This window comes from Cryptomeria japonica, chromosome 5, assembly GCF_030272615.1.
Source record: "Cryptomeria japonica chromosome 5, Sugi_1.0, whole genome shotgun sequence".
In the NCBI taxonomy this organism is placed as follows: Eukaryota; Viridiplantae; Streptophyta; class Pinopsida; order Cupressales; family Cupressaceae; genus Cryptomeria; species Cryptomeria japonica.
The window spans coordinates 544,501,696-544,573,784 of NC_081409.1; the positions used below are offsets into that span (position 1 = coordinate 544,501,696).

The window sequence follows — 72,089 nt, forward strand, 5'->3', positions numbered from 1 at the left end:
CTTTGGTTTGGTTGACTAGTGTTGTTCCTTGGGGTGCAGTGAATCCTTGGATGTCTCCACTTGCTTAGAAGCTTGTGTTGCATTAATTTTGGGTCCTACCTTGGCATGTGAGGATCCGCATTGGATATGTTCATCTAGAAGATATGTTTTGGGCTAACTTGTGGCATGCTATTTGGTGTATCTACATGTTACCTTGTTGTCAACCTTTGGGGGATGATTGATAGCATGTGAATTGTTCCTACCTACATGGAAACAAATGTTAAGATGTTTTAGGTCCTCTCCATCTCCTAGATTGAACCATTTTCACCACGGTTATGTTTTGGTGGCTAACTTGATAGGACCTATGTTTGTCCTTTGTTATGGTCGATCTAATTGATGTTTGCAATGAAGAAGACGGTATATATAGAAGATCTCAAATTGATGTTGAAGGTGTGGGTGAGTATGTGTGTGTTGCGCCTACATGATTATATCATTTGCAGAAGTCGATTGTGGTAGAATTAGTGTGTGGTAATTGTTGTGGAGTTGGTCACTTGAGATAGAGATTCAAGGATAGCTCCATATTCAGAGATTTTGGAGGTAGTATTGTTGAAGGCCTACTTGTTGCTGATTCATATACTCATTGTATCATGCTCTAGAGAAGTGATCTTCAAAGTGCAAGCTTTGTATCTTACCCTAGGGTTGTGCACTCTAGCCCACGAGTCCTTTAGGGAGTAGCGTGCTTCCTTGGTAGTGAGCCTAAAACTATATTGTAATCATCTCATATATTATGGTTTTTCCTTGTTTAAATTTTACACATAAATTTGGTGTTCTCTTGTGCATGGTGTTTCATTGTTATATCTTTCTTTTCTGCTGATAAGAATAAGGCTAAAGAGTTTGTAGATTAAGTAATAAATTTTAAGTATTAGATTTGGACCGATCCACCCCCCCCCCCCCCCCCCCCCCACTCTTCAATCCTGAGGTGTGCTCATGTGCTCAATAGGAATGTGGAGGTATATGTGTCCCACTACTCCATGAGTGCCATCAACATTGAATCACAAAGCCTCATATTTGACATGGTGTAGACCCACCAGAGGTTGATATTCCAAAAATTCATTGTCCCTTAGGAATATGGAATATGTTTGGCCTTGTAACAATTTGTACATGTGACCTCTCACATGTTCTTGTATCACTGATGGGACCTGCAACAACATTAGAGAGATTTCATTAGTGTTTCTTGTCAAATCAACACATTGTCATCAAAATCACTAAGTTTTATACAAAATCCCATAGACACCTGTTTGGACCATGTTTCCTAGGTTGGACCTAGGGGCCCAAACAAGACTTAGGCACCTAAATTGGACTTAGGCACCTAATCTGGACTCTGGAACCCATGTTGGACTATGATGCCCAAAAAGGATAATAGAGCCCTTAAAAAAATTATCTTTCCTATCTAAAGCTAAAAATCAAAAGCATAGCAAAGTTGATGTGGACTACCATGTGAATCTAGACGTCCTCTACAATGTATTCCCTTAGCATCTAGAGCTTGGGTGGCTAATACACTCATTTACGTGGCATCCTTTCTCTCATGCTCGTGTGGACCCCTCTACAATAATGATAAAGTGAATTAGACAAATGGAAAGTAGAAAAGACAAAAACTATCACTATTTAATGTAAGACTTCTCTAAACTCTTAATTTTATATATTTCAATCATCTCCTCATAACTTGAGCTTGAGAACTCCAAACTTCACATTGTATCTTGGATTGGAATTGTGTTTATGCTCTTGTTTTTATCAAGTTCTCTTTGACGTGGTATTGTTTCACTAAATGACCTTACCTAAAGCATTTTTCATCACTCATTTCACAATTTGATGTAGTATACATGATAGCCTATTTCTACCTCCATAAAGAAGCAAGTAGAAATGGAGGGGTATATATCTACCCTTGAATTTCATCTCTTAGAAGCATTCTCGACAATTTTAATTTCGCTAACAAAGTGGTTTTACGGGACATGATTCCTAGCATTGTATTGCAAGTGTCACTAAGCTAGGTGCTACATTCGACATCCTTATGAGTATTTAGTTTTACATGTACTTTAGCTTCCATATTCACATCATGTCATATGACTACTAAAATGGGGGCTAAATGTAGTGTCGTAAATTGTACTCCTTAAATGCAAGCCCAAATTCACACTCTTCTTGGCACTTGCTTTAGTTTATATTCCCTTGACCATTTTAGGACCATTTTTAGCCTTGAATTTTCCTCCAGCTCAAGAAGATGTGTCCTATCGGGATAGTTACTACATTTCGAACAACTCCTCGATTAGGGTACCCAACGCACCAATCCGACATAGAAATGCTCTACTTTCAATCACAGGTGCACCTTTGTATCTTTGTTCCATTTTTGTAGCTTTCAATGGTTTTTTGTGTGTTTGTAATTTTGTTTTATCGGTTTATATTGTCATTTATTCATGATTTTAAACCTAATTAGACAACATCTAAATCAATCAATCCATCTTCTATACAATAAAGGAACAAAACCCAAGTTGTTTGACTCTCTTTGATTAAAGTTAGTCAAACTAAACACCTTTGGTCCATTTGTGTTCCAATGTTTTATGAGAGAGGGGTTGGTTTTGTTTAAATTAATAGCTAGATTAGTCTATCTCTCTTTGATATCAAACAACTTTATTTACTCTTTATCATTAGAGTAGTTTCAATGTTATCAAAGTTGTTGATTTAATCTATACTTACACTAAGGTTTAAATAAAAAATTTCATAATATTTTGCCTAGGACTTTACATCTTTATATGTGTGTATACTATTTCCAATATTTATTTGTGCATTGCATTGTTCTCCTTTAAAAACACCCTTCATTTGTAGATTACTCAAATGGATCGAATTCTCTACCCCAGTACCTTTGGTTTGGTATTGTCTAATAGCAATTCTTTAATTCCTCAAATTTGCTCCCATCAAATGCTCTTTTTCCAATTGATCTTTCTTGGAACACAAACATATACACAAATAGCTAGTGACGTACTCTCCCATATTTTGTTTCTTTGAATGCGTCCATAAAGTCACATATAGGAATTACCCCTTGCATTTATTCCAATCAGCATTCCATCCTTCACCAATCTAAAAGCTAGTCACTTTGTTTTCATTCTTTGAGGTTGACTCACATTGAGAGTGTATTATCCATAAATTAAAGGTGAGAAATATTTTGGTTGTGCATGAGGTCTCACGTCTCCAATTTTTCTTTTGTTAACATACATGTATTAACAAGAGTACAATCACAAAACATGTAACAAAATAAGGAATCTTTGTGTGCACCTTTTACTATATTTAGAGACTAGGATTTTACTATAAAAGGTGGACTTTTAATTGAAACTAACACCTTCCAATTTGATAACACTCACTAGTTATCAATGGTTTTAGTACTACATCTAGCAAATATAATCTAGGGCAGGCTAAAAAGATATTAGAGGGCCCTCCAGAGGATGGAGAATCATTCTCATCTCCAAAAAAATTCTTGATCGGAGATTGAGTATACTATTTAAGAGGTTGTTTAATAGGAGTAGATGGCTTTCTATTTTCAATTTGGTCTATTGCACTTTTGGGTTTCCAATGTTTAGTATATCCCTTTTCTATTTTCAAGTTCTTGAGCTTCAATGAGGAGCAAAGGTTGTGTGAATGCTACCATTTTTACCTCATAATTGATTGAGTGGGAGGTTGATGATTTTGTTGTTCAATCATTCATATTGATCAATATGGGCTAACAATTGTTGTTCATAGAAGAATGGGGAACCGAAGTGGTTAGGTAATTTTAGGATATGACTAAATTATTACAAGTATAATTTGATGGGCAAGATAGAGTACCTATGATTGAGCAACATACCTATTGCTTGCCTTGCATGCAATGTTTATATGGTCAAAGGCATGCTGAATTGATGATACTTCAACACAATTGTGTCAAGGTGAAAGGCGCATGTTAATTGATACTATATGACAAAGACAAGATTGTAGAGTGAAAGAATGGCTATTACATGCTTTACATTATTTGGTTTTATTCTTTTGGATCAAGGAGGCAAGGTGTTGGGATCCTTGCGATCCAAAAGTGTGTTATAATTATGTCAGTGGTTTTATTTACTGGAACATAGGTCATATTTATAACTTAGCTTTTTTTTTGTTTTAATGTTATATTAAGCATAAGTGTTGTTAGATAGATAGTTTATAAGTCGAGTGCTTGAGAAATTGGTTCACATGAGAAGAATAGTGACTTTATGAGGCATTGTAATCATTAAGCCATATACTTTTCTAATGTGATTATATTGTGTTGTCATAGTTTAATTTGTGCAATTATTTGTGCTCTTCAATCCAACAATCACAAATAAGCATAATTTATTTTTCAAATTTATTTCATGGCCTATCACAAGGACTCTTATTAGTTGAATGCATCAATGAACAAATCGATAGCCACTCCTTTGAGTGTGAATTCAATTTGACTACAACCAATAGTACTCTTCAATTTGACCATTTGCAATCCACTTGTTTATAATACATTCGATCTTTTCACCAATACAAAATAATAGCTTTGGATGGGATGGTGATGTAACATGTTTTTATAATAAACTTGACACAACTAGAAGGGTAGGATCCAACTCAAAAGAAAATATTCATCTACACTTCATAGTGATATATTCAAGTTATCAACCATTCCAATAGAATGAACATTACGTACATTGCTTTGTTCTCCATCATATGCCCTTAATTTATAGCTTACTCTAGTTGATCCAATTCTCTATTTGAGTATCTTTGGTCTAGTCTTGTCAAATAGCAATTCTTTGATTCCTTAAATATTGCTTTTATAAGATTTTTTTTATCAATCATTAGAATACAAAAAAATCTCCAAAAAAGCATCATCCAACGATGCCATCTCAAATTCCAATATTTTGCATGTATTCGTAACTTGTCCAATTTATTCCAATCAAACTCCTTTACTTCACTAATCTCAAATCTAATCTCTTTTTTATCTTTGTTTGTTTTGAAGTTGACTCACTTTAAAAGTGCACCATCCGCAAATTGAAGGTGAGAAACATCTTTATTTGTCTTTTGAGTACATACGTGCAGATGTATTTATGTCAATTACATAATGCATGTAAAATTGTTTACATAAATACATAAAGAAAACTAAAAACATCCATGTGCTTTGTATGTTGTACGTTTGCTTCTTAGTATGCTCAAAATACTTTTTTTATTAATAATTCTACAATTTTATTATTTAATGATAATATTCTCCACTTTCCACATTTTTGTTCTATATACGTTATTCAAAATGTTCCTATTTTACTCTCCATCTCAGTTTGCAGGTGTTATTGGTACACTACAAAATTTAAAAATTTAATTGTTTCAAATGGATTTGTGTTGATGCCCTTAGTGCTTTGGAAGTCCTGACAAATATCATTCCCACTGTCTTAGTTCTTTATTGCATAAATTATATTTATACTACAAATGAGAACTTTATAACAAAGATATCAAATTGTTAACCAAAATTAATCACTTTTCCGCCAAATGCAAGCTCGAATCACCTATGGTAAGCACAAATTCTTGATTAGTGGCTGGAAATAATAAGGTTGCTTGTTTCTTAAAATACAAGGCTCTTGGTTGGAAACTTTTTCAATATGGACTCTTGGTTGGAAACTTTTTCAATATGGAAAGGGTATGGTTGCCTGTTTCAAGACAACTATCGTATGGCATGAAAAAAGTGTATTAGCATATATCCCATGATGTGTACTTATCCACCTCTATTTTTCATTGACCAGCTAGTACTCTAGCCTAGGACTTCCTATTAGCATGTAACACTGAACTACTGAGCACCTATACCATCCAAAGTGTAGAATTTTCTTTCAACACCCCACTTCAAGGCACATTTGTTTGCCTGAGACTCCTAGTCTGCCTGTGATGACCATGTTATTTTACAGTAGGAGTCAAAGGTAGTATCTCCCATTAGCATTAGTGCATCAACAATGAGGTATTGACCGCTTTGCAGTCCCAAGCATAATATGTCCTTCCAACAAATACAAAAGTATCTGATAAAATAATATTTCAGTATTATAGGTTTGATATACTCTTTATTGTAGCTACTACCAAACAAATGAGGGAACAATTATAATATATAATTGATTACTTTGTATGTATTAAGATATATTTATTGTGATTCACTTCAAAAAAAAACATGGTCATTGCATGTGCTTAATGAAATTATATTCCAGAAGGGTTCTGAATCACTTAATTTTTTGGCATTCACAAAAGAGTAATTTTCCGCATATATTGACAATCAAAATTCTTTGAATGGAGAAAATACACCATACTATACTTCCTTCTAGATTCAACAAACTGTACTGAAAGAACATTAACTTCAAAAAAAGCTGAAAACCGCACCCCATGCACCCGTAAAAAATCCTGCTTGTTTATTGTGACCTTATCTGGATATGGCAGACAGAGAAAAAAATCGCTTTGGTCCTCCACCCATTTCCTCCCCCATCTGCAGTAAATTCATCATGTTTATAAAAGATTAGTGCTCCAGAAAGGAAATGGTCGTCCAAAGTTATCGCAACAAAAAAAATAATCAGTTTAAACCTGAAATGTTTTAACGAAGTAGAAATGCCTTTCCAAGAACGGAAAAGGAATTGATACTCACAGACTCGAGTTCTTTTAGTTTCTCATCATCAATGCCAAAAGCAGCCAATACACGTTCACCAGCAGAACCCTTTTGAGCCCAGATTCCAAGTACTATATCAGTGGGTGTTAGTTCACCACTTTTCCCTGTATATTGGTCGAATTTTTCCAGGATTAACATACTTACCTAACAAAGATAATCACTATTCAATTCCAAAAAATCATTAATATATTAATTAAAATTTGAAAAATTGTGATGTAACAGGTTAAGATTAGAGCTGGAATTTATAGTCAAGATGGATGATAAATCTACAACAAACAGTCTTAAGTTCCTCCATCCATGAGATCATTAATACACCATTTCCAAGCCAAACAACTAATTTCCATTCCACAAAATCACTAAGAGATTAATTCAAATTAGGTAGCTACTTAAGGTTCTTATAGAAGTATACCAAAGATGATCAGCCAAGGAAGATGCAGAGTTTACTAGGGGAGACCAACATTGGCCAAGCAGAACACAGCCATCTACCAACTAACTGTTTTAACTACCAAAAATCCAACAAACAATTAATACATACTCGGATGCAACCATATTAACAAAACATTATAAAGGAATCGTACGTTGACTACATCATCTCCCCCTCCGAAATTTTTTTTATTCCAAATGCAAAGAAAACAAGTAATCATCAAATAACATTAGACAGGGTTTTGAAAACTTGTGACAGTTGTCAAGGAAGGACTTTTGTCTTGACACTTCTCACTTAGAGCCAAAATAGCCTAATCATTGCACAAAGAAAGAGGGACAAAGATCTGAAGTGCTTGTTTCAACTGGTTATAGAAAGGAAAACTGATGAAGGAAACTTTGATCATCAGCAAATGGAAGTCCACGAGGAGCATTAGTAGAACTAGCATAGCTAGAACACAGGCCAGTGTATGGAGAATGCAGTCGTTAGTGACCATATAATTTAATGAACAATGGCAGAGGACCAAATAAACAAGGAACCCAGTCCAATTCCACATTGGAATTTAAAAATGCTTCACCCAAACAGTATGATAAGCATTGTAGAGATATTCTCATAAAAGAAACTTTGTTTAGTATCCCCATTTTCCATGAATGTATTTCAATTGTTCTCCAATTTCACCAACTTGTAGAAAGGGTTCCTTATTTTTGTCAAATTTAGAGTTTAAAGAACCAACTGCATAAGGATGAACAGATGCAACAAAAGAGTCAATGACAACATCAACGAGATACATAGATAAGTGCTGCACGGTAGCCATGGCAACAGACTATGCAACACAAGGTTAAGGAGTGGATTCTATTATTTCAGCATTCAGTAAGGTTTATACAGCAGAAGAAGAGTGCAATTGACTAGACCATACAGGGCAATTTCCTTGAGCAAGCTATACCACATCACTAGGAAGATGAAAATGAATAGACCATACAACATCAGTAGCCCCTAATGATTGTACAATAGGAGAAGAAATGTCTAGAGGTTGTACAACAAAAAATGGAAGACTATGTATAGGTGAAGACATATGTAACATTGGTTGTACATCATCAGCAAGTACAGTAGAAAATGAAGGAATAACTATTCCTTGATAAATTCTAAAGGATCCGTACAAGATCTATTGCTGGCAAGGGTTGTAACTTGTGTGGTATGTCAATACCGTATAGAATCTCCCAAAGCAGCCATATAAGGAAGAAAACCTGTTGGGTGGTTTGTATAGTTAGGAAAAACTCGGCAACTTATAAAAATTGCTTAAATTTCATTAGAAACACATTTATTTTGCAATATTCAATGACAAAATGTATCCAATGTGTCCATAAATGACTACAAAAGTGTTTTCTAGTAAATTTGATTGATTTGAATGCAAATTGGATACAAAATCACATCCTTGTGTGGAATCCTGATTTAATAGTTTGCTGACAACTATTGTGAATTTATGATGATTGCCTTTGAACATCATCATGATTCATCATAATTCATAAATTGCATATTACAACATTTTACATCTTCCTCTTCCTTGATCTAGTGAAAACTTTGCGAGAGGATCTAAATTTCTAATAATCACATTTGAATCTTTGATACTAATAGTATGATATTTCATCATTGATCAATGATATTATGATAGTGATAAAATTAGTAGTTTAAGTTCTCGATTCTAGCCTCCACTCCCAAGCCCCCTCATTGTAATCAAATTCCTTATATGACGAGATCCCAATAATTAGTGGTATTTGGGAGTAGAGACTCCAATGGGTTTGAGGGGCAGAGATGGCAAGCTCCACAAGGTTTTAGATGTGAAAAAAACCTGATAATTGAAGGGGTGCGGGGGCTATGCCACTGAAACAAAAAAAGAAATTCGATAATTTTTTGACGTGTCTGGGCATTTTTATTGATGCAACTGAAATTTTTCCATAGACTCCCCAAATTTTTCGGAAAAACTTGGTGAGTAAAACCACCAAGTTTTTGCCTAAAAAACCTGCGAGTTTTTAAAAAATTGCCGAGTACTCAGTGGATCTTGCATCTATGGTCCTATGGGCACTCTTTTATTGAATGACTCATAACCTGAGAAATATCACAAAACATTTTCTTAGGACAATCAACTTTTGGTGTGACCCTCATGGTTGCAATCAATACACCATAGTTCTTTCAACTTTTTTGCTAATTTCTTTCTCCACCTTCAATTCCTTCATCATTCAAAGTGAGTCCCTCCTTAATGCTTGTAATGTTCCTATTTCACTATCACTACTTCCATGCAAACCATCATCTTCATGTTTTTGTTTTTTACATCATGAAGATTGTCCTCACTTTCTATATCCATTGCTTTATTATAGGCCTTCAATGAACCATCTTTCCTTTAATCCATTAGCACATCATTTTCTAACTTTACAAGTAATATTTTGAGCCTACAATTATAAGCTCTAAGATTTTCATCCTAAGTTTCTGAAGTTGTAGATTACTGCTATGATTTCTTTGGCTACTTCTCATAATCATTTTATTCATTCTATTTTCTCTATCAATCTTAAATATCACTTGATCTCTTAGTCTTGACTACATTGTGGCCTCTTCCAGCTGTTATTGATGGGTTTTAGTGGATTGAAGAGTTAAGAGTGGATTCGCAGGCTCTGGGGAGGTGAAAAGTCCCCTTCCTTTGGTGGCCAGGTTCGAGCTTGCCCTGACTGCCTTTGCTTTGTTGCCTTGGCCGACATTGGTGGGTTTTGGTGCTGTCTTTGTGGGCCTGGGGTTTGATGGCTTGCCTTTGTGTTAGCTGGTTGCTGCGTGCTGTTTTTTTCCTGCATCCGTTTAGGCGTGTTCTTCTGATACCTTTTGAGTTGATAATAGTTGCTGCGGAGAAGTCTGAACAGGGCAATTGATGCCCGGACAAGGTGGGGCCTCGGGGAAACAGCCCGAGGTACCCGCGGATGTGAGAAAAGCTAGGGATGTAAGCAGTGGTGATGATATTCACAATAAATTCAAGGAGGCAGCGGCTTCTGACTCCAAGGAGTGGATTCCAACTACTTCTAAGTTCAATGTCAGCAGAGAAGGCTCAAAGCTGGGAGCTGGTGATGCGTAACCAAGGTAAGCTATCTGCCTCCGGACCTAATATCCTAATCGTTGTTCCTAATAGTGACATGCTTGAAGCTTTGAATAAAGAGGAACAAAGGTTAAAAAATGTTGCAGTGTTCTTTGTTGCATTAAAATATACAAAACTTCCAGCCCATAGATTCCTTGATGAATGGTTTATTGGGGTTTGGGGAAAGAAACTAGGGATTCATGGTACATTCTCAAGAATGATTCAAAAAGGGCTTTTGTAATGTTTTTTAAACCCATGCTATGCAAGAACGAGCACTCCTAAAACGGTTTTGGAACGTGGGTAACTCTATCTTTAGGGCAGTAAATAAGTCTCCAAATACTGTGAACAAGGACCTATTTGCTATTTCTGTCCCAAGATGGATTGTTGTCAAAAATGTGCCAGTTCAATTGTGGGTATTTTTGCCCGAACTTCTTGCTCCGGTAGGCAAAGTCCTCCAAGTTGAAGAGACCCATAGCACTCTGCCACATATGGATGCAAGATTACTTGTTGCTTTATCTCCTAGTGTTGATATGCCAGAGCAAATTGGTATTGACCGTGGAGGCAATTTTCTGACCTGCAAAATAGATTTACTAGGGGGATTAAATTCCTGTTTTCTCTGTAAAAAAGAGGGTCATCAAAAGAACAGCCCTAGTTTCCAAGACTGAAGGTGAAATTGGCAGCAATCATTTGTGAAGAAGCAATCTACAAATGGATGCTCCACTCATTTTCGTACAAGGATGAAAAAATTTTATCTAATGAGGAAACTAGATTCAAGCAGGGCAGAGAAAATGGAGTAGAAGTCAAAATTGAGTTTACTGATGCTTGAGCAATTCTGCAGAGATTATTCAAAATACATTAAACACCTATCAAGAAGGGTGTTTGGCGATGCTAGTAATGTTATTATGCCACTGTCAACAGCTGGTGGTTTCCATGGCACTGTCAAGCACCCTATTCTCAAGCTTGGGTGATAATCTACATAAATGCTAAGGGTGGCAACAGTAACAGGGTGGGGAATAACCAGGATTGAGATCGGTTATGTCTATATAGGGTGTTGGTGTGAGGCTGGCCGATTGCATTTGGCAGGAGGGCAAAGCAATTGGGTGGTTATGGCTTTTCTTAGTACCATAACGAAGGTTTGGACACCCCTTGAAGTGATTTTGGTTGGCCAACAATTAGTAGAAAGGTGGTAGGAGTTTTTACCTTATTTGTGTCTTTGGGGATCAGTTTAGCATATTTTTCTTTATCTGTTAATATTATTATTAATAATGCACGCTCAATGTAGTTATCTTCTGTTAGTTCCCAAATTTGTTTGGAGGTTGTATTTTGGGCCAACTTTGGTCTTTTTTGACGTGTTAGTGACCCACTAGATTCCTCGTTTTACAAATCCAAAAAAAGTAGATGGTTAAAAATAAAAAATGATTAGAAAGATTGTTATGTTTCTAAGAGTCAAATTCAATATATAAAAAACTTGTTTTATTTTATGGATCCAATGCTTTTGCACATATCATGTGCAACAAGCAATTATATATAATAAACCCTAATCATCTTATTGATTTGATATTAGTTTTTAAGTTTGATTGTTCCATAGACTAAAATACAATCAACTTATAAATCTTTTTACAGCCATATTTGTTTCCATGGTCCTATGGAGAATTACCCAAGAAGCTTATGGAGATATGAAATGAGAGTATAAAATGAGAATATCTTCTGTAAGGTATTCAATTTATTTTTATTTCGCTGTTAAATCTATTGAATAGATTTGTTTAACTTTTTATATCATTCTTTGCAAATTGTAAGTTCAATTCAGGATGCCTTTAGGCAAGTCCTTATTTTCTTTTTGTTGAAGTTGAAGAGTGAGGAGCTCATAGGCATCCGATTCTTCATTTGGAGGCCCGTCCCTATCTATGTACAATGACATGCCCTCTATGTCACTGCATACAATAATCTGCAGGACCATGTATATGTGTATAATGAATTGACATTGTCAAATAATGCTTCAAGTCCCATGTGCAACAAATGTGATGTTTATTGTGTGCACTAGATGTGACAAATATGACTATATAGAGGTCATGTGAGAATAATGTGCAGGCAATTTTACATGTGTATAATAGATTTGCATCCTCATTGCCATTAAAATGCTTTAAGATACTTTTTTCAGAAATTTTGGAGTTCAATCTAATAGAAGACAAGCAATAAAATGAGTTTTGCTACATCATTCAGATTTCAGATATTCAGTCCAGTTTAAGATTTTTCTCAGATAACAGATATTCAATCCAATTCAAGAATTTTCTCTGATTTCCGGAGTAGAATCTGATCTTTTACTAGTACATTTTTAGATCTAGATTAACAGTTTTTAGAGCCTCTCAATCAGATTTCAAATCAAATTTCATATTGCTATTTATAAAAATGTCAGTTTTAAACTTTTAACATTCAGATGACAATTTTTTCAAATTTCAACTCCAGAGTTTTTAAGAATAATTGTAGTGTGAGAAATAGGTTCATAAATCTGGGGCAGCAACCATTTCACTCCAACATAGTGAACTCAAAATATTTATTGCAACTCAGCATGAGTAGAGAAAACGGACTCACTTTAACCAACATTCTCTCTCACACATCCAGATAATTTCAATTTTCATGTCATCTAAGACCTAACAGTTTTTCAGTGTAAACACTTGAGGATGTAAATTTAATTTGAAATGAATAAAACGTTAAAGACATTTTGGTCACGGTCACTTGTCAATTTTGGGGATAGAACTTGCAGGTGTCTGATCTGTTCTTTCTACTTCTTTAACCTCAAGTATATTTACAAGATATTCTCTCCAACTTATTGCAAGACAAACCCTTAATCCCTTTGCCCTCTCTGGGAACATATTGATAATAGCAACCTATCGTATGGATAATGTGTCATTGTATTATTTATTACAGTTTGCAATTTAATGTCTGTTGTTGTATCCTACTAGGATCTTGTCTTAAATCAACTGTGTGCCATAGGTCTGTCTAATGTTTTTCCTCAAATATTAAAGGAGACTAATTGGTTTGAAATTGGACTTGTATATTTCTGTTTATCTACAACCTCTTCTTCTGCAGCATTTGCACCCATATTTTCATCTTCCTTCTATACTAATTTAACAAAGAGGGAATCACTTTCATGTTCTTCACTGCTTTTTCCAAAACAATGAGAACAAAAATACCCATTCCCTTAAAACCCTGATTTTAACTTGTATAAGTAATTACTTGACTTTGCAGGAAATGGAAACAAAAAATGAGCAGGTTACCTTCAACATCTAAAATGTTCTCGATGTAAATCTCAAGTTGAAATAAGCTGCCTAGAGATAAATATTAGATGAACTATGCATATGCATAAGTTATGAACTATTTTTCCTCTCAACAGTCCCCACAATCCAAAAATGATGTTATTGATGATTTATTTTTAGAAGTTCAACATTTTCTATCTCTGTAATGTCCCCTTTGGGATATTCTTTTAAACAATAATATTCACTCAAAATATGATAATAGTTTTACCCAAGATTACAAATGTATTATATATATTCAGGTCAATAGATCATAGCACAGTACCCAAAGTTGATCAAATCATGAATTCTCCAGAAATACTTTGCAAATCTGCTGAATTAAAGGACCCTATCCCTACTCAACGGTGACAATACCAAGGACCCCATCCCTAGCATGTCAAGGGCAAGAAAGGAGCCCATCTGTCCAACCCTTAGCCCACCCCATGAGCCTGGAAGGGATTTCATCCTTCTGATTTGCAAATACTACCCAAAATTTAAAACAGGTAATTTGATATATTTGCAAGACTATTGCTGATTAATATTTCTTGATGGATTAACAATGTAATCTTTAAATAATACTTGAAAGCTTTATATGGGATTGTTTCTTGAATTAATTATATTTATTACTGATTGTATTTCTGACTTGCTGTTCTAAATCAATGATCTGAATTGATATGCTGAAATAGATATTCTAAATTGATTGAGTTTCTTGGATGATTGATGCTTCAATTGATTTGCTGATTTCAAGATGAATTGATGATTGATGATGATTTGATTGCTTGTTTGTCTACTTCATCGATTTGATCTTTGTTGATTAATAGATTGCTTAATTTGATCTTTGCTAATTGATAGATTGCTTGCTTGATTGGAAGAGTCGCACCCTTTCTCACACCATCACTACTCTTGAAAACATAATTTAATTTACTTACAAAGTCACATAATGTTCTATTCCCAATTGATTGATTGAATGCTTGTTTCTTTTATGAATCAGTGATTTATTTAATTATTCTCTCAATGAAATGATTTGCCCTTTATATCCATTTCTTGGGGTCACCATCCTTCACAAGTAATAAGTCACCACCCTTCATCGCTGTCTTTTGAGAATAACCATTTATTTCCAAATTGATTGATTGCTTCCTTCATTCCAAATTGATGATTGATTAAATGATTAAATGATGATGATCCACAAATGTCCTTCTCAAACGAAATGATCTACCTTTTATATCTCATGTTTGAGGGAGTCACAACTGTTCATTTCATGTCTTTTGACCATTCATTGAACTTTATTAAATTTTAACTATACATTTTATTTTTATTTTATTTTTTTTAATTTATTATTATTTTGTGTTAAATCTCATTTCAAAAAGGGTACATTACAATGTCTTACGCCACATCATCTTCATAAAAAAACAAGCGAGTTTGGCACTGATTAGTAAAAAATAAATTTTGTTATGCTAAGTGGACTGCAAGGCTATTTCATTTAAACAATAATTTCTAAAGAAATTTGAATTAAAATGGGGAATATGAGGATACAATGCCAAATATAAAACTCTATATGAAATAGAGAAAACTGGATGAAGGATTGGGATATTTTATCACATCACTAAGTATGCAAAAAGAAACTAACAAGCAAAAAAAAAAATCTTATTGCAACAAAGCAACTTCCGTGAATCCAACATCTATGTCAGTCAAACTTACCTGACTTAATCTTCTCACCAACTGCCCAGTCCAATGCCTTCTGTGCAGGTTCAGTTAATGGTACTCCTTTTCTTGGAGTCATATAACGGTAATCAGCTTTTCCTAGCAATTGCACTAGTTTTTCTCGCAAAGTGAAAAGATTTACTCCATTTGCCCTTAAAAACTTGGCAGCATTACTGGAACCTAAGGAAGGATGACACAACCATCAGCACAAACAGCTAACTTGAAAATTGGCTGGTTCAAAACTAGACAACACTGCCAAAATTTCCTTGATTGCACCAATTGCTTGAAACCATAGTATGGAACCACTGCAAAAGTCAGATGTGTTGCATTATAGCTTTAAAGAAAAAAGAAATGAAACAATAAACTTTCACTACTGGTTTTAGACCTACTTAAATTAGAATATATATGGTCACATCGTACTCTGTTATGAGTTAGTTGACAATTGCAAGTTTGTTTCTCAATTCAGATGCTAAAAAATAATAAGAATGTAAAGCAAAACTAAACATTAAAAATGAAGTATTGCTCCTCTGCAAGGAGCCAACCATGCGACAGTCTTCGTAGCACTTGCATCACTTAGTGATTCTCATGTTATTAATTAGTTTTAATAATGGCATGCTATTTTTCTATTGTTTGATGCATCATACTTCTATGATCCATATTTATATGCTCAAAAACCTCTTGATTCATAACTTCTATGATTAACAAATTTTACATTAATCGTCATTAACCTATATTAAGTTATGATTAACCCTAGTGAGAGAGTTGGATGCTGCTGATCTTACTCTTGGTTGTATTGATTATTGTGGTTATAGCTGCATGGTTATGAGTTTGTGTGATTATGAAATGTTTAGTGTGCGTTAGTTTGTATGAAGGAATTCTGGCATGTTTTACATTGGCTTGATTTCTGTGTTGGGAGGACTGTATGCTAGAATAAAGTTCTATTATTACCTTGTGTCCTCTTGTGATGCTATTGATTGTCACTCTCTTTTAGTTCTGAGTGCTTCTTGATTATGTTGAATTATTGTCATTGATGTCAAAGGGCAAATTGGTAGTATCTTGGATGAAGAAAAGCACGTGGATTAAGAAATTAATTTATGCCAAATTTGTGGCACCCTTTATAGAGATTTCATTTGCAAAGCAAATCTAGAATTCTTGTCTACATGGGCTGACACGTGTCAAACATCCAAATGGAGAAAAGAAATAAATAAAATGCAAATTGAAATATTTTTTATATTAATTTTTGTGCCCCTCTAGAACGAACGACCCCCTAGAGCCTAGTGCTCATCTTGTGGAGGGAATTTAAAGCAATTAAAAATAATAAATAGCAATTAGCTGCTGGCTGACCCTTGTGGAAAAAAAAATTTAATCAAAAAGAAAATTGGATAACCTGGCTCGCCAACCTAGGTGAAGAGGCATGTCCATTGGTTCTAAGAGGCATTTTATTGGGTATAAATAAAGGTCATTTGGAGGTCATTGCATCCATTCATTGAATATCTTCCCAATCAAGAGCAGAAAATCAGGCCTCTAGAGAGCGGATTTTAAGAACAGAAAATCAGAACTTTAAGAGCAGATTACAAGAAAAGAAAATCAAGTGTTTAAGGGGAGATCAATGAGTAAAAATCAGATCTTTTGAGAGCAGAAATTAGAGCAGACATTGAGCAGATTTGTGAAGATTATATTGCACATCTGAGTGAGGGTTTGCGAGCAGAACTTCAAGGCAGATCGTGTGAAGTTGTGGGCAGATTTTAAAGGCCTTGACGGGATATAGGGCAGATCCAAATATAAAAAATCTTTTTATTTCTTGAAGGTTGGTGCCTTCTACTTGGAAAATTCAGGAAGTTGGTGCCTCTTACTCAAAGAGATCAGAGTCTCTTGCTGAGTCAGTGCTCAGTGGAGGGGACTGGTATCTCCTGTGGGTTGTTGCCTACGAAGTTCTTTATAAAAGCAATATTTTGCTGTGGTTTTCTCTCGCAAGGGTTTCCACTTAAAATTGCATGTGCATCTCGTGTTCCTTTTGTTAGATCTTAATTGTGTGAATGCTTTGTTCATTGCTTTAAGATTGCTAAAATTATAAATTGAGAAAGTCGATCTTACACTGATTCACTCCCCCTCTCAGTATAAGTTTGTGTGCTTTCTTCAGATTGGCAGTGCTATTTGTCTTCCCTGGATTCATTTTTTGACTCTATAGTGATTATGAATTTAGAAGTTGGTGTAAGTTGCTCGGTATACTCTAGATAGATTGTGTAAAGTAGTTGCTTGATTGAGCTAAATAACTTTTTGTGAACCCTCATGCTTGGTGACACTTGTCACACTAATTGTATTTGTTAGTATACATATCTCATTGTTATTTTAATTGAATAGATGCAATGTGAGGGACTATGTTAGTTTCTTGATTATTTCACATGTGCTAAAGATGCTTCGTTGCAATGTTTTTTCAGGTTGCTTCTTAAAAGTCATATAAAATGCCAGCGAGTAACTGATTTTGTCAACATAATTGTGATTAAATATTGTCTCTAACCCTAGTTGAGATGTTAACTATTGTGATTTAAGACTTGTAATACTTGGTAGTTTGATTTTTGTTAAACATGGATAGTAAATGTGATTAAACAGGAAAAATGAATTTAAAGTGAAGTGTAATAAAATGATTGAATTGATCATGTTTTAAGATTTTGGAATGTGGTTAGCTCAGTTCAAGATATGAGTTAGTTAACCAGGATTGAGTTACAAGATTACTATTGCAATGTACCTATTTTATTGTTGATTAATTGAGATGGAAATTGTATCCCTTATTCATTTAAATGGTTGAAAAATAGTCACATAATTACATTTGACCTTGATCCTGTGGATACAGGTATGTAGGCCTTAGAAAAATTTCGGCATTTCAAGAGACAAAGGTAGCATAACTCGCATTTGACACCTATTGCAAGTAAGGAATTACAATCTAAATTAATGCAAGGTGTTCCCAATACTGGTGGGTTGCCTTGACTGCAAATGCTCTATACTAGCTACAACATTTACTAAAGAAACTGCAAAGGTGTTTAGGCAAATGCAATTGGCAAAGTTAAGATAAACGCTTCAACAAAGTTATCTCAATGAATATCTAAGGGATCTCCCAAATGTAGACATACAGAAGCAATGGACTTTCTCCAAGTCTCGACAACTTAACTTTGCTTGGCAGTTTTCAGTCTCTTCCAAAAAAAAAATTAATATAGCCCAAATCAAAGTCAATAACAAACACACGTGTAAACTCCATTTATTGTCTTGGTTCATGACAACTAATTAATTGAATGAGCAAGTTGGAGAGAAAGGTCATACTGCATGCAGGTACGAAGATTTGCATTTGCACAGAGAGGCGATTTTTTCTTCCAAACAAAAATTGTGTTGCTATATCCAACATATTTATACAAAGTTTGCTATTGCCACAATCAGCAAAAGAGCAAGGGTGCTGACCTCTTTAATTTAGTATTCACACACGAATTAACCCCCCTCCCCCCACCCCACAGATGCCCACAAAATTGTCCCAGCTCATAGTGGGAGCAAGCATTCAATAATATGATTTTCCAACATCATACCCATCACCTTCATAATAGTTGAACCAAGTATGTACAGAAGGCTTGTAAGAATTTTTTACTTAAATGTTACAAAATATAAGATTAATCATGCATTGTTGTGAAGTCATCGGAATAAAAAGCACTCTGGCTGTGTCACCTCTCAACATGTCCAGAATCTTCCTCAACGATGATCAACTCCACCTCTATTTATTAAATCAGTATAAATACTATAAACAATCCTTACATGGAGTCAGTCGTTTACAACAGCAATCAATGAAGACAACTCTCCATGATAAAAGAAAGGCAACAATTGGAAGTCACTGAACAGTTTCCCTTCATATTGTCCAAATTCAGCACATGGTTTGCAGATTCTGCACTTTAGGGTTTGACAAAAAATGTCTAACTTAAAAGTTCGTCAAACTCACAACTAGAGTGCCCTAACTTGCATACACAAAAAAAGTACAAAAAACTAAAGCAATAAGTCTGCAATCAAGAAAAATATTAGTTATTATTCTAGAAAATCTCAGCCACATTTCTCTTTAGTTTTAATTACAAAAAAATAGCGATGCCAAGGGTTAATAAATAACCCATGAACTGGATGCACAAAATCAGCTTATTTTGAGATATTAATAACCAAAATCTGACCTAAAATATCCAGCCACCTCAGAATAAAATAACAACTTATAGGTAAAATAGCCCTAAAAATAGGACATAAGCATATATAAAGAAAATCTACTAACAATAGTCATGCAACCACCCAACAGAAAACTATTTCTGGAACACTAAAGTGCCCAAACAAAAAACAGCTTTATTCACTGAAATAAGCACCCTGAAAAGGAATAAAAAACTAAACAGGCACTCAAAATTAGAGTTACAACTTGCAGAACAGGTACATCATTTGAGCGAAAAAAAATTAGCACATCTCTTCATTGAGTCCTCTTCAATGCTTCCACTATCAACACCCAAATGATCCATGCATGACCAGCTAGGAAAGATCTAAGCATTAAATACAACAAAATCAACTAAAATCTCTTGGTGAGAACAACTATCGCAATCCTATAAGGTGAAGCATCAAACCTAGTCATTGTTGTTCCCACAATATGATCCAACATTTCACCCACCAAATTACTCAATCCATTAAGGCAGCTTGGATCTCTCTTTATGGCAAGAATAACAATTTGCTTGTTTAAATCGTCCAGGTTACATAGAAGACAATGAACAAAGGAGTTTGGATACCTAAGTTCCACTAAATGATGGCTAAGAAAAGAATTTTCTACAAAGAATGTCACATCAACATGACCTTCATCAAGATTTGGAGCAGCATGCTAGAATATAAGACTTACCTCTGTAATAAAGTCACCATAGTGGCATAAATGATTTATTTTTATTGTTATTTTTAGCTTTTATTAGCTAGGACAAGTGTCACATTTATTTTTGTCATTTACATCTCCCAAACTCTGTAAAGGAGATGAACTTCATTGTAACCATAATTTGAATATCTTATAGAAATATTTGTACTGTATTTTTTGTAATATAGTAACAGGAACCAAGTTGAATCGATCGATCAGATTTTGAAGAGGTTGAGAAGAGAAACATTGTAAGGTGCAGCTGGGAAAAATCACAAGTTGAAGTTTTGAAGCTAATTCATAGGGATCGAGAGTACGAAAAAGAAACGAAAAAACACAAACATTTTAACCAGTCATGCGTCTGAGTTCAAACACAAATCATGAGGGAGGAATCACAGGCAAAAAAGGTTCAGAACCGTAGGCTGCAGAATAGTTCACGGGTCCTCTTTTAGGTCATGGCCACCATTACCAGTTGCATCAGCAAAAATGCGTTGCTTTTTCAGTTATTTGTCAACAGCATTAGGGCACCCTGAATTTGCTGTTCATATACAAATATTGAGTGCCAATTTTAAGGGAGTTTCATCATTCATGAGTGCTACCATAGTTTGCAAACTCTGCAAGTACTCTATTTTTTTCGCTCTGCGAGTTTTTACAAGTTTAACTCGCGAGTTTTTATAGACAAGAAAAATGTGGGTAAAACTGCTTATGCAGATAAAACACATTTTTCACACATTTGCTTTGATAGAAAACCATGCATTTTCTCTTTTGAGATGTCAATTTTCAATTTAACACATTTTGTAATGGAATTTTGCGAAAAAAAAATGTTTTTTTTAGAAATTTTAATTTTTAGTACTAAGTTGCCGAGTTTTTGCTGAGTCAAAAATTTTGGGCTTGCCGTGTACTCTCTGAGTCCGAGTCTGCGAACTATAAGTGCTATAATTAGGACCTCAAGCTTTAGGAATCCTGTAGTCGCGTAACATTTGGATCCAGGTCACATTTTTTGCAAAGGTGTAAGAATTGTGGCTAGGGCACATTTTACATTCAACATCAATTTTTCCAAGTATTTTTAATCTGGATTCAATTCTCAGGGAAACCTTAAAGAAAAACCAAATGAAGCTAATGTAGAAATTGTTGAAGTTCCTCCTGATACTAGCAATGGTAAATAATTCGCTGATGATTTATATGTATTTAAGAAGCTTACTTGTTGAAGACAGGAAGGGATCATCTGTATGATAACTACAAGTAGTTTTTGTTCTCCCTGTGCACTACTCCTCACAAGAGTTCTAATGGCACATCACAAACAACAATTCCAATAATACCATAGAAAGGCAGAAATAATTTCTTCAAACCTAGACTCTCCCAAACACACTTACCTCAAACTATCATAGGTTTAATAATAGCTTCCAAATCTGCAGTGTTTTTGGCACTGATTTTTGTGTATTCTGTGGCAATAGATTTTCAGGGAGAAGCATTGCAATTTTTTTCCATATGGCATGGGAGATTATTGTCTTCTCTATCAAAAATGCATTGGAAAAAGATAATATCTTCCAACCAAGATGAGAGCATTCTTGACTATGGCCAAAATGCCCTGCAAATGATTGAATGGCCAGCAAATGAAATGGTAGCAACTAGCAAAGATAGCTAGCAAATACCACATCAAACTTCCGCTTCAAACTTATCGCAAAATACTAACAATTTATTCAAATGATTTCTGTGTTTTATTCTACTCTTCCTCTTCTTTTCGAAACATTTTGAATTTTGAAATTTCATTTACAAATGAAAAAGATATCACACTTTACTGCAACTGTATTAGATTGAAAAAAAAAACACCATTAAAAAAGTAAAACAATATACCAGCAAATCATTTTCTTTGCTAGCAGGCGAGAGTAAAAAAATAATACCCATGCGAGACAGCGGGAACAAAGGCAACCAAAGGAGGTTCATATCCCACAGGATCCAAATATGGAAAACAAGGAGATAAGAGCTGAAGTAAATCAAGTTGAACGAGGCAACTAGCGGGTTAGCGGGAAAACAGGAAAGGTAAACAAATGCCACCCCACAAAGGTAAATGAAGCCCACGAACTATGATGCGGGGCAAGGGGGGATAGAGGGGATAGTTGTCCCCGCTATCCTGCAGCGATAGGGTGCGGTATGAAGAACGAAGGGCAATGGATTATTTTAAGGAAGAAGATGATACATGTGGGACAGCGGGATGTAGGGGGATGATGAGAAGGATTTTCCCCGCAGGAGACCAATCCAATTCAGAAAGGTGGCGCGGGGTAACGAAGAAGAAGAAATGTGGTTCTCCTCACTACCCCACAAAAGAGCTTGAGAAACATTGAAGCTTTGAAATTTCAGAATTTTCAAAGGGGGCTGAAGATGATTAATTACGCACCATGTCAGCAATGAAAGGACAATTAAAGGGTGATCTCAATTGTTTAGCCGTGCAATCAACGGTTGAATTCAAACTTTGGAGCCACCAACCCAGGACGCCATGCACGTAGGAATAAATGGTGATCAATGTATGCGCCATAAAAGAGAAATTCGAAGACATTTGCAAGCACATAGCATTCAAAGAGCAACCAGAGCGATTCCAAGGCGATTCAAAGATCAAACCAGTGCATCCACAACGACCCAATTGCGTCCTGAAACCAGAAGTTACTTGCAAAACCATACATTTTCGTTATGTAAGTTGTGTCTTGTTATTTGGGAGGGTTTTTAGGAGAAAAACGGTGTTAATTGCCCTAGCTGTGGGAAGGTCTTGTCTGTTTGAATTGTGTATTTTTTCCTTTGTTTCAAAGAGTTAAAATGGCATCCTCCTCTGAAAGCACTCCCACCTCATCTGCTACAAAGGCACAACCTGCAGGGACAAGCTCTTTCGTCCCTGAAATCACCCACGCTGTCCCACTCGCCACAGTTCACCCCCTATTAGAGATTGCAAATGCACTTGCTGCCAACCCTACCTCTCCTGCTATTGCTAGTGTGGTCTCTGAAGTTGAACCTAGTGCTCTGCCCAAGGAGAACCCTCCCAAACCCAAAAGAAAGAGGGTAACCAAGACAATTGTGGTTTCTACCGAAGAAGAGTTGTCGGATGACCCTAGCCCTCCTCCAAAAGCCAAGAAGCCTACTCAGAAGAGGAAAGCAGTTGCAAAGCCCTCTGCCCAAAAGCCATCCGTGGAAGCTTCGTCTGCTGAAAACCCACCCACTGAAGAACAAAATCCACATGGAGAGGCCTCAGAGCCTAAAAAGAGGAAAGCTCCTGCAAAGAAAGCCACACCCCGAGCTCCTAAGAAAGCAAAGCAGACTCCTGCAGAAGGCAAGCTCCCACTCAATCTAAGCAATCTGTAGAAGCTTCAGTCCCATTGGCTCCATCCAAAACTGCTGAGGAAGTTTTAAAAGAGGTGGAGGAGCAAATTGAAGAAATGGAGTGGAGAAAGAAGAGGGAGGGAAGGAGACTCCATCAAGACCTCCTTGAATTATTTCATGGCTCAACTATGCAGGAGGGCATGAAAGCTGCACTTAATGATCATGAATCTGGATGCAGAGATGCCCACACCAATGGCAGGGGATGGGATATATTTTATTATTTTTATGGAAACAGAGATAAGTTTGTCCCAGTTTCCAACCCATGGAAGCTCAATTTGGGGAAATTGGTGGTCCCCAATGTATTTGTGGACCCAATGCTAATCAGAGAATTGGCTAAAAACTATCATCATTAGAGCATGACAGTTAAGAGGGCGGACGGCCATGTATTAGTTGACATATCTAAGGATGCTATAGTGGAGTGTTTCAATTTAGATAAAAGTGCTCTTAAAAGCATTAACAAGGAGAGGCTAAAGAAGGAATCCTATGCCAAGAGGTATTTCTACAGGCATAAGGTCCTGCCTCATTTTTTGAAAAGATTGTACAAAGGTAGAAAGAGCTACCTTATGGATTCAAAGGTGGAACCTCTTAATTTAACCCTCTTTGAAGATTATTTCACAAAGACTTACCATGCTCTCTGCCAGATTTGGGAGAAGATTGTGGACTAACAGTGATGCCAGTTAATTTTATGATGATGGCAATAAAAATACAGCATGCAGACACAAACGAATTGTATGATTTTGCTGATATTATTCAAGAGAAATTACATGAGGGCTTGATCAATGCAAGGAACCTTACGGAAGGTTTGAAATTCAAGCATTATTCATTGTTGTGCACATAAGAGCTGGCCAGTGCAAAGATGGACCCAAACATGGGACAAGGGGTCAAAATATTCAAATTATTGTGCATTCTTTGATTGCTTTGTCATGAGAATTTTGATGATGATGGGACTTAAATTAACGAGGCTCCCAAAAGACATAGTACAGCTTCTAAAGGTCGGAAGTGCCAGAGCTGACAATGTAGAGTATCCTAAGGGTGCCTTCACCCATAATTTTGTGGATTTATTCTTTTACTCTAACTGTACACTAATAAGGGTCTATGGATGCAACCAAGCTCCTCACATGTTGCCCATTACAGTCACACCTAGACTGGCACTCATTGAATTCATTTGGCAGATGCTATGGTCAGAGAAGGAACAAATAAAAACAAAGAAGATGTAATGCCCCCACTTTGAAATATAATTTAATAATAAACAATGATAATAATATTAAAATACAAAAGAATAAAAATATAATTTAAATTAAAATATAAAATAATATAGTTAAATATAACTAAAATTTAATTAAGTTAATGAATGGTCAAAAGACATGAAATGAAAAGTTGCGACTCCCTCAAACATGAGATATAAAAGGGAGAAGATAACCTCATTTGAGGGGAATAATTTGGGAATCAAAAGTGCAGATATGGTTTAAATAAGAAGTGCAGAACTGATTGTGAAAGGTTGTGTCCCTTTCAAAGGACAGAAATAATAAAGAGTCACACTCTTTTAAAGGGTGCTAAGGGTGAAGGGTGTGTCTCTTGCCAAAGGGCATACATGATGAAGAGGTGTGACTCTCCCTCACATTGGAGGATATAAAGTGGAGAAGTTTTCATTTGAGAAGTAGGGATCCATGAAATAGAAAAAAATATATGAAGCATCAGAAGCAGATTTAGAAGCAGACCTAAGTCAGAATTATAAGAAAATCTGGAAGAATGATATGAACATTTATCAAAGAGATCAGAACACAAATACAAATCTGCGAATAGTAATAAAGCAGGCATTGAAGGAAAAGAAGAGGAAATATTAAATCAATAACCAGAGAATCAGACTTGATGGAATAGAAAGGATTTTCACACACACACACACACATATATATCTGAGTATAGGCAGCAGATCAGATTGATATAAACAACAGGCCTGTGCATTTAAAGAGGGAAACAACATCAAACTAAATCTGTCCAAATTAGCACAACAGACTGAAAATAGACAACCTGCAATAATTCTACAAGTATATTGGGCAAAATTTAGTGTCCTCCCAAAAGGGGACATTACAAAGTGCCAGAGCTAACAATGTAGAGTATCCTAAGGGTGCCTTCACCCATAATTTTGGGGATTTCTTCTTTTACTCTAACTGTACACTAATAAGGGTCTATGGATGCAACCAAGCTCCTCACATGTTGCCCATTACAGTCACACCTAGATTGGCACTCATTGAATTCATTTGGCAGATGCTATGGTCAGAGAAGGAACAAATAAGAACAAAGAAGAAGGGGCAGCATCTTCCCCGGATTGTAAAATATAATGAATTCAATGTAGGGTGACACCCTTGATAAAGTACAAGAATTCCTTGTAAATAACTACAGGTTCAAAGTGAGTCAAGCTAGGCATTATGACCCAGAGGGTTATATAAATGATGTTAGAATAAATAAATTGAGGGTGAGGGGTTTCACCCATCATTTTAATGAAAGAGAAAACCTGATTAGGAATGCATACCCCTCTGAGGCCTTGTAAAGGAGAAGAAAATGGAATTACTTGAGCAAGTTAGAGAGGGAGAAGAAAGAAGAGGACCCTAAATTCCAAGGATTTTGTGCTAACCTCCTCAATGACCTTGCTAGGATGCCTTGCAAGGTCAGAAGTTTTGATAAATTGATTGAAGATGAGTTGGCTCGGAGGTAGGCCAAACAACCTGGTAGGGTGGAGGAAGAAAGGCCTCCATTTGACCCCTCAATAAGGAATAAGGGGAAGGCAGTTCTGACAGGTGAATCCTCTCAGGGTACACCATAGCAAGGACCTCAAGGAGCAAGGCAGCCAGCCCCCAAAGAAATAAGGAAGGTGGAAAAGTGGAAAGCAAAGATCTCTGACTTTGCTCACATTACAGAAGAAGAAATTGATACTAGTGTGCCACCACCTTCCCCTCCTCATGATGCCTTCAGAGAGGATGAAGCTGCGGAGGTATTAGTTGAATTGGACAGGGCAATCATCCCAGGTGTGACCCCTGAGGATGAAGTCACTAATGAGAGGATAATTGCCTTTAAAATTTCCCTGTCCGATGAAAATTTTGTTAATTCTGATGAATTTAAATCTTTTTGGTTAAGGGAAAAGCTTAAGGATTTATCTGAAGAAGAAATTAAAAATTTTGATAAGAATAGTGGCACTCTCTAGGTACTAGGATGGTACCTTGAGAAGATTTTTGTTCTTGATCAAGTAATGAGGCAGGAGGACCCCATATATGCACAAGAACTCGGAGAGCATGGGTCTGGAGTCAACCCAAGTATAACTGCCTTCTCTGTGGTCTAAGGCTCCCAATACAGACAAGCCTGTAGTTTTGAGGCGGATGGAGCATAAGACGGGTAATGCAGTGGTGAGAACCCTTGCTGATACAATTGCATTTGAGGCAGCCACTGTGTCAATGCATGCTGCACATTTTGCCAAACTGGTCGTAGAAGAGCAAGAAAAACAACATGAGAAGCTCAAAGCCTTACATGTGGCTTTGAAAGCTAATCATAGAAGGCTCTTCGTTGAAAATGTAAAACTAAAGAATGACTTGGCAATACGTGACTCAACATCTGCAGTGGGTCCCAAGCCCAAAGAGCTTGAGAAGATGAAAGAAGAATTGCTAAAGACAAAGGAAGAGGCTGAAATAAAATATTTGGACATAAGAAAATCTACAATATTGCAGATTTCAAACAGGGTCTGTTTGGATGAGGTCTACGCCTCTTATTCTTTGGTGTCACAATTATGTGACCAGGTTGATGATATTTTTTCATTTTTCAACCAATCAGAAATGTTTGGTTTCCTAAGGGTCAACAATTAAAAGAAATTCTTTTAGCAATAAAAAATGACCCCAAGGCACCCCAAATTGTGGGGACCACGTGGAAGAGTTTCAATTTATTTATTAAAGAACTCCCCCCTGTGGAGGAAGAGAAGAAGGCTCTGACAGAGAAGATCGGATCATTCAGAGGCTTGCAAAAGTGGGACATTCCCCCAATTTTGACAGATGAAGGACCAATGAAAGATCTCACCAGATGGAGAGAGGATTTTATAGCTACAATTAATAAGGTCCTGGATGCATTAGCCAACGAGCCAAACCAAGAGAATGCCTACCACATGATTATTGATAAAAAATTTGATGCGGATTCTCTTTACAATAAATTTTCATTGGAAGCTGCAACCATGCCCTCTCCAAGGGTGAGAGAAGCAATGAATAAACTACAGGGCCTGAAATCTTTCGCTTGGCCAACAAATGATGTCGACATCTAGCATATAAAATATTGCTCCCTAGAGGAAGACGTGCCCGAGGAAGAGTAGGTAGAATTGTATATCTTTTCGGTATCCTCCTTTTTGTTTTCCCCCCTGCAAGTTGGTATTTTTGGCGAGCTGATATAAATGCCCAACCACTTCCTACCAGTCAAGGTGTATCAGATTCAACTTCGAGATCCTGATCATTAATGGAGTCAATGCAAGTACAAAGCCTGTTATCTAACAAATTTCATCAGAGGTGTGGCTCTAGGCTCCACTTGACATCCTTGCAGGGAGCTGAAATAAATGAAGTCGGAAGATCTATACGAAAAAGATTTTGAGCTATTTGGTAAACGTTTTTGTAAATATAGTAGTTAGGGTTTTGACAGGTGTCACAATCGGCCTGAAGCTTGTTTTGCTCCCTTGATGTTATAAAAGGGAATTCAGGGCCATTGTGACAGGGTTCTAGTTTCTAAGAAATTTTTGAAGTAGTATGTAATAGGCCAGATTTAATACAAGAAGGGTGAACATTTCCTTACTACAGATGTCCACTTGAAATGTAAACTAATATTTTTTATGAGTAATGAAACGAAAATCATTTTATGGTTGCCTTATACATTTTCTCCACATGTTGTATGAATTCCTGTATTAATGATATATGAACTTGTCTTCCTCTAGTAGGAATGTGTAGTTTGAATCTGGGTCTTGTTGACGTGTTTTTTATGACATCGTCGAACACAGAATAAAGTTGCCTAACGGTCACTTCACTCTCTCTTGATCAAAGTATGATTGCATGCTAAGATTGCAAGAAGTTCAAACAATCGACTCCAAGGTTCCTTTATGCTACGGACGTGACTCAGTTGGTTGATGTGTTTGTTGGTAATCCAAGGGGCCTTACGTTTGCATCATTCTTTCACTTCTTTGTTGTGGTTGGATCTCCATCATCAGATATGACAATTTTGCGATGTTGCTACTTTGAACGGACTAAAATGAACTGAAAGTAAAAGGGAAAGAATTTAGAAGGATCTAAATCTACTCCTAAGGGCAGTGATAACAATGAATAGTGCTCTGGTGGACAAATTTCAAATAAACCAAGCTCTACTTCGCCAAGATAAACTACAACTCTGCAGGAACCGGTGCAATCTTCTGAGGCTATTGGAGGATTTTCATATTGAGAAAAGTGCATCTGAATACCCAACACGGCGCAGTCCAAACGACTATTCACAATTGAACTTAGCACAAATTTGGGGGTTCAGGCTAACTTTACACTGCAACTTACAATCAGCAAGATGCAAAAAGTATGAACCATGGAAATTCATCAAACACCATTACATTCTCCATTGGAATCAAAGCACTAAACTAATTCTAATCTAAGTGAGGAAGGTGAAACCATGCAAGCTTTAAAAAAATAACTTAAGCGGACACCATCAAAGAACAATGTTTCACTGTTATTATCTCAAAGCTTATCGCAACAATTTCATACAAAGCTCCCTCCTTTGCAAATGAGGGGGGTCACCCCTTTATATAGGCTTCAAGCCCTGGCTACATGCAAACCCTAATTAGGGTTTTCCCTAAAAGATTCTCCACTCAAGATGCAACAAGGTGGGAATCTCCAATTAATAACCTATCATGCTCATATACAATTAATTCAAAAGTGACCAAAATAGCATCCACTGCGCATTAAATGCACCACCTCCTTCAAATTCGCCCAACATGCATTGAATATTCATCCATGCAAAAATCACCCCATTATGTCATAAATGCTCCATCATTTCCACATGCGGCGACTGCATGCAAAAGGAATCTGCCATAAATTCAACATGCAATGATCGGGTCGCCATTTGGTCAAATATTCTAGTAATGAATGCGCCAATCTACTGCCACGTGTTCAATAGATCCTCACCATGCAAGTGGACCCCGCCGTCATATATCCACTCCTGCACATCTGGAATTGTTGGAGAGGGAAAATTCGATTCAGGAAGAATTTTCTTGAAGTCTCTTCAACTTTCCTTGCTCAAAGAAGGTTTTTCATAAATTCTGCACATTTCCTATTTTTTAGGAAAATTTCCAAATTAGGGTTCCGCGGTCCAGGAGAGAGAAAATTCTCCTACGAATCCAAATCTATAAAACTTTTGAAATTTGGATGTGATTTGATGCCCGAGAATGGATTTTTCAATTTTTTCCCTAGAGGGGAAATTTCTTGTTCAGTTCATCCCTGATTCCTTCCTTGCCTTAGAAATTTTATGTTCAATTCATCCTTGGGTGTATTTCTTCCTTGATTGGAATTTTGTCCTTAAGGAAGGAATTTCCAACACTTAGCCAAATTTTCACATTTCCAAGAATTCCGTCGTGAAGGAAGGAATTTCCAACACTTAGCCAAATTTTCACCTTTTTCAGGAACTCTGTCATGAGGGAAGGAATTTCCAACACTTAGCCAAATTTTCACCTTTTTCAGGAACTCTGTCATGGAGGAAGGAATTTCCAACACTTAGTCAATTTTTCACCTTTCCTGGAATTATGTCCTGAAGGAAGGAATTTTCATTACTTTGTAAATTGTCCATGTCTCCTTTTCAACATCCCTATTTTTTAGGGATCCTCCTAAAATTTAGGAGCTAGGTTCATTGGATGAAGAATTTCACCCCGATTCTGAATCTATAAAATTTTCCACATTTGGTCGGGATTTGGTGTCTAAAAATAGGATAATCGAAATTCGCCCGAGGGGAATTCTGCTTTTTATTCCTCCTTGACTCCTTGGATTCCGTGCCTTAGGCAAAATTTCAATTTTTAGCTTGGGTGAAATTTTCACCATGCCAAGGATTCATGGATTTCCCTCCTGTGAATGCCTTCTTGAATTCAGCGCCCCAGCCCAGACCTGGGCGCATTTTGGAGATGTCCATGGAGAGGTGGAATTTTCCACTTGTGAATGCATTTCTCATTTTGGTGCCCCAACCCTGACCTGGGCGCATTTTGGAGATGTCCATGGAGAGGTGGAATTTTCCACTTGTGAATGCATTTCTCATTTTGGCGCCCCAACCCTGAGCTGGGCGCATTTTGGAGATGTCCATGGAGAGGTGGAATTTTCCACTTGTGAATGCATTTCTCATTTTGGCACCCCAGCCTTGACCTGGGCGCATTTTGGCCATGTCCATGGACACATGGAATTTTCCATCATTTCAGGCTCTTCGTCAAGATATATATTGGTGGATTGATGTGAATTTCTGGACTTGGATGATTTTGAATGCTTTCCTCTTCTGGAATAGGAGTTCCAAACTTAACCATTTTTTATCCAACTTGTCTGCCTTCTGACTTTTCCGGATTTAGAAATGGTCTTCAAGAACGTTCAGTCTTTAGCGTCTTCGGAGATATTCAGCTTTCAGTGTTTTCCTGTGAAGATCCTGCCAAAATAGATTTTCCCAAATAGTAAGTGTTTCAAAATGTCAAGGTTTGGGCAAAATAGGTCAGAAAAACACTTACTAAAAATAGAAACTTACTAAAAAATAGAACTTACTAAAAATAGTAAGTTTGATTTTTGGCAAAATTAGACCAATCCGGGACTCAGTAAAATCCCTAAAAAATAGGAACTTTCTAAAAATAGAAAGTTGCTCCGTTTTGGCTCAAATTTTACTGGGAGGTTCCTTGAAGGGTCCTAATTCCAGTCGTATGTTCAGTTTTTTCAAAACCCTAACAGAAACCCCTAAAATCTAGGACAGAAGGCAAAAACCCTAAAATTCACAAAACGAGTCCTAGACATAGCCGAATTCGCTCAAACAAAAAGCAGATTTAATCAATATGACCCCCAAACACTTGCAAAGCAAAGAGATTGACAAGACTGCTGCGAAAAGACCACAAAAACGCAAGCCAAAAAACCAAGAGGGCCTAAAAAGAAGGGGGGTCCCCATTTGCAATGGGGCGATGTGTGAAAACATCACAACAGGTCTCTTTCAAAGAGAGTTAAAATCTATTTTCTGAACTACTGCAATATGTGTTTGATTAGAAGTATATGTCATTTTGTTATGGTTTTCTGAACAAATTATGCAAGTTGTAATATAATCAAATGTGCATGAAGTGTGTTTCATAGCAAGAGCTGATATTCTGTATATTGGACTCTATTTACCCTAGATAGGCACTGATCAAGTTAAGATCTCAGAACCATTCTTATTTCACCTTTTATATCTCTTGTTATCCTTTGCATTCTTATTTCACCTTTTATATTTCTGTCATAGGAGTAATTTTAGCTTAGATAGTCAATCTCAATGCAAGCACATAAGGTATAAACCGAGGTTGTAGCCAAAGCTGAAGGTTTATCTTCCTTTCCTTGGTATATTTTCATTGAGACATCTGCTTTATATAACAGTGTCAACCCATGAGTAGGTCTGAAAATTATTAGGCACTGTTAAGGTCTACCCGCCTTGGTCTTGCAAAGCCAAAAGTGCAAAAGATTGCAATCTTAGTGACTGAATCTTGTTCGTTGACCAAATCCAGCCTTTAACTTGTTGATGGGAAAGTGGCTAAATCCCTAGGGTTTGGGGATCTGTTGATTTGGGAACCAACACACGGAATCCAAAAACCTCTACTATAAAAAAGATCTAAAGTCAAGATTGACACCAAAGTAGCAAAGATAAAAACACATGGATTTGAAAAAGAAGCAGCATGAGACCATTAAAGGTTGATTTGGAATAGATGGAAGATAAGCATGGGAAGGTTTGTGTAGAAATTTAAGGGCACCTTACAAATTGACTCCCATCCAATGTTTTGAGTCAAAGCACATTAAAGGGAGGACTAACATTGAATAATGTGTACTGAATATAATTGGTAAACATCAGGCAAACAGCTGTATTACTTAGATGTAATGCCCAATTAATTATAAATGTAGGTGGCATCTAATTAATGAATTCATCATGACAAAACATTGAATATCAATAAGGATATTAAAGAGAAGATAATAAACTGTACAAAAGGTACGTGACCTTGTGTAGGAAGAGCGGTTTAGTTGTCATTTGTAATTATTCTTCTATGTATTATTAACTTATTTGTGTTGCCATCGGAATGATGAAAATGAGGTTCATTACAGCATAAAACTCAATATTCAGACTCCTAGAATGAGATTGCTATCATAATATTAATATCTTAATTGATAAAATGATTCTTTAATACCCTGAAAATGAACGCAACAATATTGTATATGCCAACTTAAGTGCTTTATAAAGTCAATACACCCATACAAACATGCCATCTAGAATAATAATTTTCTCCAAAGTAAAAAATTTACCTGAATGATGCAGATTAGAACTAATTATTTCACTTAATTGATCGAATTTGTCAAATTGATATGCCACCTATATAAATTCTGGTTAATACTATGAAAAACATTTCCCAAAAATTAATCATTTGCAGTTGTGAAATATAAGTTCTGACAGTTAACACTCTGTAACATCATCATGGATTCATGAGTATATTTGTGTGTGCCAAATATGGATAATCTGTAATATATTTCTAAATCTAAATACAACAGCAAAAAATAAAACATTCAACTCCAATCCAAATTACTTGCAAAAAGTAAAGATGTTTCAATAGTTCAAGGTTAATGTGCAGGTAAGTGATCTCAATGAGAAGCATATCTACTACATTCAACCCAAACTAACCATCAGTTTGCCTCTAAACAACGGCTCAAATCAACCTCAATGGAGCAAGTCATAATCTACCTTCTGTCAAAATACCCATAAGAAGAGATTCTGTACCAATCTTAGGGTATTTCATCCTGCGAGCTTCTGTCTCTGCCATGGCGAAAGATTTTGTGGCTCTTGGGGACCATCTGCATGTCAGTAAAACATGAAATGATTTAGGAGAATAGTTAAATAAATTTTTAGAATACGATCCACGAGAAGGCTCATTATTAGTTATTACAAAGTTCTTGCCACCTAACTAATACAAAACCATATTTATTGCTGTTACTCCAGAAAAGTCAAACACCAAAGCATCTGCCAACCAGTGCATGTCGCTCTGAGTTTTTAGCTTAAAACAATGTTGGTAAATGAAATTCTTACAAATTTAGAACCTTTTTTTCTAATCCTTAATTAGTAATCACCAAAAACAAAGGTCATCACACCCTAGTAACACCTTGCAACATACTTGCCAAAACTTGACAAAAGGTGCCTTTGATTTGTAAGGACATGATTTCTTATGCATAACAGAATGAATGAAATGGCCAAAAAATCAATAGAGAGTGTCCAAACAATCAAACAATACTCTAGTTGCCGATCCTGGTATGGGAACAAGTACAGGCTCAGGGTTTGGATATGCCATAACAGCAAAAAAAATTCTCCTGGTATAGGTACATGTTCATGTGTTTGTGTGCATGTAACATGTATAAAATCAGTAATACTCAGTATAATTAACGTTTATAATATTAAAAATATATAAAAAATAATAATATTCATCATTGCCAATAAAAAAGATACCTCATAATTTGCCAAAAAATTAAAAACATAAAATCATAATTCATTAATTTGTCAAGTGTCAATACGAAATGAAAATTACAATCCATAATCTTCATATTGCTCATCATTGACAGCATAAAAATTAATCAATTGTAATGTCAATTCCACTAGCCATGTCATATGTAGAAGCTGACTCATCTAAAAAGACTTTGGCAAGCTCTGCAACAATAGTGTTTTAGTCAGCACACTCGAGTTAGACCCAATTCCTCATCACCCCCTTGTTGTAATCAAGTTTCTTATGTGACAAGAGATGCAAATTGGAATGCCAACAGATGAAATCCTCAACTTTTTTTTTCCACCCAATCAGTTTTGCTTAACTAAGTGGATAAATGAGTATGTACTCCAATTCCACTCAGCTGAAAAAGAGCTCACAACCTATTGAAATTGCATACACACTCAATACAATATTTACAATTATAAAACATAAATCACAATATATCAAGTATCAACAAAAGAAACACAAGGAAGTTAAAAACTAAAAAAAATGCATACTTAAGATAGAATTTTTTATTAAGATGTTGCAAGCAAATAGAGCCTTGGCCATATGTGTGCCCCATTCATGAGCATCTTTCTCATACTTTGTCTCAAAGAGTGCAAACACCATGATTCCTTGAAGATTTAATATGTTTGTGAGCTCTGAATTTGTATGATGGACTCTGCCATTTGACTATCGCTTATTTGGAATTTATGGTAGAATTTTATGTGGCAATTAGTATTTATATTTCATGTTATCATTGTAGCGTTAATCCTTGCATTATACATCTATCAAAAATTTAGACTTTATACTCAAATCCTTATAAATACAAATTTCTGAGCAAACAAATCAGCAAGGGTTATTGCGCTTCTCCTATCCAAAAGTGGTGGATAATGCTAGGAAAGAGTTTGGCAAGTTCATCTCAAAACGAGATCAGAGTATTTGTGCTCTTTGAGACTAATGCAAGAGAGATGCTCATAAATGGTGGCACATCCACCTCTTGTAATCAAGGTTCTATAACAAGTAAGCATTTTTTATTTTTTAACATTATTAGACTCATAGCACTTACCATTCTTTTGCAATTTTTGTTTTTAAGTTGTATTAACTATTAACTTTCTCTCCAACTTCAACAAGTTTCAAATTCTTCTTCAGCTAAAGGAAACTGGTATACATACCCCTTATTCCACTCAGTGAAGTATATCTTGTGAGCTAAAAAAGAAAAAAATAGAAGACTTGGCCTATCTCCATTCCAACTTGTGTCTCCTATTACATTTAACTACAAAGAAGGGCAACAAAGAATTGTATATAACCCCTAAGTATACCAACTTGGATGCATCTATTGTAAAGCTTGCTAAAGTCTGTAGATGATGACAAGGCACTTACATAGGATGTACCTAGTGGGAGTAGCACTCCATTTACTTGTAGATGATGTTAAACCAAGCAACAAATTTGATCCAGATGCTCTTGATGGAGATTGAAGACCAAGATACAAATTTTTTAACGTATTATTTTCAGATTTTTGTAATTGCAATGATTTTCATTTAAATCATCTTGGACATCTATGACATAATATTGAAATTTGGAACTATTAACTGACAATAATTTTTATCACTATCATTGATCATGTGATGATGGAAAATGGAAAAAACAGTAAAACATACCACAAAAAGTCTAGAATTTTACTAAAACCAAAATCACCAATGAAACTTATAAAAAACCAGATTTAAAGCAAAACACAAGTTATACTTTTCAAATGCAGATTTCTCCTTTTTGTCTCATTGTGTCCTACATTTCAGAACTTGATGTTGATTGATATAATTATGCTCTCAGAATTCGCACTTCTTTATTCCAAGATGACTCCAAGATGATTGGATTTATGGTAAATTGATGCAAAGCAAAAACGATTCTACAATGCAAGGTTATTGATGATAAGATGCAATGAGAAAGATATCAGGAGGCTAATGACGATAATGGAATGATGTTAATAATATGGAAGCTATGATGCTAAATGAAATAGTGTAATGTCCCCACTTTGGAATAGAATTTAATAATAAATAATAATAATAATATTGAATTAGAAAAGAATAAAAATAAAATTTAAAATAAAATATAAAATAATATAATTAAAATTCAATTAAGTTAATGAATGGTTAAAAGACATGGAAGGAAAAGTTGTGACTCCCTCAAACATGGGATATAAAGGGGAGAAGAGAACCTCATTTTGAGAAGGGGAGAATTTTGGAAATGAGAAGTACAGATCTGACTTAAGAAGTGCAGATCTGATTGTGGAAGGTTGTTTCCCTTTCAAAGAGCAGAAATAATGAAGAGTTGCTCTCTTTCAAAGGGTGTGTCTCTTGCCAAAGGGCATACATGATGAAGAGGTGTGACCTCTTTCTCACATTGAGAGATATAAAGGGAAGGAATCAAAAGCATCTAGTGACATCACCATTGATCAGATCAGATCAGAACTATTATTAAGTTATAGGAATTGGCAGCCTCCTAGTAGGGGGCATTATAGTGGTATCAGAGCAAAGATCCTGCCATCCTGCAGGGTAAAGAATCTAAAGTTGAATCAATGAATCATTCTAGCCAAGGAAAAAAAATCTAGCAATATGTGTATTCACATGTATGCTCCGTGTTTGCAGATATCCATGTGTATGCTTCGTGTTTTCAAGTGTATGCTCCGTGTTTGATTCGTATCCGATGTGTTTGTTTGCTACATGAGTGTCTATAATTGCTATAATCGTAAGTTCTTAATATTAAGTAATATCTATGATATTGTGCAAACCATTTAAGAAGTGATGCGAAACAAGGATGAAAGAAAACTTGTCTTAAAATTAAATAATTATGAAATGTATATGAACTTATCTTATCATACCCTATGATGCATATGTTGAGTGGACTGCCATGATAGTAATATAGGGAAGTTCAAGGAGGGAGAACGGTGATGAGGTCCTCCTCTAGGTAGCCCACCTCATGGTAGTTGACTGATGGTCCCATGAGGCCAAGGGGGTGTAAGACGGAGTCCACCACTCTTGGACTTAGAAGGGAAGGACATTCAAGACACCCTATTGTATATTTCCAAACTCTATCATAATTGATTATTAACAAGGGGATAAGGATGGAAGTGATGAAGGGGAACGGTGATAGGATACCTCACTAGGTAGCCCACCTCATGGTAGTTCGACCAATGGTCGCATGAGGCCAAGAGGGCTCTGGCTTTCACTCCACTCTTGGGCCTAGGGTAGAGGGTCTCTTGGACACCTCATCATTCCTCTTACTCCCACTTTCTTATCATTGAGCTCCTATAGGGAGTTGGACCAAACACTGGTTAAGTTAATTTATGCTTAATTATCTTTCTTTAGAGATTTATATTATTAGTTCCGATGGATTCCTAACCTATTACAGGACCTCAATCGGGTACACATCTTATTCCATTTGTAGTTTTACATAAAATGGTGATTTAGGGCAAGAACTAGGGTTTTTACAAAAAAAAGCAGCAGCGTGTTTATTCTATGAGTGTTTCGAAAGCTATTTCATATTGGGAATCATTTTGAACATTCCATGATCATTGCTTGAGGACAAGCAATCTTCAGCGGGGCGGACTATAATGTCCCCACTTTGGAATAGAATTTAATAATAAATAATAATAATAATAATATTAAATTAGAAAAGAATAAAATATAAAATACTATAATAAAAATTTAATTAAGTTAATGAATGGTCAAAAGACATGGAAGGAAAAATTGTGACTCCCTCAAACATGGGATATAAAAGGGAGAACAGAACCTCATTTTGAGAAGGGGAGAATTTTGGAAATGAGAAGAGAAGATCTGATTTAAGAAGTGCAGATCTGATTGTGGAAGGTTGTGTCCCTTTCAAAGGGCAGAAATAATGAAGAGTTGCTCTCTTTCAAAGGGTGCTAATGGTGCTAATGGTGAAAGGGTGTGTCTCTTGAAAGGACATACATGATGAAGAGGTGTGACCTCTTTCTCACATTGAGAGATATAAAGGGAAGGAATCAAAAGCATCTAGTGACATCACCATTAATCAGATCAGAACAGAACTATTATTAAGTTATAGGAATTGGCAGCCTCCTAGTAGGGGACATTACAAATAGTGCAGCTAGAATGCAACAATGGAAGTTGAAATGCTATGCTAATGAACTTGCAAATGCCTATGATAATGTAAACTAAAGCCAAAGGCACACTTTGATATTGCTATTATCTCCTAAGCTCTTCAAAACAGCGTGAAAGTATAATAGACACTCTAGACTCTAAATGGAGATGAGAGGCTTCCTCTTTATAGGCAATTCATTGCTTAGATCCAAGGTGGCAGAAATCAACGATTGGGAATCAGTCTTATGAAATGGAGGGTCAAGATCAAATTGGTTGAGTGGGGAGAGATAAATGCAGGATGTTCCTACTACATTGACAAGATGGAAGGATATGTGGGGCAAAGAGCCACATGGGAAGATGCTCACAAAGACCATGAGAGAAAGGTGGAAGAAGGAATCTAAGTTGTAGGGAGGTTGGAGGGAATATAGGATTCATGAGACAAGTGTCTTATGAGTCTCCTTTGACTAGGATGATGTGGAGAAACCAATCTCTACAATGTAAGGAAGGTGGAGAGGAAATAGGAAATGGAATGCCAAATAGGTCTCCACTCCCATTTGACTAGGAGCTGTCAGCTATACCATACCCAAGGATGTACCAAACTACCAGAACCTCAAACCCTTACCAGTCCCTGTCCCACAACTTAGGTTTTCCACCTTGGATCCCTTTCAACCTCAAGGGTTTTCGTTCTTCGATTGAATCACACTGAATTGCTCTGGAAACAAGGTTTGATAACATGACAAATTGGATGATCATTTGCTTTTTGCAATTGCTTTTATATGTTTCCCTTCTCACTTGGGTGCCCAACTCTTGAAAATCCAAAACTAGATCTTGGGGGTTACAAAAGGCCTTATCTGCCCCAATTAAATGTTACACTTTATTTTAATCCATAAGCTGTCCTTTTTTTACAAAATTTCAATTGGACAAACTTAAAACATTATTACAATATTATTTCCCTAATTTTGTTCCCATTAGCCCATAGGAAATAAAGGAATGCACTATCGGGTTTCCCTTGATTAATTTTGGAAAAAGGGAAATAACATCATCTGCCCCAAACAAGGACCGGAACTGTATTTCCCAGGTATGGCTAACTTTCAAGGAGGGCCTCATAAGTTCATTACAGAGTTACTAACATGTTGGTTTGCCACAAAGTGCACCCACAACATATAGGAAATAAATATAACTGAACATCAAGCTGTGTAGCAGCAATCCAAACACAAATAAATGACTGAGACATTCGAAGAGCTTGGACAGTAAGTGCATTCCATCCAAGCATTACCATGAAGATGTTGTAGTAAAATCCCACAATAGCTATACCAGATTCCGCAACAGATGGCCTTTATGCTGCCAAATTCTAAAATAGAAATGATATTTTTTTCATAAACAAACTTGTATAGCTAACACAACCTTACACTATATACATGGTAGCCAACTAGTTTTCTAAAATATGCTAATAAAAGTTTTTTGGCAAATATTAGCCTAAGAGAATCCCCGCTATGGACCCATTTTGAGTTGTGAAATTATTTAAACTACAAGTCCTCTTACAGAAGCTTTCACCCTGATTTTGTGCTCTAAATCTCATGTTATAAATAGTTTATCTAATTTTTGCACTTATCAAGAAAAAATTATGCCAAACTTTCGGACAAAGCAATCTCATTTGCAGAGGATAAAAAAAAAAAAAATTTAAACATTCCTTTGAAACAATCCTAATTACAAAACTAGGGTCTTCAAACATAAACCTCCCTAAAGAGTCCCATAACACACAGAGATTGAAGGTGTCCTGCCGCCCAAACTGAAAAGAAAAGAGAGAGGTGACTCAATTTACTTACTTTGGGATTTCGTCCATGGACGCCCATTCTGAGTTTCTGCACAATTACAATAGAAACCCATTCCTTAGAAGTGTCAATGAAACGCAGTGGAGTGAGAGAAGGAAAAAAGATGCTTACGCTGTAGGAAGATGCATCAATATCAATGCAGGTCGAGGCCGAGAAGAGAGACATAGTGCCTTTCTCGCTCTCAGAGCTGAAGTGCTTACAAATGTTAATCTCCGGCAAAGTGAATGAGACCGCGATTGTTGCAAACAAATTGCGGAGGGCATGCAGGGCTTTTGAGCAGCAGCCATGCCTTGCCTTTTCACTCTAATGTCAAGCCGATAGGCTTTTATTTTGGGTAAATTTGTCTGGCGCCGGGAAATATTTTACAGTCCTCAGAATTAAGTAGTAGCCTATATCGTCGAAAATTGTATAGCTTTGAATCCGCATTAGGATTCGTTGATAATGCGAGACCGGCCTACGTCGACTGCTGCTCCTGATTGGTCTTCTTACCCCCGAGTCATAGAGAAATGATTTGTTTGTATTACCATACCGAGGTATGGGAGGGGATGCTTTTATCAAAAAGAAAGTTCAATTGTTAATATGTTAGTTTCCAATAAAAAACCAACATAAATGAACTTAAAATCCTTAAAATATATCAAGAGAGAATGAAAGCATACAAAAAGAGCATAAACACAATAAAAAAGAAGCAAAAAGACTCCTTAAGATGCTCCCATGATTCTTGGTGGCTTTCCCTTGATCTTCTCCTCTCCATGATCCAAAGTTATGCTTGAGTGTGGCCCTCGGTTTTTAGCATGAAACCATAGATGTCAAATGAAAGATTGAAAGTGGTTGAAGATGATGTCCTAATGCTATGCTAATGTTTAGACTGGTATTGCTATGAAAAAGCTCAAGTGTAGGTGTTATTCAACTATAGTAACAATGCTAAAATGTTTCCTCTTTGCTTGAGGTTGAGGGTTCTATTTATAGGCATAATAGTGGATTGGAGGGTCAAGATTGATTTGCCTTGTGAAGGGCTAGAATTGCATGATTCTCAATCCATGTGATAGTTTTCAAACCAATCCCATGTTGACAAGTGTCAATATGAGAGGGCTTGAAAGGAGAGGGAAGAAGCTTTTAATGCTTGATGGGACATGAGGATAACCTCATGTGGTTAGGTTATTGGATAAAACTATTATCCAATGGTAATGTGATTATCCAATGGGTAAACTCTTGTGCAAAGTTTACCCATGGTTAGCCTTTGACCAAAGGGACAAAACCCATGTGGGCTAGGCTTTGATACCACAATGGCGAAGGGACAATGCTATGGTGAAGGACATAAACCATGCAATGGTGAAGGACATAAACCACAATGGCGAAGGGACAATGCTAATGCAAAGTTTACCCATGGTTAGCCTTTGACCAAAAGGACAAAACCCATGTGGGCTAGGCTCTAATACCACAATGGCGAAGGGACAATGTTATGGTGAAGGACATAAACCATGCAATGGGCGAAGGACATAAACCACAATGGCGAAGGGACAATGCTAAACCAATCTAGAAAACTGTTGGTGTAAATAATTATTCATCATGGATATTATTACACTTACTTAAGTTTACTTAGGATAATGCATTACATAGTAGTTTGGATATGAGACACTTGGGTGTTTGTGCCTCATTGGGATAGTGTGTGTAGGAGAAATTCCACCTCTTATGGTGTTGATCTTGTTATTACACTATCATATCCACTTATTGTGGAGTGATAATTCCACCTTCGGTGGGTGATCCACCTCATGTGGAATATTATATTATTTCTCCGACCTACCCACACCTATTTCCTACCTACCCTTGTTTCTCATTGAGCCACTTGTCATATTTGTGTGCTCATACATCCATATGGCCTTGCCTATATAAGCAGGCCTCTATTCATTGTATTGGTTAATCCAGTTGATCATTTTTATATTGATGAGAATACAGTTTGTTCTTGTCATTTTATTGTCTCTTTTATGCTTTTCATTGTGCCCTTGATCTTGGCAAAATCCAACATGGTATCAGAGCTATTGGGGCTTCGTTGATCAGTTTTTGGAGACATCGTGGAAGGCTTCTATTTTCGGATTTGGGGATCTTCATTTTTTGGAGGCATTTTACAGCGATTTGGACATCACCGTTGAATCCGGGAGGCCATTTCCATAAATTTTGACTATAAAGTCGACCTATTTTGGTGAGGAAAATTTTTTTCCCCAATTTGGCTATATCGTACGGATTTTCGAATTTTTATATATTTTTTTCAAAAAAAAAAATATATTTTTTGTTTTTCTGAATATTGTTTTGAAAATCAAAAAAAAAATCAAAAAAAAATCGAAAAAAATTGGAAAGCAAAAAAAAAAAACAAATATTGGTTTTTGGGGGGTCCGCAGACCCCCCCCCCCGTGCTCGCCGTACCTGCTGTTTGCAGGTACCTGCAGGTCTGTGCGTGCAGGTACACGCGTACTCCGCCCGACGTCTGCATCGTCCACCGCGCCTCCCTCGTACCGCGGCCTCCAGCTCGCCGCCCGAGCAGCGCTTGTCCCCGGCGACACCTCCCCGCTCGCCCGCCTCCGCAGCTCCCTTCGGGCTTCGCCTCCCGTGCAGCTCCCGGCTCGTCCAGCTGCTCCGCCACCCTCCGCTCCGGCGTCACCAGCGGCGCCCCCCGCCCGCCTCCCGGGTCTTCCTTCGGCGCCGCTCCGAGCCCGCGTCCGCTCCGGCCTCGGCTTAATTCCTCTCGCCGCTCCCCTGCTCTGCACAGCCACGCGGACACCAGTCCCGAAGACCGGAGGACCACGCCCGCCACGTGGCAGGCGGCCAGTGGCCCGTGGATAAACACATCCGTACGACACGCAGATCACCGTACGCACAGTCAGCAGTACGGACGCACACATCAGCCTGCACAGTCATCATTCCGTACAGTACGGAATACACAGTCAGCGTGCCACGCAATCCGTCCGTACGGTACGGACGTCCAGTCAGCCAGGCAGCGAAGTTTTCATGACGGTCATACGGCCGTCAAATTTAACACAGTGTTTTGCTGATGTCAGCGCCACATCAGCAATTTTTGAAAATTTTTAAACCCCTCTCCATTGGGCTTTTCAGTTTTGCAGTCCAACTTTGGAAGGCCATATCTTGCTCATTTTTGCTCCTTTTTTGGTGCAATTTTTTTTGAAATGGGCTAAAATTTCGTGATCTTCGCAGTGGTGTGGTTATTTTCTGATTTTGATGCACAGGTTTCTCGGAATTTACGGATTCTCTCAGCTGTACCTGTCCAATCCTCAATTCTGCAACTTCAAAGGCCTCGTTTGAGCTCATACGACCTCCTTTTCAGGTGCCGTTTTTTTTGAAAGTGCTTATTTTTTCGTCTACTTTCAGAATCTATGATCAGATTTCAGAGATTTTGAGTGAAAATTGTACTTTCAGATATTGGTCTTATTTGGCCTATTAGGTACTTGTAAATTGCTTGGATCTTAGTTAGATCTCTTGCATTTTCAGTTGAGTCTCTTTTGGCCTTCTTGAGGCAGTTGTAAAATTGTAAATCAGAAGTCCACTTTGCCATTTTTTGCAAGTGGCCCATTGTATACGCACTACTTATAAAGTGCCAAAATCATCACATTTGGGGGGGTTCTTTGATTGAGTGAATTTGGGGGGGTGTCTTGTGTGATTGTGCCTCTTTTGTGCTCTTTCCATTCTTGTTGCAATGAGTCCTAATAAGTTTCCACCATTAACTCCACATAATTATGCATCATGGAAAATTAAAGTATGGAGTAAACTAATGGAAAAGGGTCTCACACACTACATAGATGGAACAATAACAGCACCTCCTGATCCTAAGGCTGATCCAAATGCTCACTTAGAATGGCTCACTAAGAATTGCATGGCTCTTGGAACCTTACGCAAGTATGTATCAGATGACCTCATTTTCCACATTGAGAAGTGTAAAACAATTAAAGAGGCTTGGGATATGTTTCAGAAATTGTATGGACAAGTTGATGAAATCAGAGGCTACCAGATTGATAATGAGCTCACCAACTTAGATCCCAAGAATTTTGATACAATCCAAGATTATGTAACCAAAGCAAATGAGCTAAGAGCAAAGCTAAAGGATTGTGGAATAGACAAAAAGGATGCTCAATTGATATTCAACTTGTTGGACAAGCTTGCACCAGAGTATGCAGCATTTGTATCAAGCTTCCAAACTCATCGTTTGACAGTGGGGAGTTCTTATGTTATGCCTTCTTTTGAAGCTTTCACAGAAATGTTGATATTAGAACAATCCAAGTTGTTGAACATGGGGCTTCTCAAGTCTTCAAAGTCCAAGACTTTGGTGGCAAATCAAGGAAATCAAGGAAGTCAAGGCAAAAATTCCAACAACAAGAAGAAGCAATCTAAGTCTCAACCACAACAAGAAAAGGGACAATCATCCTCTCCATCACAAGGCAATCAACAATCCTCTTCCAAGAAGGGGACAACACCTAAGAAGGATAAACCAACTTGTGCATATTGCAAAAAGTATGGTCATGATGAGCATCGATGCCACGCAAAGCAAGTTGATGAGTTAACCAATCTTCTCAAGAAAAACAACATCAACTTGCCATCCGCCTACACAAAGAAGGATTCATCTTCTTCCTCCTCACAGTCAAAAGGAAAAGGGCAAGCATTTGTGGCTAAAACAGGTTCTTCACAGCAATGGATACTTGACTCGGGTGCCTCCTATCACATGGGTTCTACAAAGAAGCAGTTTTCTTCATTAGAGCCATCTAAGGTACCTCACATTTACATAGGTGATGATACACAAGTAGAGGTTGAAGGGAAAGGTTCAGTTGACATGGATGATGGAACATTTGAGAATGTTCTCTATGTTCCTAACTTGTCTACCAACCTTCTCTCCATCTACCAAATCACTCACTATGGGAATGGGAAAAAGGTTGAGTTTACACCAGATTCAGTTGTGGTAAAAGAACTTGATGATGATGCCTTGGTAGCAGTGGGACAAGTCAATGACAACTCAAGGCTTTACTCATTTTCCCACTTTGTGCCACGTTCACCTTCTAGGGCCTTGCTTACTCATTCAAATTCAGAAAGTAAGCTATGGCATGAGCGGTTTGGTCACCTCAACTACCGCTATCTACAGCAGCTCAGCACTAAAGACATGGTCACAGGTCTTCCTCGAATCAGTTTTTCAGAGGGTGTATGTTCAGGTTGTTCCATGGGCAAGCATCCCGAAGAGAAATTTGATAAAGAGAAAACTTGGAGAGCTTTGGAAGTTCTTCAACTTGTTCACAGTGATGTAGCAGGTCCATTTCCAGCACCTTCATTTAGTAAGGCCCGCTATGTTCTTACCTTCATTGATGACTACTCCCGCTTCACTTGGGTCTACTTTCTCATTCATAAGAGTGAAGTATTTGACAGATTTCAGGACTTCAAGGCTCGTGTGGAAAAGCAATCAGGGAAAGTGATCAAGATTCTTCGTACAGATAATGGCAGGGAATATGTGAACAAGAGACTTGAGGACTTTTGTACATTTGAGGGGATTGATCTTCAGCATTCTGTTGCATACACTCCACAGCAGAATGGGGTTGCAGAACGCAAGAATCGAACTCTCAAAGAAATGGCTAGCTGTATGATCCATGCACGTTCTCTTGATCCCGCCTTTTGGGCAGAGGCTATCAGTTGTGCCACACACATCCAGAATCGGGTTCCTCACAAAGCTTTACAAGGTATTACTCCTTTTGAAGCTTGGGTTGGTAGGAAACCGATTGTGAGACATTTCAGAGTCTTTGGGTGTCCAGCATGGGCACGCATTCCGCCACAGAAACGCAAGGCATTGGAACCACAGAGTCGGCCTTGCATATTTGTTGGATATCCTGAGGGTGTTAAGGCATACAGATTGATGGATCCAGAGACACATGAGGTATTCATTGAGAGGAGTGTTCACTTTGAGGAAAGCTCTCCTAGCTTAGCCTCTCTACCTCCTCCACCTTCCTCCATTGTGGATGGAGATGTTAGTGATTCAGATGATGAGACTCCCTCAACTCCGACTCGCCGGGTTACACCTCCGCAGGGTCCATTTGTAGTTGAGGTGCCTCATTCTCCACCTCCACCTAGACCTCGTTGGGCTCGACAGACACTTGAGTCCGCGGGTTCTCTTGTTGGGGATCCTTTGGATACACGGAGAACACGATCACAACATCAGGATCATCCACATGCATTTATTGCTACCGCTTCCGATCCACAGACATTCAGGGAAGCATCAGGGGTTCCTGAGTGGGACCAAGCTATGGAGGAAGAGTATAGTTCCTTGATGAGGAACAACACATGGGATCTAGTACATCTCCCTAAGGGGAGAAAGATGGTTCGATGTAAGTGGATCTATCGAACTAAGTTTGCAGCGGATGGTAGTGTGGATAAGTATAAGGCTCGGCTTGTTGCCAAAGGTTTCTCGCAGGTTGCAGGTGTTGACTATACTGAGACCTTTGCACCCGTAGCTAAGATGAACTCCATTCGTTTGACACTTGCTATAGCTGCAGCTCATGGTTGGGCTGTACATCAGATGGATGTGAAGAGTGCCTTTCTTCATGGTGATCTAGATGAGGAGATTTATATGGAGCAGCCACAGGGTTTCATCCAGGATACTTCTTTGGTTTGCAGATTGAGGAAATCTATCTATGGCCTTAAGCAGGCCCCCAGGGCTTGGTATGCCAAGATGGATTCCTTTCTACTCTCTGCAGGTTTCACCAGGTGTCATTCCGATCCGAATGTCTACATTTTGCGACAGGATGACTCTCACTTGATACTAGTACTCTATGTTGATGACTTGATCATTACAGGGAGTACTGCATCCATCATTAGCAGGGTCAAATCTGCTTTGCATGACAGATTTTCTATGACTGACTTGGGTCTTTTGCACTACTTTCTCGGGATTGAGATTTCACAGTCATCTTCCGGGATTACTCTATCGCAGCCCAAGTATGCTCTTGATCTACTTGCACGCTTTCATATGGCTGATTGTAAGCCTGCCCCGACTCCCTTTCTTTCAGGAGTCAAGCTTGAGGCTCAGTGTTCTTCTCCACTAGTTGATGCCACTTTGTATCGTCAGCTTGTGGGTAGTCTCATCTACTTGACTCATACACGCCCTGATATTTCATTTGCAGTTGGCATGGTTTCCCGCTTCATGCAGGAACCACATGAGCTTCATTGGAAAGCCGCCAAACGCATTCTACATTACATCCAGGGTACACATCACTATGGGATTCACTATGCAGCAGGCACAGGACTTCGCTTGGTTGGTTACACAGACTCCGATTGGGCTGGCGATCTAGTTGATCGTAAGTCTACTTCTGGTTACAGTTTTCACCTTGGTTCGGGCCCCATTTGTTGGCAGAGCAAGAAGCAACATGCTATTGCTCTCTCTTCGACTGAGGCTGAGTATCGAGGCGCTGTTAACGCAGCGACTGAGACCATTTGGCTCCAGCAGATTCTCACAGAGTTTGGATTCACTACTCCACGGCCGACAGTCCTACATTGCGACAATCAGAGTGCCATTGCCATCTCGAAGAACCCGGTCCAGCACCAGCGGACCAAACACATCGAGATTCATATGCACTATATCCGAGAGCTCATCCAGGAGCAGGTCATTGATTTGCAGTATTGTTCTACAGCAGAGCAGGTTGCTGACATATTCACCAAACCTTTCACCGAGAGTAAGTTCCAGCAGTTGCGAGCTCTCTTGGGGGTGCGGGATGTGTCATTAGGGGGGGTCAGCTGACTTCTCCTTCCTATCTTCTGGGGGGGACTTTTTCCTCTTTGAGGTTTTGTCCTTCCTCCTTGAGATTCTTTTGTACATTCATCTCTCTTTTGGGGGGGAGTTTTTTCCCACTGGGTTTTCTCCTTTTCTCCGGTTGTGAGAGATTGCATTGCATTGTTTTGCTTGCATATGCATGTTGTACATGGGTACCTATCATGGCCTTGTAGCCGGGACCCATCTTGCTTAGTTGCATTGTAGACTTAAGTGCATTCCCCTTAGTTGCACTTAAGGGGGGGTGTTGGTGTAAATAATTATTCATCATGGATATTATTACACTTACTTAAGTTTACTTAGGATAATGCATTACATAGTAGTTTGGATATGAGACACTTGGGTGTTTGTGCCTCATTGGGATAGTGTGTGTAGGAGAAATTCCACCTCTTATGGTGTTGATCTTGTTATTACACTATCATATCCACTTATTGTGGAGTGATAATTCCACCTTCGGTGGGTGATCCACCTCATGTGGAATATTATATTATTTCTCCTACCTACCCACACCTATTTCCTACCTACCCTTGTTTCTCATTGAGCCACTTGTCATATTTGTGTGCTCATACATCCATATGGCCTTGCCTATATAAGCAGGCCTCTATTCATTGTATTGGTTAATCCAGTTGATCATTTTTATATTGATGAGAATACAGTTTGTTCTTGTCATTTTATTGTCTCTTTTATGCTTTTCATTGTGCCCTTGATCTTGGCAAAATCCAACAAAAACAAAACAGCGGCGGAGGTTGTTGGTCGAATGGCTATGGCTTCTGAAATTATCTTAACAAAGGCTTACAAACAATTATCAATCTGCTTTTGATCTGCAGGGAAGATCGAATGAAGCGCTTGTGCAGAGAGTATACACAAAACGATAGAAGACTCTAGACTCTTAAGACTCTCTAAGACTTAACCTCTGATAATGCTTAGACTCGATGCCCACAATGCTTCCGCCTGGGTTTATTTATAGCAAGATAGTAGGTAAATGGGGTCATAAGACCTGCGATACTGGGTAGCCAGGTTGAAAGGCGGCTTGTCGGTCATAAAGCACCAACAGTGATAGGCCTTGCACAAAGATTCTTTAATGACTAGCAGTGTTGGCGGATGATGAGCTGCATGTCGGTGATGGGATAAGTGGTGTCAATTCACCATGATCAAATACATCCTCCCAAGAAAGTGGTCTCCACTTAGCAATTAAAGTAAACTGATGACGGATATTCCAATCTTGTCTGTCATCATCGTAAATCAATTATGGAGAAAAATAAGATTCCCACTTAAGTCTCATCTTAGTGATGACATGTACACAAACTTCTCTATGAAGTTCATGGGCGGTATTTACTTTGTCAGGTCCAGCATATCTGATGAAATGTATTAGTTGGCTTGTACGTGGAGCAAGACATGTGATTAGCCATGTGAAGAAGGGTCTCCTGATAAGGTCAAGTAGTAAAAGATACTGATGGTCATTCTGGATCCTTAGGATTGAGAATTCGCCATAAGAATCATTTGTAATAACAGGATCTGAGATATATCTGAGATTGGCTAAAGTGTATGCTGCATAAGCTGCACTATCCTGGAATTTGTGATTTACTCCCTTGAGAAGACATGTTCTTTGGGCAATGTGGTGCAATGTTCTAAAATAGACGTTGAATTCTTTAGAGAGATGAAATCTAGGATATGGAGGTGGATTAACTGGATTTTGCATAAATACTCCAGGGGGTTCTCTGCTCATAAAATCAACAACAACATTTTGTTTTCCTGGAATATGTTGGGCTTCATAACTAAACTGGTTCAAATATTCCTGCCAACGAACATATTTTCCTTGACCATCCTTTCTACCATGGTCCTTTTCTCTGAATGTTAAGAACCTAGTGCAATATGTTCTTATAACAAACTTCTTTAGATGCATTAGCTTAAGAGCAAATTTCTTTAGACATTTGATAATCCCATAAATTTATGTCAAAAGAAATCCATTTTTTCACCTCAACTGGAAAGACTTCGCTGGCATATTCTGGAATATATTTCTTATCATCCTTGAGGAAACAAAGTTGTCCTCCTCATGCATGATCTGAAGAATCAGTATATCCTCAATTGTGGGAACATGTAATACAGGAAGATCCTGGATCTTATCTTGTATTTTTTTTATTGTATCATCATGAATCTAGATCCAATGTTGCTTTCTCTTGGTGAGGAGTTGCTAAAGAGGGTCTCTATCAAATCCTGCATTAGGATAGAAATTATTTACATAATTTAATAATCCTAAGAATCCTTGCAGCTCCTTTTTATTTAAGGGAGGCTGAAAATCAAGGATCTTATTCTTAATATGAGGTTGAACCTCAAGTCTGCCTAAATTAACAATCATTCCTAAAAACTTGCAAGAGTCTTAGCACCATTGAATCTTGGAGAGGGACAGAACAATCCCAGAATTTAAAGCTAACCTATAAAATGTTTCTAGATGAGTCTTATGCTCATTGATGTTTTTGCTAAAAATTAAAATGTCACCAATATAAACACATAAAAAATCTTCACAGCCATGGAAGATATTGTCCATCCTTTCCTGGAAGTATGAAGGAGCATTCATGAACCCAAATGACATTACTGTCCATTCAAAGTGTCCAAAGGCACAACTGAAGGCAGTTTTGTACTGGTCCCTTTTCTTTACCCTGATCTGATAAAATCTTGGTTTACAATCAAATTGGGAGAAAATCTTAGAATTAGCAACCTTCTCTAATAGATATGATTTATCTGGAATTGGATAAGGGAAAGGAATTGTAATTGCATTTAATGATTTATAATTGATAACCATTCTTTTCTTTTTTCTTCTTTTTCCAGACTCTTTACATACCATAAATGCATAACAATTGAAATCAGTTTGAGAATGAACAATATAATTCCCTTTGATAAGTTCATCGATTGCTTCTTGCATTTCAGGATAGTCATGAGCAGGAATAGGGATCTCCTTGCCGATTTTGATCTTTGCATCAGGCTGAAGTTTGATCTCCATTTCTGGCATCTCCTTGTCCCAAAACTTCCAAGGATCATATGAGCATACATCTCTTATGATTACAACTTTTAGTTCTGAGAGTGGCTCAACTGTCTGGATTCTGTTGATGGATGGATATTTTTCTGAAGCATAGATAAGCCTTGGAGTACTTATCTTTTCACCATTCAAGGTAAACATAATATTCTTTTTTGTACATCCATATGGAGTATATCTGTCAATAAATTAACCACCCAGGAGCACATCTACAGGCATTTGTTGCATGGCAAAGAAATTGCATTTAAACCTTTTTTCCTTCAAATTCTACTACTTGCTGGTGATAGTATTTATCACATCGGAATTCATTGCCTTGGACATCACAAGCAGTATAGGCAGTTTTTTGCGTAAGTTGTTCCCAATTTTGGAGGACTTGTTCTTTACAAAAGGATAAGGAGGCACCAGTGTCAATCGGGGCATCATATGATTTGCCATTGATAATAAAACTAATATACTGTGAAAATTTTCCTGTGAGAAGATGTACTAAATATTGAGGGTCTAATTGTAGTTGTGGTTCAGGTAAGACAGACATTACTATTCGAACATTAACAGGATCCTTAAGAGTAGAATATTCGGGAAGCTCATAGCTACTTTCATCATCAATGTATTCTTCATGAATTTTTGAGACAAAAGAATCATGGTTTAGGCCAAAATATGAAGAATTCGGGATATCAGGTTCTTCTTCCCTAATTTCTACTGCTAGAAGCACTAAAGGAGGATCTGACACTAAGGAAATCCTCAAAAGGATTGTAATTACTTTTGGAGGAAAGAGTTCTTGGCAGTATACTTATGTGATTTTGTGAAACATTATGCACAAGTTTGGAGGATTCTAAAAGCCTAAGAGCTACATGTTGCATCCAATCTAGTCTCCATCTAGCAGGGATCTGTATGGTATTGATATGGCCCTTTTGCAATTGTACTTCCCCATTAAGTGCTCGAGCATAGGAAAGATTATCTAGAATAGCAGGGTTGTTTGTATTGGTCATGTTGTACAAGACCTGGACTTGGATTGAAATGTATTTGAACTTGCCAAACATATTAAGATCATACAGGGAGCTAAAGATTCCCCAACAATTCAAAGAACCATGTCTGACTTCTGAGTTGGATTTATCTCGGGCAACAACTGTAAGATTAGGATAATATGTAAAACGCACAAAGGTTTTACTCATTCTAGACAAAGAGGATAATTGACAGGCATGATTGTTTTCTGTGTCTGCAAACCTATCCATTTTTAGTCAAGATCTTGAGAAGTCATCTAAACCACAAAGAGTATATCTCTGTAGGGTTTCACTTTGTGTTGGGATTGAGAATTTTATACATCTCTTTTGTTATTGCTTCCTAAACCAGTATCTTTATCTCTCTCGGCAAATCTCTGTAAGTGGTAATAGACTATCCTACTTCTCTGTCTTAAATAAAATGGCTGAGTTCCAATGATTTTCTACACAAGATGGCGTAGAGCATATAAATGAGGCACACTTGGAAGGCTTCTTTGAACTCCCTCCTATTGAACCAACAACTGGCGATCTAGTCGTTGATGAAGACATACCAGAAATACAGGTTTCTGAAGAAACCCTTGAGCGGCAAGTAAGTCTTTATAAACCTCCTCAATTAAAGGTTGATTTTGTTTATAGGAAGAGTGCATTACACCCAAATCCATTGAAGAATTTCATATCCAGGTCTTCTTTTAAATCATTTGTTATTCCCATAATGAAAATTGTAGAGTTAACTCTAGAATATGACCCCAGTCAAACATTTCAGACCAAAATGTTGTCTATTCTCCCTACTGATGAGATAGATTACATCCGCAGACATAAGGATGTGAGCTTTGTACATTTTGGTGCAATACAAGTAACAATAGGGTAATTACCCCCTAAGAATATCATACCTATGGCTTATTTAGCACTCTGTGATAGAAGGCAAGTTGAATACAATCATGCTTGTCAATTATCCTCTTTGTCTAGAATGAGTAAAGCCTCTGTGTGTTTTACATATTATCCTAATCTTATAGTTGTTGCCTGAGATAAATCCAGCTCAAAAGTCAGACACGGTTCTTTGAATTGTTGGGGAATCTTTAGCTCCTTGTATGGTCTTAATATGTTTGGCAAGTTCAAATACGCTTCGTTCCAAGTCCAGGTCTTGTACAACATGACCAATACAAACAACCCTGCTATTCTAGATAATCTTCACTATGCTCGAGCACTTAACGGGGAAGTACGATTGCAAAAGGGCCATATCAATACCATATAGATCCCTGCTAGATGGAGACTAGATTGGATGCAACATGTAGCTCTTGGGATTTTAGAATCCTCCAAACTTGTGCATAATGTTTCACAGAATCACATAAGTATACTACCAAGAACTCTTTCCTCCAAAAGTAATTACAATCCTTTTGAGGATTTCCATAGTGACAGATCCTCCTTTAGTGCTTCTAGCAGCAGAAAAAAGGCTCAGCTTTATGTCGAAGTAGAAAATGAGGATGTCCCCATTAAGAAAGGACCTGAAATTCCTGAGCCAGCTACAACACAACATAAGAAAAAAGAAAAGGTCAGAAACCATCCCTTTTGTCATATGGTCTATACACTGCCTAGTGCAGAAAATTTTGAAAGGTATAAGGAACAAGAAACCACTTATTACAAAAATGGTAGATGGCCCCCTTTGAGAGGAAGCTATAAAATAGAACACGACAATGTCTCTCTTTTCCAGTATGTTTTCCAACCTAGTTCTTCTGAAGAAAAGGAACCCACAAATGAGTTGAAATAGAGAAACTACATTTCTCGTTTCTGTGAACATTTGCAACAAAATATTGATGATTGTTGTACAAATATTTTACAGTTGAAAAATTCAGTTTATGTTATTCATACTAATGTACAAAAATTAGGAAATATTGTTGTAGAAAATCATTCATTGTTGAAGGATTCCAAAGTAGCTTTAGAAGAATTGAAAACACAATCTTGACAAATATTGAATAATCTTCATAAGTCCGGAGATGACATCCAAACTGTAATTGCTCATGTCCAAGACTCTAACATTAGGAATAATGTACTTATACAAAGACTTGATGATATCAATCATTCTTTAAATGATCTCACAACATCTTTAGACTAGCTTGTAGATCAAGAAAAGAAGCTAGAAAATACAACTTTGGTTATCCCCAAGCTTCTACAGACACTAGACAAAAGGGCAAAAACAAGTGATAGGTTAATGATGATGAGAACAAGTTGTAATATCCAACCCTGGTATTTGGATATTGACAATGATGATGACCCAAAGTAGAAAATTGAAGGATGGGTCAATACATTTCTTATCATAGGCACACTCTTTGGTATTGATCAAGAAGACACTTGTAAATTTGTTGTAAATAATCTCTGGGGAATTGCTAGAGATTGGTGGAACAACAAAAGTCCTACTGAAAAGGATGTCAAAGTCTATCAAAACTTTACTACTCAAGCTATGATTGACCCATAGACAGGACAAATTGTGCACCAACAAGTACAACAAATCCCTGTTCATTGTCTGATGAATGAATTAGTTAATGAATTTTGTCCGGAGCTTCACAATAAAAAAGAAAGGATTATCAAGCAAATTCTTGAAATGAAATGTTGTGATTTAAAAGATTTTACTGAATATTCAAAGAATTTTAGGAAACTTCAATATCAATTACAGGAAGACAAACAGATTGAGATGACTAAAACCAAATATCTTGAAGAATTACCTTATAATCTTTCTGATAAAGTCATGGTCTTTCTTGACCTCGGAAATATTACTCTCCCAGAATGCCCCATAAGTGATCTTATCTAGTTTGCTAGAAACCAAATCCTTCGGTTCATTGATGATTGTAAATACCAACAAAATTTTACTAAGCATGAATCTTAGAGTCTTGCTCCAACATTTCTTAATACATATGGTTGCAACCCCTTTACCAGGGATCAAAGAAAAGTTGCCAAACACCATAAGAAACGAAAGCTCAATTTCCATAAGCGTACCTTCCCTCGTCGAAATTCCTATGCTCCTCATAATAAATATATCAGGTGCCGCACTAATCCTTGCCCCTAGAGAAACAAAATCATCTGTTATATGTGTAACAAACCTAGTCACAAAGCTCCTGATTGCTCCTATAAAAACAAGGTCGTTAAAGTTGTCTATTATGATCCTTTTGCAACAACGTGGTGGGATGTTGTTGATGAAAAAGAAGATCTTTATCTTCAAGACAACATATACAAACCCATACTAGAAGAATATGATGAAGTTGTTGATGAAGAAGATGTCTGCTCTTGATGACCTTGCAGCCACCCTATAGGAAACAAAGCGTCAATTAGAAGAAGAGGTCTATGATGAGAACCCAACAGTCCCGATGAATCACACCAGAAGAGGTAGAGGAAAAGGAAAACAATTCTTTAAAGAAAAGTGAAGAGGACAACAATACACTAAATTCTTTAATAGTCACTATGCACCTCCAGAGATGTCTTACCAGCCACCATTTCAAACAAAACCACAGTTTGACAGTTTCGAGGAAGAGTTTCAAGATTTCAGTCTTTATGAGACACCCTCTCCACAGGTGTGTACTCCACATACATTTTCACAACCACCTATATTTAATCCTGTCAATATTGATCAAAAGAGAATAAAATTTTGTAAATCTTCATCTGAAAAGTCTGATCCCATTATGCAAGCCATATCCTAGTTTTCCATAGCTCGCCCATATCCTAAAACTGTGCCATATTATGATAAGTCTTATCCATCTGTAATTATTAGGGAAGAAGAACCTGATATCCCTAGTTCTTCTTATTCTGTCCTAAACCATGATTCTTTTGTCTCAAAAATTCATGAAGAAAACACTGATGATGAAAGTACCTATGAGCTTCTTGAATCTTCTACTCTTAAGAATCTTGTTAATGTTCGAATGGTAATGTTTGTCTTACCTGAACCACAACTACAATTAGACCCTCAATATTTAGCACATCTTCTCGGAGGCAAATTTTCATAGTATATTAGTGTTATTATCAATGGCAAATCATATGATGCCCAGATTGACACGGGTGCCTCTTTATCCTTCTGCAAAGAACAAGTCCTCCAAAATTGGGTACAACTTACGTAGAAAACTGCCTATATTGCTTGTGATGTCCAAGGCAATGAATTCTGATGTGATAAATACTATCACCAACAAGTAGTACACTTGGAAGGAAAAAGGTTTAAATGCGATTTCTTTTCCATGCAACAAATGCTTGTAGATATGCTCGTGGGTGGTAATTTTATTGACAGATATACTCCATATGACTATACAAAAAAGAATATTATATTTACCCTGAATGGTGAAAAGATAAGTACTCCAAGGCTTATCTATGCTTCAGAAAAATATCTAGCCATCAGCAGAATCTAGACAGTTGAGCCACTCTCAGAACTAAAAGTTGAAATCATAAGAGATGTATGCTCAGATGATCCTCAGAAGTTTTGGGACAAGAAGATGCTAGAAATGGAGATCAAACTTCAGCCTGATGCAAAGATCAAAAGTGGCAAGAAGATCCCTATTCGTGCTCATGACTATCCCGACATGCCGGAATTAATCGATGAACTTATCAAAGGGAAGTATATTGTTCATTCTCAATCTGATTTCAATTGTTATGCATTTATGGTATCTAAAGAGTCTGAAAAAAGAATAAAAAAGAAAAGAATGGATATCAATTATAAACCATTAAATGCAATTACAATTCCTTTCCCTTATCCAATACCAAATAAATCATATCTATTAGAGAAGGTTGCTAATTCTAAGATTTTCTCCCAATTTGATTGTAAATCAGGATTTTATCAGATCGGGATAAAGAAAAGGGGCCAAACTTCCTTCAGTTGTCCCTTTGGACACTTTGAATGGATAGTAATGTCATTTGGGCTCATGAATGCTCCTTCATACTTCCAGGAAAGGATGTACAAGATCTTCCATGGCTGTGAAGATTTTTAATGTGTTTATATTGATGACATTTTAATTTTTAGCAAAAACATTGATGAGTATAAGACTCATCTAGAAACATTTTATAGGTTAGCTTTAAATTCTGGGATTGTTCTGTCCCTCTCCAAGATTCAATGGTGCTCAGACTCTTTCAAGTTTTTAGGAATGATTGTTAATTCAGGCAGACTTGAGGTTCAACCTCATATTAAGAATAAGATCCTTGATTTTCAGCCTCCCTTAAATAAAAAGGAGTTAAAAGGATTCTTAGTATTATTATATTATGTAAATAATTTCTATCCTAATGCAAGATTTGATAGAGACCCTCTGCAACAACTCCTCACCAAGAGAAAGAAGCAGTGGAGCCAGATTCATGATGATACAATCAAAAAAATACAAGATAAGATCCAGGATCTTCCTGTATTACATGTTCCTACAACTGAGGATTTCATCCTTTATACTAATGCTTCAGATCATGCATGGGGAGGACATCTTTGTTTCGTCAAGGATGATAAGGAGTATATTACAAAATATGCCAGCGGAGTATTTCCAGCTGAGGTGAAAAAATGGATTTCTTGTGACAAAGAAATTTATGGGATTATCAAATGTCTGAAGAAATTTACTCTTAAGCTAATGCATCTAAAGAAGTTTGTCATAAGAACAAATTGCACTAGGTTCTTGACATTCAAAGAAAAGGACCATGGTAGAAAGGATGGTCAAGGAAAATATGTTCGTTGGCAAGAATATTTGAACCAGTTTAGTTATGAAGCCCAACATATTCCAGGAAAACAAAATGTTGCTGATTTTCTGAGCAGACAACCCCCTGGAGTATTTATGGAAAATCTAGTTAATCCACCTCCATATCCTGGATTTCATCTCTCTAAAGAATTCAACGTCTATTTTATAACATTGCACCATATTGCCCAAAGAACATGTCTTCTTAAGGGAGTAAATTACAAATTCTAGGATAGTGTAGCTTATGTAGCAAGCACTTTAGCCAATCTCGGATGTATCTCAGATCCTGTTATTACAAATGATGCTTATGGCGAATTCTAAATCCTAAGGATCCATAATGACCATCAGTATCTTTTAATACTTTACCTTATTAGGAGACCCTTCTTCACATGGCTAATCACATGTCTTGCTCCATGTACAAGCCAACTGATAAATTTCTTTAGCTATGTTGGACTTGACAAAGTAAAACGCGACCATGAACTTCATAGAGAAGTTTATGTACGTTTCATCACTAAGATGAGACTTAAGTGGGAATCTTATTTTTCTCCTCAATTGATTTATGATGACGACATACAAGATTGGAATATCTGTCATCAGTTTACTTTAATTTCTAAGTGGAGATCACTTTCTTGGGAGGATGTATTTGATCATGGTGAATTGACACCACCTATACCATCACCGACATCCAACTCATCATCCGCCAGCACTGGTAGTCATTAAAGAATCTTTGTAGAAGGCATGTCACTGTTGGTGCTTTATGACCGACAAACCACCTTTCAACCTGGCTACCTGGTATCGCAGGTCTTATGACCCCTTTTACCTGCTATCTTGCTATAAATAAGCCCAAGTGGAAGCATTGTGGGGTTCGAGTCTAAGAATTATCAGAAGTTAAGTCTTAGAGAGTCTTAAGAGTCTAGAGTCTTCTATCATTTTGTGTATGCTCTTTGCATAAGTGCTTCGTGTGATCTTCCCTGCAGATCAAAATCAAATTGATAATTGTTTGTAAGCCTTTGTTAAGATAATTTCAGAAGCCGTAGCCATTCAGCCAACACCCTCCCCCGCTATTTTATTTTCTGGGTTGGTTTAGCATTGTCCCTTCGCCATTGTGGTTTATGTCCTTTGTCATTGCATGGTTTATGTCCTTCACCATATCATTGTCCCTCGCCATTGTTTAGCATTGTCCCTTTGCCATTGTGGTTTATGTCCTTCACCATTGCATGGATTATGTCCTTCACCATAGCATTGTCCCTTCGCCGTTGTGGTTGAAAAAGGGAAGGCCTTTAAGGCTTTGTAAGATCCTTAAATGTTTTTGGAAGACTTTTAGGGTTAACTTGTTGGAGAGAAAATGGCTTTAAATGTTTTTCACAAAGGACTCCTTCAAACTCCTTAGTTTAGGAATGTGTGAATGATTAGAAGGGGGATTAGACTAATTAGAATGGATTAGAAGAATTTATAAGGTGGTTAGTGACCAAGTGGGCTTTGTAGGAGAATGCAAGTGGTGAGGGTAAATAGGCTTTTTAATTAAATGTTTTATTTAATTAAAATAGGGAATGCAACTTGCATTTGTAGGAGAATGCAAATGGATGAGATTTTTAAATAAATATTGATTTATTTAAATAGGGATTTGGTTAGGGTTTTAAAATAAATGTTTAATTTATTCAAATAAGAGGAAAGGGGGATTAGATAAATTTATTAATTTATTTAATAATTGGATTATAATTAACAATTATATAAATTTATGAAATTTATTTAACTAGAATAGAAGAATAGATTGAGATGAATAAACTAAATGTAAATTTAATTAATAGAGGAATATTAGTGCATTAAATAAATATTAAATATTCATTCAATTAGTGGATAGATTTATGTTTTGTCCCTCTTTGAGATGGTGTCGTTTATCATGTTGTTTCAAAGAAAAATTGATAGGCATGAGAAAATGTCCCAAGGATGTTAGTTAGTGGATGGTATGCCCCCTCGAGAGATGGGCCAGAAATTTCAAAAAATTGGGCGATCTCTCAAAAAATAGAAAGAATTGGTGGGATGACAGAGTACAAGAATCTAGATTAAATGGCTTAAGAACAGAGGGAAAAGGGGTTAATATGGAGAAATAGCAAGCCTCGGAAGTTCTCAGGGTCCACGGCGGTGAGCCGGACAAAGCAAGGTTAGGGCTAGGCAAGGTATATTAGGGTGAGAAGGGGTAAAATTGGCCTCATTTGTACACTCCTCCATAGTGTTCGCGAGCTTTGATAGTGACCTTTTGTGAGCAGCCAGTTGCAGAGAAGATGTTGTTTCCTATCGTAGATCATCGGTTTGAGCGCATCTGGAAGTACCAGCGGCCACCCGACTATGGACCCTCGGTAAGTCTAACTCTAACTTTTGCCTTTTGAGCTCATTTAATGTCTTTTTTAGCTGGTTGAAGTTTTATCGAAACAAAGGCGCTAAAACCTTGTTTTAGCGTTTTTGTCGCCCATTGTAGCGCTATTATGTCACAATGGCACTTTCATTAGGTATTTTTAGCGTTATCATTAATGTAGCACTTTTGCATAGGTGTTGTGCTTTTAATTTTTTGAGTTTTGGCACCTTGGATTTTTATATGTGTTGGTATATGTTGTAGTGCTTTTGTTGCCCATTGTAGTGCTATTGTTTTATTGCAGCACTTTTGTGTAGTTGTGTTAGCACTTTCGTCTCAGTATAGCACCTTTGTATGATTAGTATAGCGCTTTTGTGTGTTTGCCTTTTGGTGTAGCGCGTTTAATAGTTGATTTAGCGTTATTGTCACTATGTGGAATGTCGTGTGTTGTTGATTGCCCTAGTTGGTTTTGATGATGACAGTTGATGTCAGTTTGTTGTTTATGTGTGGTTGTTACGTTTTTTGAGACTCGGTGTACCTGTTGAGACTAGGCAATTGATGTAAATGTCTGTTGTAGTATAGGTGTGTGTGAGTTGAGTTACCTGTTGAGATTTGAGATTCTTGAGTAAAAGTATCTGAGGAAGTCTAGGTATGAGTGCAGGATGCATAGCAAAGAGGTTAATAGTGTCATTTGATTGTGTTTGTAGGAGGACTTTCATGTGTTGTAGGCTCGAGATAGGCATCCCGCCACTCAGTGCTTGCGTGACCAGCTGATCGACTTAGAGATTGATTGCGTATGTTCGACTGGATTGTTCGATATGATGCATTTACCCTTGATTTGGACAAATCACAAACTACTGACTACGTTGGTCAAGTGATGGCACAACGAGACCTGCTCCTTCCATCTATTGATGGGAGAGATGTTAGTGACACTAGAGGACGTGTGGAGGATCCTTCACATTCCCATCACAGGAGAGTTGGTGACTTATGACAAAGTGATTGGGGAGGCAACTTTGTGATGGATCTTCCCATACCCTGAGATAGAGGTATACGATGGGTCAGTACCGTGGGAGGATATTGCAAATTTGTATGAGCTACTATCTGTTGTTCTATCTAGGATAGTTGGAGGGCTAGTATGTCGTGATCAAAGATCACATGGGTTGGCAATCAATTGGGGACATGTGATTGAGCGGATGGCTAGTGAGGGAACCCGATTTGTGTGGGGTCCATGTATCTTGGCACATTTGTATAGTGATCTGCATGATGTTGTATATCATGGTATTACTTCATTGGGGATTGGTATCACTTTGATTCATATTTGGGCATGGGAGCACTTGCCTGTCACCCGACCAGTGTGTATGAGATTTAGGGCCATTGATCAACCCTACGTGTATATGTATGGCGGTATAATGACACATCCCCAACTAGGAAAGTTGGAGTGGCATCACGCTTTAGATGATTTAGATACAGTGGTCTGGCGCTCCTATTTATATTGTGAGTCGTGGGAGGATGATGCAAAGGCTATGCCATATGTTTATTCTTGATGTAGTCACGATGGGAGGGTCCTCGAAGAGAATAGTCTGGACCATGTAGCAAGAGTTACATAGAAGAAATAACTCAAAGTGATGGAGGAATGCATAAAGAAACTATATTAAATTATGAAAGTCAGTTACAAACTTCTGGCCACATGTAGGCTTACAAGATTTGGCTCACTAGCCTGAGTATAATACACGTGTGTTATGTAACATCCAGGCTCAATTAGAATGCAAGCCAACTCCAAATCTCCTAACCTTCAGGTCTATCTTCTATCTTCTCAAAACTTGATTCTAAATGCTCAATTACATTGATTTATATTATCAAGGATGATCTGTGTCGGCCCAAGATGAAACAAATGCCGATGAATGAAATGAAATGTGTAAAACAACAAGGTCGACATCCACCAAAGAGATCCATCTGAAAAATGCATAAGATGAAGTGTGAACCTAAGGGAAGGTAGACCACATGCCAAGGAATGTTGGAAACAACGAACTGAAGCTCCACAAGCTATGGAAATGATCTGCAAGATCCACCAATAGTCAAATAGGTCCAAGGGGTTTTGGTGTTCAAATCCAGAAAATTGTCTCAGATTCCGGAAGCGATAACTTGCCGAGAAAAGATCCAAATGTTTCGCGAACTTAGGATAAGGTAGATGAACATGTCTTTGAACAAAATCCATCTCTGCAAGATCCAGTGAGAAAATGCAAAGAAATGTAGAATGAAATGCTGAAACTACAAAACAGGAACAAACTGAAAGAAAATGTTTTTGGTTGAGCAAGATTGCCAAGAATCAGTAATGCTCCTCCATCAGACATCTGGGGTTGTTGAAAAAAAAAGTGAGTCTCTCACTTTGCTAGGGTTAGAGGAAAACCAAGACGGTCTACCTTTGCCTGAGAAATCCATGATGAATCTTCAACTAGTCTGCCTTTCCACTTCACAAGATTTTCTCTATACTGGTTTCTCTGAGTGCTACGCCCAATTCTACTATCCAAAATCTCTTCAATACGGTCTGGTATCCGCTGAGGTATCTGCTTCTCCAAGTCTTCTATACTATTCTCACTAAATGGTGTCTCATGATACTGATGTAGATCTACAATGTTGAATAAAGGTGAAACACCCAAGCTATTTCGTAACTCCACTTCATATGCATTTTCGGAACTAAATTTCCTGAAGATTTTACAAGGTCCAAACTTCCTCATCTGCAACTTATTATAGGTTCCAACTAGAAATCTCACTTTTCTTAGATACACTATTACTTCATCGCCAACTTCAAATTCCTTATGCCTCCTCTTCTCATCTGCTTTCCCTTTATACTTACCGTTCATGTCCTTCAAATGTTGTTTAACCTAATTATGCATTGTATTCATATGCTTCGCAAATTCTTCTGCTTCCACACTCCTTTTATCTTCAATACTGATATCTCTCAATTCTGATATGCCTCTAGGGTGTGTTTCGATGACAATCTCAAAAGGTGTTCTTCCAGTACTCTTGTTCACTTAATTATTGTAGGCAAATTTTGCTTGTGCAAGAATCAAGTCCCAACTTTCGGTTTTCTCTCCCACTAAGCATCTCAATAAATTTGCGAAACTCCTATTCACTACCTCTATCTCCCCATCAGTCTGCAGGTGAAAAGTAGAGTTGAACTTCAAATCTATCTTCATCTTCTTCCAAAGTGTCCTCCAAAAATATCCAACAAACTTAGTGTCCCTGTCTGAAACTATGCTCTTAGGTAATCCATGTAATCTCACCACGTCCTTGAAAAATAGGTCTGCAACATGTACTACATATGTTGTTTTTTTACAAGGTATGAAATGCGCCATCTTTGAGAATCTATCCACCACCACAAATATAGAATCATTTCCTCTCTGTGTCTTAGGCAAGCCAAATATAAAATACATGCTTATGTCCTCCCAAGGTCTCTCTAGAACTGTCAAAGGCTTATACAATCCCACATTCTGACTTCTACCTTTTGCAAGTTGACAAATCCTACAGCTCTGCACAAATTTCCTGATATCCTTATGAATTTGAGGCCAAAATTAGTTCTCACTTATCAATGCCAATGTCTTATAAACCCCAAAGTGTCCGACTAATCCTCCATTATGCTTCTCCTTTATCAAAATTTATCTCATACAACTTCTAGGTATCTAAACTCCTCTAAACAACATCTCATCTTGAATGAAATAGTCCAACCACTTACTTTTGTCTACCATCATCGGTTCCTTACAAGATTTCCAAGGTTCTGCAAAATTCAAGTCATCCTCATACAAGTTCCTCAATTCCTCAAAACCTAACACTGTCACTCTCATCTCTGTCAGCAAATTCCCCCCTACTCAATGCATCAACAACTTTGTTTGACTTTCCACTTCTATGCTTCAACACAAAGGTATAAGTTTGCAAGAACCTTACCCATCTCATATGTCTCTATTTCAGCTTACTCTGATTGTTCAAATACTACAAAGTTTGATGATCAGTATATAACACAAATTGCTTAGGTAACAAATAATGTTTCCACTTCTTCAATGCTCGAATTATGGCATAAAACTCTTGATCATACACAAAATATCTCCTCGCATCATTCAACTTCTCACTAAAATAAGTTACTGGTCTTCTTTCTTGACTCAACACTGCTCCAATTGCATTCCCACTTGCATCACAATCCACTTGGAATACTTTTCTAAAATATGGTAAAGCTAACACAGGTTGCTCTGTCACCTTCTGCTTCAACAATTCAAAGCTCCTATTTGCTCTGGTTGTCCACTTGAAATCCTTTCTATCTCCTCTCATTGTTTCTGTCATAGAGCTACAAATCGAACTAAAATTTCTGATAAACTTGCAATAGAAGCTAGCCAATCCATGAAATGATCTTACCTCTCCAATGCTTTCCAGTGTAGGCCATTCAACAATTGATCTTACCTTCTCAAGATCCATTTTCAATCCATCCATAAATATCAGAAATCCCAAATAGACTAATTCTTCCTTCATGAAACTGCATTTCCTAATGTTTATCAATAACTTCTCTTCTCTCAACCTCTGCAAAACTTGTCTCAAATGCAAAAATATGTTCTTCCTTGTTCCTATTGAATATCAAAATGTCATCCAAGTACACAATAACAAAATTACCCAAGAATTTATTCAATACCTCATTCATTAACCTCATGAAAGTACTCAGTGCGTTAGTCAATCCAAAAGGCATCACCAACCATTCATACAGTCCTTTGTTTGTCTTGATGTTGTCTTCCACTCATCTCCTTCTTTGATTCTGATCCGATGGTATCCACTCTTCAAGTCTATCTTTATGTAGTATTTGACTCCACTCAAACAATCTATTATGTCATCCATCCTAGGTAAGGGAGATCTATACTTCACTGTAATCTTGTTTATTGTTTGGAATCAATACACATCCTCAATTCTCCATTCTTCTTAAGTGTTAACACTGCTGGAACTACACGAGGACTCAAAATTTCTCTGATCAAACCTTTTCTCAACAAATCTTGCACTTGTCTATTTAGTTCCTCATTCTCTGTCAGTGTCATTCGGTGTGTTGTTGTATTAGACAAACTAGCTCTAGGAATCAGGTCCATGTAATGACTGATATTTCTTAGAGGGGGTAATCCATCAGGTACATTATCTAAAATGATGTATGCATACTCTGTCAGTAACTCCTTTATCTCCTCTGGTTGTCCTTCTTCATGCTCTAGATCTTTAGTCTTCTTTGGAACTATACAAAAACATACATTCTCATGTCTAATCCCATCCAGGAATTTCCTTCCATCCACCAAACAAATTAGCACTTGTACAAACTTCACTCTTCAAAGGTTTCTCCAAGGGAAACAAGGTCTGCTTCATCCCATTTGCAACAATAGTATATATGTTTTTCCTTCCATCATGTATTGCTTGTCTATCATACTGCTAAAGTCTACCCAACAAGATATGACATATATCCATAGGCATAATATCACACAAAACTTCATCATGATAAGATCCAATCTTTAGTTTCACCAAGCATTGTTCACTTACTAGTATCTTATGATCATCTTGAATCCATGCTATCTGATAAGGCTTAGGGTACTTCAATCTCTCCAAATTCAACTTATTCACCATCTCCTCTGAAACAAGGTTATTTAAATTACCACTATCAATTATAACTTTACAATACTTACTAGATACCTTACATCTGGTCTTTAACAAAGTCCTCCTTTGTAAGGGCTCCTCATCTCCGGTATGACACAAAGCTCTTCTCATCACCAACAATTCTCCATCTTCCAGTTTATTAGTTGATCTGGTATGGTCTTCTTCCACCAATGCTACTCTTTCAATGTTCTCTATCTTCTTACATTCAAAAACATGATGTCCTTCTCCTTCGTACTTAAAGCAGGTTCTCTAAACTCTCTTTTATCCTATCTTCTGTCATCTTTTCCATAACTCTCATTATGATGTCCATCAGGTTCTCTTCTCCGGTAAAAAATTCTATCATCCTTTTGATATGAACTTCCATCTCTACTAACTTCCTTGTCTTTACTCTGATCTATACAGGGTCCTCTTCCTCCGGAATAGCTTCTTCCTCCTTGAAATCTTTCTTTGGAAAACCTTCCACCTCTACCTCTTTGCTTCTGCTCATGTCTTTTGTTCAACTTTTCTTCTGCCTTTAGGGCATATTGATAGGCTTCCTCAACACTTTGCAACTTGATTACACTAAGTTCATCTTGTATCGACATCTGCAACCCATTTAAGTACCTAGCAACTTGTTTAATCTCATCATCAACATTTCTGGATCTAATATTCAACCTATAAAATGCTTCGGTATACTCCTTCACACTAGATTCTTTATGTTTTAGGTTTTGCAACTTCCAGAACAAATTCACTTGATAATCATCTGGCATAAACTTTGATTTCAACTTACTAACCATTCGCTCCCAAGATTTGATCTTCACTTTACCTCTTCTATGTCTATCTACCTGCAAATGTTCCCACCAAAAAGATATATGACCTTTCAACTTAGTGCAAGCATATCTCATCTTCCTATCTTCAACGGTACCTTCAAAATCAAAATACTTTTCCATCTCTGTGATCCAATCTAGTAATTCATCTTAATCCAACTTGCCATCATAATCTGGTGGGGTAAAATGTGGTCTGGTGTTTGCTCTTGACAATAGTCTTATAAACCTTTCTTCACCTAGATCATTCATCGGTGGATTTGCTCCTTGTTCTTCAACTACTTCTTCTTCTTCATTTGCTCACATCTTCAACATGTCGACCTTTTCTCAGTGTCATTTCAATAGCTTCTAATTGGACTGCAATTCCTCTCAACATTTCCATCACAATAGGGTCTACATTTCCATGCACTCCATCATTTCTATTTCCTCTTCATGCCATCTTCATACAAGTCCTTTGCAACTGTAAGCTGGATCTACAATCTGCCACCCTACAACAAAATCTTATAGGATAATGCAATCTCTAGAAAGAAATCTCGCTCTAATACCACTTGATGTAGTCACGGTGGGAAGGTCCTCAAAGAGAACAATTTGGACCGTACAATAAGAGTTACACAACAAAAACAACTCAAAGTGATGGAGGCAGTGCAAAAACAAACTATATTAAATCATGAAAATTAGTTACAACTTTTCGGCTACATGTGGGCTTACATGAGTTGACTCACCGACCTGAGTATAATACATGCATGTTATGTAACATCCGGGCTCAAGCAGAATGTGAGACAACTCTGGATCTCCTAACCTTCAGATCTATCTTCTATCTTCTAAAAACTTGATTCTAAATGCTTAATTAAATTGATTTATGTTGGAATCAATGAACACTGAGAGGGGGGTGAATCAGTGTTCCGGTATTTATAAATTTGTAAATCTGATTCTTTATCAATCAAATACACAAATAAGAAATTGAAATGCATAAACACAAAGCAATCAAGCACAAAACCATAACACCAATATTTTTACGTGGAAACCTAGAAAGGGAAAAACCACAATGGGATTAGAACCCATAATATTATTATACTATGGCCAGTAGTAAAACAATATTACACGAGGGGAATGCACTTGCATTCAGGCACACTGCCTAGAGCTCACTACTCAATTACAAAAGGGCTACATGTTGACGGTTGTTTTGACACACCCGCCAATAGTCAGGTAGCCAATGTGAACACTCACCACCTCTCCTGAAAAGTAACGAGTTTGGGAAAACTCACTACTCCAAGGTATCAATAGTCGGGTCTCAATTGTGATGGGAAGCCCAATGGTTGATATGGTTGTACCTTTAAAGGGGCATGCTGGCAAGACTAGATCTCACTGGTTATGGATAACTGCAATTCCTTTCTTTTTTTGTGTTTTTATGGTTTAAGATTCTCTAGGAAATAAAATGTGAAGCATAAAGGGGAACAAGAAAATAACAATCAAAACCAATATAATAACAACTTAATGGACTACTCAATTAGTTCTCTGCGATCCAAGAAATTATCAAATATTATCCAAGTTAGCATTAAACAACGAACCTCCAGGAAACCTACAAAATCATCAATTTCACAGATTTATGGAAACAAAATCATCAACAATATGGCTTATCACAATAATTCTCATACATCACTGGTGTGCGCAATATGATTCATAAAATGATAAACAAAAAGATTTAAACCACGTTACTAACTCCAAATAATAGACGTTACCAGATTACATAGAACAATTTGGTAGAACATAGACGTAGATCAGGCAATCCACAAGCTGCTTCTCATATTGATCTCAATGAATGTATACCAAAAATAACTCAAACTTAATCTGCAAAATATTCTAAAATCTCTAAGTGGGCCACAAATCATCAATTTAGGGACCATTACAAACGAATCCAACTTTTCAATTTATAGAAATGCTCTGCCCTACTATCTAGAAAATAACCCTACCCTTAATTAAGAACTGAAACTAGGAGTCGCAATTAACTTGCAAGTTCTTACCTTGACACTCCACTTAACAACTATGAAATGGGGACTGCATGAGCACTACGAAGACCCTGCTAGGTGAGCCACGTTTTTGTAGTCATGCAGAATTTCTCTCAAAATTGGAACTTGAGTAGGAGCTGCAACTAAAAATACAAGATTAAGGATTTATGAAAAAGCTTTGCCATCTTTAGAAATTATGTGTTTATCCCCTATTTCTTGGTAAAAGCTCTATAATTATCAACTATACATGCAACTACTTGAATTGGAGGATCAACTACATGCTTAACTCTAAATTTATACTTCTTCAAAACTTCATCCACATGCATTCTCCCCTCCTCTAACTCCTTCACCATGCCTGCCACCTCCTGACACTGAGTAATCAGATATGTGTACCTGTCCATAAGGGTGACATCAAACTGGGCCGTAGGTCCTAGGTGTTGCGCCTCATATGCATCCCACTGATCCAAAACTTGTTGTTGCTCTATTATTGTTGTATCAGCTAATCTGAGGCCAAAAGGTCCTAGCATATTCTTTACAAAACTCTCATATGACAAAATTTCCCTGAGGAGAGGGTCCCGAATCTCTGTCATATCCTTGATATACTGCTGAAGCATTTCAATCTTCAGCTCCAAAACATATACACAGGACTGTAAGTTTTCATAGTTGTCACCTCCTAAGAGGTCTTCCTCCATTACCATCTCTTCCCCTAGCTGCAATATCTTTTTCAAAATTCAGAATTGTTTATTGAAAATATTTGACTTTCGTTCCCATTGCGTGGAACAAGAAGCCAAAGCTCCGCCTGCCTGTACCGCCTTACGATATATCTCTATCATACTTTGCAAGAACAACCTAATCTTAGCTGCATTCATATGGGTCCATGATTTGGCTGCAGCAGCCGCTCGTCTCACCTCCACTATTGCCATTACTTCTCCCTCTGGCAGCGATGAGGTTGAAGGTAGGTCATCAGCTCTACAGGAGTCTAGAGGTTTGATCATTTCAATCAGGAGTTGCTTGTATTGCCCTAGTTGTGCTTTGAGCTCCATGTTTGAAGTATGCTCCTTTTCTACACGCCCCTAACAACACTTGTGGCTAGCTCCAAAGTATCTAGCTATCCCCACTTGGTTTGTTTACCCAAATTTACTTGGGATATTTGATACTTGGGAGAAGCTTGTCCCTCAGCTTGGAGTGGAACTGCCACATCTGCAATCACTTCATTGGAGTCTATTTTTTATAAATGATGAACAATTTTTAGTTTCTTAACCTTCGATGGCTCCTCAGCGATTACTTGTTGTAAAGTGACCTTGGGAAGCTCCGCTTTTCTCTTTTCCTTCTCAAAAGTTAACTCAAGCCATTGCGGTATATTTTCATCCTTGTCAACTTGATGCGATACTATGTCTACAGTTATAACATGGATGTTTGCCTGCTCCTCTACTTCATCTCTTTCCTCTGCTTCATCTCTTTCCTCTGCCTTTGTTTGTCCGAGATCTTGAGGTGAGGTAACTTGGCGGGCTAGATTGATTTGGAGAGCTTGTTGCTTATGTAATTCACCCAATTTTCCACTGACCTCTTCATTGAATGCCATCTCTTCCTCATCTGCCTCTGTTTCACCCTGCCCGACTACTATGTCCTTGAGGAGGTCCTCTTGACCTTGAGAGGTTAGAACTGATCTTTCACTCAATAGGTCCTCTGCCTCATCCCCTTCTTTCTCACCTTCCAACGACCGTTGTTGCTCAAGATCTTCTTCCTCCTATCTAAATCCGACTCGATGTTTCTAACTTTTACTCCTTCAGTGGTAGACCTGAAGCCTTGCACTCCAGACTGTCCTGCGGGGATACTAGCTGGTGGTGGTGCAGGGGCATTGGTGCTTGGAGCATGTGTGGCCTTTGTTGAAGGTGGCTGAGTAGGTATATCCTCTGTAATTTCTATATCTTCCTCTTGCTCTTGGGTACCCTCTCCTGTAGTTTTCCCTATAGCCATCCTCGGTGGGAGAACTTTGGCAAGTGGTACTACTCCCAATCCATCGGTCACTCCCAGGTCCGCTTCCTTCTTTAACAATTTAGACTCCCTCATCTTTTCTTGGAGTTTCTTGATTAAGTCCTCAGTACTTTCTCGAGGTTTGTCCTCCTCATCTGGATCGGTGGAGGTATTTTTCCTTGAGACTGACCTTGTCTTCTGGGCATACTCCTTATGGCCCCTTGATTGAGGTACCCTTGAAGCAGATTCCTTTTGTTTCACCTTTGAGACGTTGGTCCTTACCCTCTGGCCTAACCATTGCTTGGTCCTCTTGATGACTACTTGGGAGACCTTTTCCATATTTGTGTCTTCACTTGCAGACCATTTTATTGGGGAGAGGGGCCTTTTATCTATCCCTGATTCCCTATAAAATGGATCAAGTAAGTCCCCATCATCCTTAAGGTTTTTAGAGAGGTTAGTCGCAATTCTGAAATCTCTTACCTATGGCACAAATAACATGTTATAGCTCTTCTCCCTAAACTCAAAACTGTCTTGCAGATTGGCCCAAAAGTCCTCCAAGCTAGGCTTGTGCCCCTCATATGCCTTAGGCATAGCTTGTTTAAGTTTCCCGTAGGGATCATAAAACTCCCTAGCATGATCATACTCCTTCAAGTTCAAATCTTGAAGCTCTTGTTCTGCTAATTTGGCCACTTGTATCTTAGAACATGCAAAGTACCCAATAGATACTGAGAAATCGATACCTGCTTTGTGTTTTGATGACAAAAGTGACTGGAGGCCCACAAGCTGCCTTACATATTCTAGCAAAAATATCCTATCATTGTAGTATCGGGGTAGCAACATTGGGTTCCCTGTGAATCCGCTAACCCTGATGTAATTAGAGCGTGGGTTTTGGATAAACCAACATGCCCACTCTCGGATGATAGCCATGGCCTCCGGGCTAATATGATATCTTGCATCTCTTGTCAATTTGATTATTATTGGGAAAACAAAGGCATCATTAACTCTCTTGAAATGAGCCTTTGCATTGGCTAGAGTGAGTTGGGAATAATACTCCCATACCATCTTTTGTCCTTCCTCCTCTCCCAATTGACCTTATACCTGTAGCCTTGGAAACTTTCCAACTCTAGCAACTACCCAGATGACATATGATGTGAAAAAGAACATTTGGGTATGCTGAACTTCTTTCATCTGCTTGCAGATATCGTCGGAGAGGATCTGCGGCCAATCAAAGTATTGTTTCCTTATTAAAATAGTGCTCATGAATTGGAACATCTAGGGATGAAAATGCTTGCAATCCGGCTTGCCAAAGGCCTTGCTAAGAATAATGATTAAGTCTCTTTGAGGCTCTTTGAAATCCACCCTCAGGATCTCCGTTGCCTTGAGATCTGTCTTTCTTTCTTCTTCCATCCAGTTTATATTCATGCGCCTCTTACTGGCTGATATTTTTTCATTCCATGCATTTAAGGCCTCTTCTTCAGTTAACATAAATATCTCCTCCCTAGTTGGGATACCAAAAATGAACCCGAGCATATCTGGAGAGAAGTCTATGACTGTTTTTCCTTGTGCATCTATGCACTTTCTAGTCTCTAGGCTATAAAATGGGGCAATG

General features: G+C 37.5%; 1 protein-coding gene across 1 annotated transcript; it reads right to left on the reverse strand.

Moving 5' to 3' along the window:
* Positions 1 to 6,219: 6,219 nt before the first annotated feature.
* On the reverse strand, positions 6,220 to 40,697 carry LOC131034567 (ATP-dependent Clp protease ATP-binding subunit CLPT1, chloroplastic). Its single transcript, XM_057966101.2, has 6 exons — positions 40,287 to 40,697; positions 40,170 to 40,205; positions 33,457 to 33,566; positions 15,213 to 15,395; positions 6,671 to 6,795; positions 6,220 to 6,514 (listed from the first exon to the last, which is right to left on the reverse strand). The coding sequence occupies exons 1-6, from the start codon at positions 40,460 to 40,462 to the stop codon at positions 6,452 to 6,454; spliced, it is 693 nt and encodes a 230-aa protein (XP_057822084.2). The 5' UTR covers positions 40,463 to 40,697; the 3' UTR covers positions 6,220 to 6,451.
* Between the last annotated feature and the right edge of the window lie 31,392 nt (positions 40,698 to 72,089).

Coding starts and splice junctions, on each gene's coding strand:
- LOC131034567 (XM_057966101.2), bottom strand. CDS start 40,462: ATGGCTGCTGCTCAAAAGCCCTGCATGCCCTCCGCAATTTGTTTGCAA. Junction 40,206..40,286: donor TTGATGCATCTTCCTACAGC/GTAAGCATCTTT, acceptor GTAATTGTGCAG/AAACTCAGAATGGGCGTCCA. Junction 6,515..6,670: donor AACTAAAAGAACTCGAGTCT/GTGAGTATCAAT, acceptor AATTTACTGCAG/ATGGGGGAGGAAATGGGTGG.